At 33.4% G+C, this 52,126-nt stretch overlaps 2 protein-coding genes across 3 annotated transcripts; one reads left to right on the top strand and one right to left on the bottom strand.

Annotated features, from left to right (window-relative positions):
* Nucleotides 1–7,231: 7,231 nt before the first annotated feature.
* Cep97 (centrosomal protein 97kDa) lies at nucleotides 7,232–41,608 on the bottom strand. 2 transcript variants are annotated; one of them, XM_089236251.1, is made up of 15 exons: nucleotides 41,542–41,608; nucleotides 37,860–37,999; nucleotides 35,075–35,177; nucleotides 32,783–32,838; nucleotides 31,961–32,062; nucleotides 30,994–31,107; nucleotides 29,791–29,873; nucleotides 28,742–28,825; nucleotides 27,639–27,750; nucleotides 26,329–26,569; nucleotides 22,606–23,458; nucleotides 20,981–21,056; nucleotides 17,391–17,456; nucleotides 13,596–13,698; nucleotides 7,232–9,200 (listed from the first exon to the last, which is right to left on the bottom strand). In XM_089236251.1, exons 1-15 carry the CDS (start codon nucleotides 41,573–41,575, stop codon nucleotides 8,890–8,892), a joined length of 2,478 nt encoding a protein of 825 aa, XP_089092377.1. In that variant the 5' UTR covers nucleotides 41,576–41,608; the 3' UTR covers nucleotides 7,232–8,889. The 2 variants fall into 2 exon arrangements, with proteins under 2 accessions (XP_089092377.1, XP_089092376.1); XM_089236250.1 differs by having other exon boundaries at nucleotides 8,749–9,200; nucleotides 15,996–17,456.
* A 969-nt stretch (nucleotides 41,609–42,577) lies between these two features.
* RpL24 (ribosomal protein L24) lies at nucleotides 42,578–51,533 on the top strand. The gene is made up of 5 exons (XM_089236249.1): nucleotides 42,578–42,682; nucleotides 42,789–42,864; nucleotides 46,220–46,467; nucleotides 48,852–48,915; nucleotides 51,395–51,533. Exons 1-5 carry the CDS (start codon nucleotides 42,678–42,680, stop codon nucleotides 51,470–51,472), a joined length of 471 nt encoding a protein of 156 aa, XP_089092375.1. The 5' UTR covers nucleotides 42,578–42,677; the 3' UTR covers nucleotides 51,473–51,533.
* The last annotated feature ends 593 nt before the right edge of the window (nucleotides 51,534–52,126 follow it).

Genomic DNA, 52,126 nt, shown 5'->3' with positions numbered 1-52,126 from the left:
TACTTGTAAATTTGAAAAGCGTAATCATGACATAAGACTTGAAAATTGCAAATGCAGTAAGACGAAATAAGAGGTCCGAGAGAATCGTTCATAAAATGAGGAAAAACTGATGTAGCTTTCTGTGGACAAGATTAAGAAAATTTTGAGATTGAAGTTGCAAAGTAAGCCTATTGAATATTTTTTAAAGGCTTTAAATCATTGCAAAAGCATAATTTATTGTGTTTTAGCCAGTAAGATGCCTTACCATCCAAAATCGTATGAAAGACATCAATATACGACTTCACACAATGATAGGTTTATAAAAAGGGTAATGCCTACCCAGGTGTTATGCTTATTTGTGGAATTGCTTAGGCCTCTGGTTTGAATACATATCTAAAACCTATTTTAAAATGAAAAATGTTACTACTGAACTGGCCACTGATGAGTCCCGATCTCAGCAAGAAAGAAAGTGCGTGGAGCATAATGACTCATAAAATCTACTCCAATAGTAATTGGGATAAATTGAAAAGCTATCTATACTTAGATAAGGGAACCATAATCTTTTCTGTGCGAAGGGTATTATATAGAAAATTAATTATTTGTTTTTTTTCTTTCCTTCCTGTTGTATGCTTTTATACTGGGTTGCTGTATTTTGGTTATATTTGATATCCATATTTTTTATGGGCATCTTTTTTTCAGCTACCTTGTTGGGCAATCCTGTTGTGGTCTGTGTTTGTATTTGTATTTTAATTTTAGTATAAAAATGTTTTTTCTTTCATTGCACCTGGTATGTAATACAATATTTTTTACATGTTTGTGGCATTTATTTTCATTCGCCTGAAAAACAACTCTTTTGAGATTCTATAAACTTTAGGGACAGAGCGTACATTCATCATATGAAAAAACTTTTAGGAAAGATGATTGATCTCAGAATATATGCGCTTTAAACTATGTCTCACTGAGAAAATTCGCACCATATTTGAACAAATTGTGCAATTTTAAAATTTTCCCTTTTTTGTAACTTTTTTTAAACAACAGATCAACAAGATTCAACAGAGAAAAACCTTTCTTATTAAAAATGATTTCACATAAGCAAATAGAACATGAAAAACTGTCAGACACTACATATAACATTTTCTACTCGCAACAAAATATCAACATCCACTATCCGAAAATGCTTTTGAACTGGTCAATATAGTGAACAAAGAGAAAGAAAACACAGACAAAACAGTAACATTTCTACTAAATTATGCAAACTAATTAACAGTAGGACTAATGTATTACATCATGCTTTAATTTTTGCTTAATAATTATGTGAAAACAGATTGGCATGCTAATGGTCATTATAAGAGGGGACGACGACTTTCAACAACTTCAGAAATGTTTAATTGCAGTTTTGAATTTGGTAAACATTATTACAAAAACAATATCAACTCTAAATACAGTAGACGCCACTTATTGAAAGCACAGATGTTAGCATTCAGGTATTATCACTTGCTAAGTATGGAACAGACCAATATCATAGCATGGGAAAAAGTTTGTTTATGGTAATCAGGACCTGTTTATGTTATCAATTTTTTTTCATATTTTGAAGCAAAGTTTGAACGAGGCTTATGTTTTCCTCGTAACTTATTGTTATCAATCTGTTAAATGTCAGAAGGCCTCCTTACTGATGAAAATTTCCTTACTCAGTTCACAATGCCCTTCCCGATCAGACCATAACAGCCCCTATGACCATGTACGTGTTGCGGTGCTTTTGCTATGGTTTCCCTGTAGTGAATGCATGTATAAGGTAAAATTTTTTTTTCAATTCGTGGTCAGTTTCTTTTAATTGACCACATTCACTATTCCTCAGCTGGTAGTAATTACTAATTAGTAATTCCTAACACAGATTAGACGGTTCCATTCTAACTCCTCACTATTTGAGTAAAAAAGGGGATTTTAAAAGGGGAAAAAATCCTGTTTTAGAATGAAGAAAAAAAAAATGCACAATTTAGCATTCTGATAACTGTTACGTTGAAGAAAGACCAAGTTGTCCCCTTTCCATACACCGTTCCACAAAGCAAGGCATATGATCATCACACTTATAATCAAGTATTTTTTGGACATAAATGTAATTATCAATTGTTATAGGTTATATTAGGTTATCAATCAAAGATTATTGTTATCAGAAACTCTGAGTCTTAATGTGATCACAGTAAGCGGCGTGCACTGTACAAACATTTATCATGATATCTCACTTACACAATGGTGCAAAAAAAAACAAGAGAAAAAGATTCATAAACTAGTGGCATATATAAGTGAAAAGAAACCTGTAACTTTGACCAGGAATGCAAAAAATCCACTTATAACTGAGAGAAATGATAAGTGCGAGGGTGAAAAAAAAAAAAAAAAAAAAGAAAAAAAAAGAGATCACTGTATTAGTTCTAGTCCAACAGCAAAATTTTAGGATACCCCATTACTTGCAAAAAAAAGTTTCTTTTGTAAAACTTTTTCATGAAAAGACTATAAGACACTATAAAACTGAAATTTTCTACCCTACTTCATGAACATTTTTGATGCCTAAAAGATTGCATGGCACGAACTTGTTGGTGACAAGAAAAAAAAAAATCCTTTGACATGTATTATTTATGACAATCACAAAATCTGAACTGCCAAAGGAAAGAGTTCCCTTCACCAAAAAATGTCAGTATATATATAATTTCATTTTTTAACTAATAATAAACTCTTAAATGCACAAAAATGGATATAGAAGATGATCAATTCTAAGATATTTGAAAAATATATGTCTTATGGAAAGCAATTTCAAATACTTATTATTTTTCTTTTTTCAGCCAAGCCTTTTCTAATTTGCGAACGATATAAAAAATTGGTGATTCGGTGACGAGTAAAAATATTCTGCTTTGATAAAGTGAAACTTTGGTTTACAAGTATAATTCGTTCCTTAAACATGCTCGCAATCTGAATCACTTGTGTATCCAGATGATTGCTTCCACAATTATTCATTCACATGAATGATAAAAACATCAAATTGATAATATAACAAATACAAACATAATACAAATTAACTTGCTCTGAAGAGGACTATTGTTTGTTATGACTTACAGATTTACTCTCATCTGCTTAGCTCGCAGCAATCTTTTTTTTTGTCCGACTTTAACCCTTTAAGCAGCATTGATGAGATTTCTTCCCTCCTGAAAAGCCTCTTACTTCAGCATTAAAAAGCCCATATATCTCTTAAAAGTGATTTCTCAATGGAATACTTTTCCCTATACCCCTCACTTTGAATCTGCTGAAAATCAGAAGCCAACCTAATTAAAAAAAATCTGGATTTTAAATGGGATATTATGATTTCTGCTGTGCCTCTGAAAGGTTTAAAACAGAGGTCTTCAACCTTTCAGACACAGTGGGCCAAATTGAAACTTCCCACAAAGCCTGTGGCCAACTGATTCCTGAGTTAAACAGGGATAAAAATAATAGATTTTTATTTGTTCTCAAATTATTTTTTATTAATTATCAGTTTTGATTTGTTCTAAAATATTTTTTTTAATAATTCCGTGTGAAAATTTGATTAATTACTAAATTAATTCCGAGATTAATTTTAATCTCAAATCACTTTAAATGATTCTATAATTACTTATAAAAAAAAATTTATGAAATTAGTTTCTTTCTCCATATATTTTGAAATAACTTTTTAATAATTATGCAAAAAATTTCAATCACAAATTAAGGAATTATTGCTCTTATTTGTTATTTTTTCACTGATTCTGAAATTGTTTCAAAAATTATTTCATCAATTCTGGAATTATTTCTTTCATTAATTATATATTCCAAAATCATTTTTTTCTTTATTTTTAGAATTAATGATTTCAGTGTTTCAACCATTTTCTGAAAATGATCGGCGGGCCACCACAAAAAGTTCAGAGGGCCAAATGTGGCTTACAGGCTATGCATTGAACACCCCTGGATTAAAAAGGAACCTATTCAATGGCACTTGATTTTGCCGCCTGTTGAGAATTTCATAAGAATGGGAACTTGTATTGTTGTTGGACATATTCAATGCTCACAATGCTACAGCTTTATTTTGGTGTTATGCTCCACAAAAGTTTTCACTTCCCACATTTTATACATACCTATCTCTGATCTCATTTGAGTAAGTTTTTTCCATAAGTTCTTTCTGTAGCATGCAATGGAAATCCATCAGTTTTAACTCCTGGCCCTAATCATAATAATCTATTTCTTGATTGTAGTCCTCCCCAAGGATCTAATGTCTTTGACAAATGATGGCTCCTGTTCATGTGCCAACCCCTCAAAGTTGCATTCAAAAATGAAATCAGCCCAGTTTTCTCCAAGCGGAATAGAGGGTTCTCTTGGTGCTTCTACTCTCCCACATCCCAGGCTTTATCAATCACTTTGAGGCAATGCACAATAGATAAATGGTCTTTCTAAAACTTTCGGAGGGTAAGGTTTGTTGTGTATTGCATGGTCGCTACAGACTGAGTGGGAGAAGATTACTCACAATCACATAGTTCATGTGTGGGCAACACAAATAATCAACAGTTATGATCACATCACTGTGAATAAAGCGTATAATTTTTGCTTATAATACAAATTATTGCATGTTTATTGGATTGAAATTTGTTCAAAGTATTTGCTTGTCTGGCAAAAATCGCATAAACCTAAGTTCCATTGTATTCGCTATGTGGCGGCGCTAATTTAAGTAATTATTGTGGAGTCAGATTAGACCTAACTATGGATAAGTTGCAGGGTTTAAGCTATGGTTGCATTTTTCGCAAAATGTGAAAGAAAATTTTAGAAGGCGAAAGAAGTAGTAGCCACTTTCGCAAAAATGTGTACAGGAGATACGAAACGACTGGACGTCCAACCATCAATCATTAGCATTGTAGTATTTTGCTAAAGCTTTCTCCCCCCGCTTTCGCTTTTTTGTGAAAGGAATTTCTTATCTAACCCTGATAAGTTGCTACTTCAACCAGCACACCACTTTTTACATTAGTGACTTACCATAGCTATATTTTATATGATCTGACAACTTACGATCATAAATAAACAGCAGCATACAAACTTATTATTCATTTATTAAAAAATAAATAAATTATAATTGCAGAAATTTCTGCCTGCATATAATCTGCACCTGCAAATTTCTCCAATTTCAGGAATATTATTCTTTCAATTATCCACAGATGTGTTTAATCTGAAACTGAAATATTACCACGCACACATACCTTTATACTTCAAGAGATTCTGAGAGATAAATACTTAGAATTATCATAGATCTATTAGTGATCTGTATCAACACTAATGAAATCTTAAGGAATGGAAAGGATGGCTGGTCACAATTAAAATTTTTTTTAAATCCCTTTACTTCTTCCGATAAACCCATTATATTGGAGGAGGGAATTGTGGATTATTTTTAAAATAATTTTATTTAAACACCTAAAAAAAGCAGCAGTGGCCTAGAAATTTAAATCTTTTTATTTTTTAAATGTATAATTTGCAGATTAGAGGCAAGACATTATGATAATCAATTTTTTTCATTAGTCTGATGGCATACAATAAACTAGGCACCTCAAGCCTTTGAAACAGCATGAGTCCCATTGGAAATTCCAATGAAGCATGCTGGCCTAAGCTATATGTACCATATAGCTTAGCCCAATAATACTCAAAAATCACCAAAGAAAAAAAGCAAATACACGAAAATTGAAAAAAAAAAGTTTCAGCACATCATGGAGGCCATCTTCAAAGGAAAAATATAACCACTGTCATGTTGATCAGGGATCCCACTTGGGATGGTTACCAAATCTTTATTCCCAGTTGCTCGGTAGAAGAAATGAAAAAATATTTCTGTTCATGTCAAATGTCATGGTCATAATGACGTTGAGAACCGGCATGTAAATCTAATGCAAAATTCTGATTGGTTGTTTGTGAAATGGAGCTATTTGATTGGTCTATTTGAGCCTGCAATGAATCTAAGGCTCATAGGGAATTATATGAAAATTTGAATAGCTCCATTTTGCAAGCAACCAATCAGAAGGTTGTAGTAGAGAGACAGGCTCTCAGCTTCATTATGACCATGACTAGAGCCTGAAAGTTCAGGCAAAATGCCATGAATGCCTTTTTTTACCTATTCTCAAACTTATTTGGTAAAAATACCTTTTTGAAAGTTTCGTGCCATATAAATGATTATCTTAACATAGTTTTAAGTTTATTAGTGAATTTCAGAGGCCATAATCTGTAAAACTTGGATATTTTGGGCATTGAGAACGTCAAAAGAATTGCTCTTTTTAAAATTTTCCATTTGTCTGGGTACTAATTATCATCAGAACCCCTCCAGCCCCATTTAAACGTAAATAAGTGATTCTGAGAGATAGGTGCTGAAATGCATCAACTTTGCTTTGACCGGATGGTGTTAGACATGAATGAATATTTTTCAGATGAACGCAGCCCATGTTAGAAAAGAAGAAGGAAATTAGAAATTTGTTTCCCCATGGGCTTCACATGACTCGCTCAGGCATTTTAGACTGCGTTACATGTGTATAGCAGACCGATGATTGTCCCAAGAGGTCTTGAATTGACTTCATGGCTCACACAAGGCGGGGTGGGAGCAGACAGGACTCTGGGACTCAAGTTGTTTTGATTTTTTCTTGCATCATAAATGCACTGCAAACAACTATGGTTATTTATTAAACATACATATTTAATATTCGATTAAATTGACAAGAACCGCCCTCAGGGGTGTGTGACAGATGTGGCCACCCAAGGCCATGCGCTCATAGGAGTTCTACATGCATGGTAATATGAAAATAATTTTTTCTTTTTACAAAAATATAACAAGATAGCCATGTTTCACCTATAGAAATGGTAATGATTATTTGAAATAATATGACAAATAAACAAGAATCATTCGCAACTCGAGGGAGCCCTTCAGACCATTTTCTCTACCGACTCCGAGTATGGTAATGATGGCCCTGGAATTGGCCTAATCCTGAGATTCTAGTAATATTTTATTTTGGACTTGAAATCAATTTAACTTGGATAATGATGCAGTTATTATAAACTATAACTAAAGCAATAGATGAATTAAGTGCAACCAATTTTTTAGCTAAGAGTTTTTGGACCCTCAATACCTTTGTTTTTAGTTATTTTTTCTTCCTTCCAAAAATTATGCTTTTTTTTAGTGTCTATTTTAGGTATTTTTAGTACCTTTTTGCCTGCCTATTTCGACCATTTATAGTGCCTAAACTTTCGGGCTTTAACCATGACATTTGACATGAACAGACATTGTTTTCCATTAAACAATAGGGAGCTAAAATTTAGTAACCAACAAAATTGGGTATCCCAGATCAGCGTGATAGTGGTTATATTTTTTTACCTGAAGATGGCACCCATAGTGTGCCGAAATGCATTAGGAATTTTTCCCACTTTTTCAAATACTTGCCTTTTTTGTAGGTGCTTTATGAGCACTAAGCTATAAGAAACACATGCTATCAAAGAGCTTGGTGGGCTATTTATTGAAGACCTTTTTTATAAACTAATATCTATGAGATACAAGAAATACAAAAAAGTATATACAAGACTGAATACTTAGTTTTATAAACATTAGAATGCTTTCACTTTTTCAATAAAAATAAATGACTTGGGGATACAATAATTCAATGCACTAGCAAAACATACAATGCTAAAATAGAGTTCTTTAGATGTCACCCTAGTGTTCTACATATAAATCTGACATAATTACTATGAAGTGATTTAGATACTCAAAATGATCATTCTTTTATTGACTGAAATACTTGAAATCATAATTTCATCAAACTATCTACATAATATTCAGTATATTTAGTGAAAAAGAATTTCAAACCAATGCTGCAAAATTTTTTTTTAAAAAGACAGCCAGTAATGGCACCACAGTTGTTCGAAAATACCTTGCCTTTAATTATGTCATGAACAAAGAAAAAATGTTACATGACTACATATGATATTTAATACTATAATATTATATAATCATACAAAAGTTACCATATTATATTCGATAAGCTGCATGATAAGTTTGCATCAATAAATGTGTTTATTGGTGTTCCACAAAATTTTAGTGATAAGCTTATGTGTGCCATGAGTGGAAAGAAAGGTTGAAAATTCACAGTATAATCAAACTATTATTACTGCAATTATTACATGATATGTTCCGAGTGTGTGCTTAGTTAGAACATTTGTTACTTGACTGATATTTATTGTAACAATGTTTATAAAGCAAAAAGGAGTGTGACTGAAGATGCATCTTACACATTCTGGAGTAATGTCCCATGGAAATATGAGAACGCTTGGCTGGTTTTTCAAATAAATCTTTTTTTTATCATACAGTATCGATAGTAAAATAGGAATTTTGAAATTTAACTAAAAATTTCATACTTTAATTACCACAATAAACACATTCAATGTGTTTTTGAATATTGTTAAAATGAATATTTAACACCTAAAAAATGAAACGATGAACATTCATTCTCTAGATCTATCATTAATTTACAATTACACTTGTCATAACTTTGGAGCTAAACAGTGTTACTGCAGATGAAATGAATAAAATATTTGCTTTGACATTTTACTAATACATGACATCTACATGACAAACAATAAACTTTGCTGACTATTCCAACAACATTGCACAATTTTTAATGTTCAGGTTAAATTTATAATCAAAATCGATCGCTCATAAATTAACTGGCATTTCTACTATCACTACGGTATTCACTGGAATGCGCCATCTTGAGCTATTCTACAACATAACTTCACAATATCTAGAATGCCATGCTGAAAAAATACGGAAATCACAAAGATAGATCTCTTAAGACAATCATTCTGCCAGCGAAAAGATTGAGGTGCTTGCACATGTATAATTCATTTATGCTGCAGATCAGAGCTAGCTTTTTCGTGTAATGGGAGTTTTAGGCACTTAGCCCTGCTGACAGCAGTTTGCTGCCCCTGATTTTCTTGTTCGAGTTCTTCAATACTGCAGTTTTCAGTACTTTGAGCAATAGACTGTGACTGAGAAGTAGTAGTGGATGGAAGGAGAGGAATTGCACTCGCACCATGGTGAGATAATTGAGATGGTTGATAGCTAAAGTCACCATTGCTATTGGTATGCTTGAAATTCAATTTTGGCATGTCCAGCGCAAGAGTTGCAGAACCAGGTTCTATACAGGGCATCACTGAAATTGACGACCGATTTAGCAACACACATAATTGAATTATTTTTCTTGAAAACATACAGTAAATGTGTAAAAAAACCATCTTAATTTTTCACAACCTTTCCAGTCTGTGTGCCAGATATATGAGACACCTATTTCTTGCAAGTAGGAACCACTTTGCGGGCCCTACCTGGATCATGGGCTGGAGGTGGTGCACCACTGCTTTAGATCAAGGGTGCACAATCTCCAGCTAGAGCAATTAAAATTGTGAAAGGTGTTCTTTAAAAAAATCCCTCAATCCCTCAACAACACTATCAATAGCAATAACTTAATGAATGTTTTTGGCAATGTTTCGCTATCTTAGAAATTCGTGTTTGAAAACTATCATTGGCATTATGAATATGTGAATAAAATTAGTTAGAAGGAATGAAACAAAGCGTTCCCAATCCCCAAAGCAAAGCTGGCTGAGGCTCATAGGGAAAGTGACATGTGAGGGTTAGCGATCTCACAAATCTGGTTCTCAGACTAGAAAGAGCTATTTAGACATTTTATGCAACATTTTAATTTTTTCTTCAGTTGTTAAAGAACTTTTAGATATGCTTTTGAATATACAGTGGAACTTTCGTTAATGAGCTTAATTCATTCCACTATCACGCTTGTTATCCGAATCAAACTTCCCCATAGGAAATAATGGAAAATCTGATAGTTTGTTCCATACTTATTCATTCATATAAAAAGGATTAACAAAAACAGCATGCAATCAATAATTAAACAATAATAACTCATAATACAATAACCATAATATAAAAATAAACAAATTGCCATAATTAAACATACAATATGATAATGTTTACAAATTAACTTACTCTAAACGGCGAGAGAGAGGATAACTAGCATTTATGACGATTTATGGACTTGCTGTTGTTTGTGAACTTATTCTTTTTGCATGAATTTCAAAAAAGAACTTTATTCAATAATAAGGTTCTTGCTTTTCCTTGCTTGTTTTTTCCTTATTTTTAGGATTTCTGAGAAATAGAAAATTGCAGTGTTCGTTGGACAGATTCATTGCTCACACACTGCTACAGCTTCATTTGGGTGACTCTTTTCTACAGTTTTTTTCATAGATTCCCATGACCTCTCTATACTAGTTTTATTTGAGGGACTTCTCCTTACTTGTCTCTTCCTCAGATGAGAGATACAGTCCATAAACTCTTGCTGGTGCCTACAAAAGAGATTCATAACTTCATCTACTGTCAACTTCTAGAAATTTTTCATCACTAGTTCTTGAATGCCATCCTCATGCAGCTCCAATCCATGGTCATCCTCAAGCACACAATCTCTCTGACAAGTAGTGGCTCCTGTTCATGAACTAGCCTCCTCAAAGTCACATTCAATAATTCAAGCAGCCCAGTTTTCTCCAGAATTTAAAAAAAACTTCAAGCACACATAAGCATGGCTGCAATGCTACATCTAGTTTCGTACCGTAAATATTTACACTCACGTGTGTGTTAATTTTCTGAGTGAGGCATGCTTATCAGAGATAGTGGAGAGTAATACCCACAATTCCATAACATGTACGGATGAAAGCAAAAAACCATCAGCTCGGTTGTGATAACATGGAAAATAAATAAAGTACAAAATTTTTGCTCTTAATACAAATCATCGCTCTTTAACCTACTCAAAATTTGTTCAAAATTATTGCTCGTTAGCTGAAGTTCCACTGTATGTGTGTGAGTAGCTACATTCCATTTATACAAATTTACTATAAAAAAAAAAATAAATAATAATTAGAACCTTTAGGTTTGAAACTCAAGCAGAACAGATAGTCTATGTATATACAGTACACCCTTGATTTAACAAATAAATAGGAAGAGGGCTCTGTTAAATTGTGAATGTTTCTTGAAATACAAAATATTGAAAACATTATTCTGCAATTTTGTTATTATTAATATGAAATAACAAAATACTGTATCTCTCTCCCCCACCAGATTAACCGGCACTCCAGGAGTACCCATATTTTCCTGGCATGCCAGAAATTTGAGTAGTGTATTCAGAAAAATTATTAAATATCTAGACTCAAGAATTGTTAAATTGGCTTATGGCTTATTTGAATCTTGTCTGTCATTCATATTTCAGAATTCTTTGCCTTTAACAAAATACTTTGGAAATGATTCAAATTTTAAGTTTGCTTTTGCTATCATAAATCTTTGTTTATTGCAAATATTGGATATATTGAGCATATTCATTCTCATATAGTAGATGAGTTAAAATGGAAAAAATAGTAAACTTTTTTTTAATTGGACTCAACACAACACATAAAACAATAAAAACTGAGAACAAAAAACAAAAATGACATCATGATCACACAGACACTTTGACCCCCCCCCCAAAGGAACGGAAAGTACTTCCACTGGGCCAACATAAATTAGATTAAAGAGTTAATTGGATTATGCAACTGCAAAGCAATTTCACATTACTTGATCACGTATTCAAGATATGAATAATCAGAGAAAAAAAATTAAATTACACTGCGAAATAAGATATTGTAACATACAAAAGTGACAACATACTTTTTCAGTCATCTCAACATACACTCCTCCCCACCAAAAAAAATGCAAAAGTCTGCATATCTGTATTAGGGTGATGGTAATCATAATAAGTTGAAGTGATAAGTGAATTCATTATTTTCATTATTGTTATCAAATTCCAGAAAAAACATGTTCACCACAGTGAAAACTATTACAGAGACAAACTATATTAGACAGATCACTGCCTTTGTGGTCAAATCGGTACTTCCATCCATTATACAAATACAACGCCACAACAGGCAAATTGCCCAACGAGGTGGCTGACTGAAGAACATCATGGATCCCGAGCCATTTTTTGGAGGCCCTACCTACTACTGCTACACAACACATGCATCCCGCCCACACCCCCCCCCCCGCGGAACCCCCAACGAATCGGTACATGAGGGAATGTGCGTGTACGTGTAGTGAAACCTGATGTGAAGTTTTTGTTTCTCTGTAATGCTTGTCATGTGTAGTGCTGCCATCTGCCACCAGTTTTTCTAACTATGAGTGAAGTGTTATGATTGAATGATTTATCCTTGTAGGACTGTTGCTCTCGGTGGCGAGACTTTTTAACGGGGAGATCGGCTCGCATTTGCGCCTTGAAGTTGGGAACCACAGAAAACCAACTTCAGCCGACCACTTTATTATGTAACATGTAAATTAACCACACTTCTTTAAAGCACATGGCTATGGGCCACCAGACGACCAGATCTCAGCAGCCTACAAGGAGACACATAGAACAACAAGGGAGCAATCACAACACAGTCCCAGAGACCCTAGGGACAAACAGTGACACTGACTTTGAATGATATGTATAAATACTGTTTGTTTACATAGCTGCATCATGCCTTTTTGTATATAATGTATATGTATATATTTTGTTTCGTGTTTTTCTGTAGATATTCTTTATACACAATAAAAAAAACCCTGTTAGCCCCACCGAAAGGAATTCGGCAATAAATTGTCCTTAGACGATTTGCTGGGGCTATCGTAGGCGAATTGAATTGAATTGGCTATGCCAACTGCTACGGGTGCTAAAATCAAGTTTTATTCAAAAAACTTTGATTTGTGAATCAATTCTGGGGCTGCTCTGAAGTGTGATGCTGTCGGGGACATCCACAGCACCCGGCTTTGATGTCACTTGTAGAAAATGTAACAAAGGCGTTTTGAAGGTTATGGTCTTAAGAAAATAAAATAACATTTCTCTTCTTTCTTCCAAGATTTTCTTCAAGCAAAATTGGTCTCAATGAACAGTAAAAAAAAATCATCAAAGAAGATTTTACAATAAATACGACCAATTACAAAAAAATGCACCAATAGAATGTCTTCCAGGTAAAAAAAAAGAGAAACACATTTTCAGCTGTAATTAATCATTGTAGAAAGGTAACTTTTCAGATAACAAGACTTAGATAAGAATACGAAGAAATTAGCGATAGAAAATTCTTGTTTAGAACCGGTTGAAAATTTGTTATAGGCGTACTTTGAAGCTTTGAAGAAATCGATGTTTGTTCCAAGCAATCAAAATAACACATACGTAATATAAAATTCACGGGACATGGAAAAACTTTGTTATGAGTGAAAATTCGTAATGCCCATGTTTGTTACAACTGGTTCCGACTGTATTTTGTAATGCATGGTGTACGTGTGTTTATGAGTAAATAAATTGCCAGAGATACGCAGTCCATGAGGGCAATAAGTCAATATTGCTATATGCAATGTGGCCTCAGTATTTCTTGGTTTGATGGTCTGAAGACAATTACGGGGAAAAAAAATGTAAAACTCAATTTTTAAAGAAAATGCTGAAAGAACTAAAAAGATGCAAGTCGATTTAGCAAAGGATACTTACTCTGTCTGTTGCCATCCCTCATGTCATCAGCAAGAAGACTAGGGTATAAAATCTGACTTAATGGCCCACCAACATAACCAAATACTCCTTCAAGTTCTTTCACCTGGGAAATGAACAAAAAATTAAAAACTCACTGATGATAAAAAAAAAATAATACATTAAAACATTTTTTTCCTCTTCAAGCTACAGTTTTTATTCCCCACTTTTCTTTTATCACAACTGACAAGGTTTACGTAGAATCAATGAAGATTTGAATGCTTTTAATTGATTCATAGTTTTTCCAATAAAAATGATAAAGTCAGTGGGAATAGACTCACAAGGAATAAATTTTATTCCTTACGATCCAACTACTTTTTTAAAGCCTTATGAGATAGATTTGTGAGTTGCAAAAGCTTTAATGTGAATGTGATATTTAAGATTTGGTAGATAAAATCGATAAACAAAGTATTGATAAATACTATTTGTACAAAATTAAAATTCAGAATTGTTATTTTCTGTCCATATTTTTTTCTTAACTTTGCACGAATAGCACTTCATATGAGTCTAATCGTTGCTCTGACATTACAATCGAAATGTTAAACACAGAATAGATATCACTTACAAAAAGCCTCTGAACATTGTCAGTAAATTTCTTAACTCATAAATATTAAAACGAACAGGTTATAAAAATACTCAGCATTTCAAAACATACAATAAAATAAATTTCAAAGACAAAATATTTTTCACAAACAGGTGAATAGACAAAATACATCAAAATAATTTAACCTACAATTGACCAAATAGTATTTTTGTATGCTCCATGTCTATTTAAGCAAGCTACACCCACATATTACAGTTAATCAAGGTTCTACTGTATAATATATTTTAAAATAATGAAGCACTTTTAAACCTGTTTACTTGCAGAATATAATTCTTGAATAGGTGCTGCATTGACAAGAATCTGTAGTTTGTGTACTCATGAGTTATGACAAGTTTTCCCAGAAAAAAAACTATGGTGGACTTCAGTTAGAAACAGTAGAATATGCCAAGAAACAAAACTAGTAAACTTTTTATGTTTAATATATCTACAGTGGATCTTACTCATAACATTAGAAAAAAAAAGCTGTCATAAAAAAATGTTAGTGGGAAAACGCTATAAACATGTGTAATAACACTTGAAATAATATGAAATACCCCTTCCAGGCTTACTTTGATCTGAGTTTGAGGGAGAAAAACATTTTGATGCTTGATACTTTTTTTTATGATTAAATATTTATTAAACATATCAGCAAAATTGACACTCAATTTTTCATACAAGTTATTTGAGAAACAACTAGTTTTTTTTCTTTCTGTTGGTCTGGTTAAAGACAGTGAAATACAGATGCAGATTTTGGGAAAGACAGCTCGAATAGTGTAAAATATGCCTGAGCTAGACTTGCAGATCATACCATACACATGAGATAGACAAATCTGGGAAGAGGTTAACACTTAAAAATATGATTCAAGCAGTTTTTTTTATTATTTTTTATTTTTATGTCATTCTTGAGAGTAGGACAATTTGATGTAAAACTAGAGAAAAACCAAAAAACTAAAAATAAATAAGTAAAGAGTAAGAATCTTAATTAAAAAATAAAATGTAAAAAGTATTCTAATAGACTTTTATTTGTACCATAGAAGTTTTCAAACTTTTGCATATATGGCACACAACAGTCATTTTTGACACACACAAAAATTATTATACTGAGACCTACAGCTCCATGCAGACTCACAGCGATAATTAATATCTGTCTTAGCTAGTTAGAAGAAACAAAGCAAAATCAGCTGCCATTCAGGGAGCGACTTTGAACGCCTCACTCAGTGGTGAAGATGAAGAATTTCACCCATAATAAGTATTTTAAAAAAACCCAATAGCAGAAGGTGTGATATTGAAATTATGATGGGCATGACAAACATTAGTCTTTTGTGAGATTTTTGGTTAAAATGTAAAACATTATCTCATGGTATAGTCAAATGCATAATAGTGAAAATATGAACACCAGCGAGTAAAAAAAGATGGAAAAATGTTTTCCTAGAAACAAGTAAGAACATGTCGTGATAAGAGCTGTGAAAAATTCGTCATCTAGAATCAATAAAGTTCTATGAATTCACACAATTAGTTGTATATATAAATGTATTTCATATATACATGAAGCTCTATCCAATTTCTCATTTGATTGAAATTTTAGAAAAAAAATTTCCTCCTTGAGAACATATATAATTTTTATATGAATACACATCACAAAAACATTCAGAATTTTATGCGCATGCACATAAACTACACTATCACATTACAAATTGAGAAAATAGTCTGTGAACTACTGGTGAGTGTGAAGATGAAAATTTTATAATGAATTGCAGATGTCACTCTGCTGCTATAAGTACCTTTGCCTGCAGTTGTTTGAATGTAGATTCAATATCTTGCACTTTCTGCTCCCACGCACGACACGGCCGTAAAAAAGGTGATGGTGGTACAGCTCCCTGGGCACACGTTTCGCTAATCAAGAGAGGTCGCTGGATATTCGATGTTTGTGGACTCTGAGGGCTATTACCACATGCCATACTCATGGATCTAGCAGAAAAAAGTTTTAGAGTTGTTGTTGCTGAGAGTTCTTCGGCAGTTGTGAAACCGTCAGACTGAAACGAACATGAATGTGAAATTCTTCCACTCATTTCGACTGTACAAGGCGATTGAGGGGACGTTATTTCATCCATTGGAGTAGATAAGTTACTAGCAGTTCCTTGAACTAAACATCTTGAGAAAACAGTTGGACGGGTTTTAGGGATTGCTTTTCCTCTTTCAGATACAGGAACATCAGAAGAAACAGGGCCGTCTTTGGTAGGATAACAAGATTCCATACCTCTGTTTCCACAGTCAAGAATACTTTTTTTCATACATGGATCAATGTATTTGGTTTGGTCACCGAAATGCCCAGGTGAAAATCCATCATCCTTTCTGAAATTCAAAGATGGGCATTGTTTCATAGATACCTCTGCGTGATTGTTCTGACTAGAATCTGTACATGATGGACCCATTTCTTTAGAATTCGTAAGAGTGGAAACTACCATGCCACGTAGAGTATCAAATGGCTGATTTAATGGAGGAGGATATGGAAAAATGGGAGAAAGACTAGCATCTTTTTTTGATGGGATTGTATTGTTGCATGTAGCACCATTTTTCTGAACTGTATCAACACAGTATACATTACTTTGATGTTTGTCTGTCCAATCATCATGTTTTTGAGTATTATTGTCTTTTTTCTTAGAGGAGGTAGAAATATCTTTCTGGAATGGAGCAGGGTTATTAGAAGATGAATGAGAATTCTTACTGATAGCTAAATTTTCGTGTTTCTGTCTCTGCTCAGTAGTCTCAGAGCCATGTCCCTGAGATGAAAAGCAGCCTTCATTACAAGTGCCAGAAGATTGTCCATTGCTGCAATTACTTTTTTCTATTCCCAAAAATACTGAAATATTCGGACTAACCATGCTATGAAGACCTGAATCAACATCTGAGATGTCAGAGTTAGAGGGAAGCCCACAGTTGTGATGCTGACCATAAATTGGGTCAGGTCCAGCAGACATCACGGATGAGGTTTGTGACATGGGCGAGAACAAAGTATCCTGAAATCCTTGAGTCGAATACTGTAATGCTGATGAAGGAGAATCAGGACTAATATCTTGAAAAGCTCTCATTGCTTCGGTATTCAGAAGACATTTACTATCACTTCTTATAAATTTCCTGTTATAATTTGACATTTCATAAGAATCAAGCTCTGATACCTTTTGCAGATCATTTTGTTTGGCTTTCATGAGTATGAGTGATACTTCTTTCTGCAACTCTTTGGCCTGCAAATATGAATCAATTCTTTTACACTTTCAGAAACACATAGATTATTAGAAAAAAATTCATTCATTTCAAAAAGCTCTTATTAAGAAATTTCATCCCCACACATGTCAATGAAACTTAATTTTTATGAAAATGTTTTCCCCTCTCTTCTTATCCGATATCAACACAATTGAAACAACAGTCCAAACTAAAAAATTGACATACAAGTAAGTTTTTGTATCAAAATAGTACAACCTCATGATAGAAAATTGTGATAATTGCCATCTGACAGTTATGTAACACAAACTTTTGGCCATGTAGGTTTGGGTTGGAATCTCAACTGAGGAATTATTGACGTTTTAGTCTTTCTGAAATTATTTCTAATATGTAGATCTCAGTTTATAATTAGCTCATTAGATATTGGAATGAAAAACATAACTGTGGTGTCGCAAAAAAAACTAGTTAAATTCAAGAAGAATATTTGTTTGATATTACAAACATTCTTTTGGCCTAGATATGTGACCACAAAATTAGTACAGTGAAAAATATTTATAAGGTGACTATGAGATAAAAGACTGATCAAGGAAGCAGCATTCCCTCTAAGGTGAGAGCAAGCTGAAAATGCTTCAGTGCAAACAACTATTGCTGCATGTGGTGTACTGACAGCACTATAATTCACAGAAATGAGTAAGAATGTTGCTAAAATTAAGTATTTTGAAGGTTTAACATCTAACCTTAATCAAACTAATCAATGCTCATTATAACGTCCAGTCGCAAACATTTTCCTGTTTTGCCCTTATTTTTCATCCATTATAATGACTGGTAAATATCATCCATTCCATTATAACGACTAAATTCAGCTTGGTCTCCAAACTAAATTTTTTTTTTTTGCAAAGAAATAAAATAAAATCATTGAGCGTGTTTGACCTTTGATGCTTGGGGAAGAAAGGGTATGAAACATAGATAGTTTGAAGCGGTGATTTCCAATGAGGGGCAATTTGAGTTTTCCTATAAAAGCTTGGAACCTTCCAAACTCTTAATTTTTGATATCAGTTCAAATTTTTAATTTTTAAACAATTTCTTGATGACTTCTTTCTTTTAGTTTTCTCTTTCAGTAGGGTGGGGGGGGGGGGGGGTTGACCAAATGTTCTTCATGTTTCGTGTTCCATGGAAAATTTGCCATTCCACAGATCTCCTATATCAATAAAATAAAAAATGAAGGCCACGAACTCCTTTAAACAAATAATATTCTGTGTACAGCAATGTAAACCAATGAGTTAATTGTTTTCTAATCCAAAAGTCACAAATACCCCCCAAACTCTTGCAGAGGACCCCTGATAACGAGAATCCCTGTTTTTGACAAAGTAAAAGTAGACAGAAATGGGGCAAAGACCCATGGTTTTAAAATTCGAGGTTCTTCTATTTGAAAAAAAAAATCAGTTATGAAAATATGCCGTTTCACTGGAGGTGGGGGGGGGGAAGAAGGGGGTGTCATCCTGACAAAAGTACATATGGGACATCAGGATTTCAGAGATGCTTTGGTGGGGTATAGCCTAAAAAAAAGGTTGGGAACCACTGTTTAAAGATAAGGTATTTTTACTTCTGCCAAAAACCTTTTAGTTAACAAGCACTATCATTGGGAAATGGACAAACCATTTGAAGGTGCGCGAGTCAACTGGATAGTGTTGGTGCCCCCCTTCGCTTACCATTCTGTTTTATTTTCTCACATGGTGGCTCACTCCCACATTGTTGATTTTCTTATCTTATTCTAAATTTCATTGCACAAATTCATTATATTTCTAAATGGGTGAATATACAGTGAAACCTCATTACAACGATACTTGATATAATGATATATCCCTCTATAATGATATTTTTCCAAATCTTGTTTGGAAATGCCTATAGTCTTATGTTGAACACCTCTCGATACAACAATATTCTCTACTGTGATAAATCCCTCTATAACTATATTTTGTACAGGATTTTGAAAACGCTATAATATTTTTTTCGCATTTTGCTCAAAATCGTCTTGAATTCAATTTTATCTTCGTCACTTATTTTCATCCTTCCAACGTCTAATAGCATCAATGTTTTGCACTACATGATCACTGAAAATGTTGATACAGGTGTTGGCATTGCCACTTTCTCTGTAATGCAAAAAAAAAAAAAAAAAAGTGCAATACGGTAAACTTCACAGAGGCAATGCATCTGGATGAATTTTATTAATCAACTAATCAATTAAAATTTTTTGAGATGAATAAATGATTTAAAGTGAGTTTTTGGCTAGTACTAATAACATAGATTTAGAAAAGATGCCAACATCATCATAAATTTGGTGGCACGTTATGACAATGTTGCCTCTCGATATAACGATAATCCCCTGACACAATATTTTTTCTTGGCCAGCAGAATATCATTGTACTGAGGATTCACTGTATGTATAAGTTAACTATGTTTTCATGCTGAAAATTATTCATTCGATATGGGCGGTCTTAAATAAACAGAGTGCTATATCTCTAGATATCAAATTGAAAGCCAAAATAGTTGAATCATTGAATATTATAAAGTGTACTTTGTTCCCCATAATTAAAAATAGTGATTTAATTATGAAAGCACAAGAGTTTTGGTTTGCTTACTTTTGCAGGCAATTATGGGAAGGGAAATTCCAACAGTTGCAAAAAGAATGGCTAAAACAAAAATGATCAAAGAATTTATAATCATTAATTGAAATGGAAAATTTTGTTCTTGAGAAAAGCTCAAGTTCCAAGAAACAAATGACAATTTTTTATAATTTTGCTGCACATAGTGAAAATTAAATGTAGGTTTTGGCCAAATACAGTATTTTTGTAAATGCAATCTATATACTGAATTGATCATTGAAGGACCAAACACACCCCACTTCATATCTCAAAAATATATCGAAGCAGTCCTAAAGGATGGAAAGCAATCTCTTATTCGACAATCTATACACTGTATATTATGTTTAAATTGTTTTTTTTTTCAGTCAGATATATTTTTATACCAACAAAATGATAGAATTTAGTTTTACTCCATCAATACAGTATAGAATTTTGTAGAGAAGCATAACTTTATAATTTTTTTAAAACATTTCAATATACCTCTGTTCAACTACCTCCTAACATAACATCTGTTTTCATAGAACGAAGAGGAATGTTATAATGAGAGTAGACTGTATTTGGGACATCTTCAAAAGACCTCACAACACTGATTCTATAATCGTTTTTACAGAATTGTGAACAATGCAATAAAACTTGTCAAAAGATCAGCAGAGCACCTAAGTGGGTCACAAGCTAACAATACTTCACGAAGCTCAAGAAACATTACATTATTTAAATTTTATTGATATCTGACACTACACGGAGAGCAATGGATCTGACAGGTGCATCACACAGTTTTGAAAGATCAAAGTACTTAACTTCATGTTCAATATTGCCAAAAAAAAAAAAAAAAAAATTGCAAAGAGCAATATTGACAGACATTACAAGAAATGTAGATAAAATAATAAAGCTGAGATGTTTAGTACCTTTTCATGTAAATTTCTGATGTCTTCTGCTTGCATTTTTCGCAGTTCTCTTTCGTGCTGAAGATCTTTTTGTTGTCTGAAAAATGAAAGACAAAATATTTTTATATTTTAGAAATTGTAAAGCTATTCTATTGAACTACAAGTTAATAGCAAAGCTAAACTCTAGCTTTTGAGCAAGAATGGAAAACTATGGCGTGTTCTTCCATCATTTGAATTGACATCACTGTTCTAAGAGTTGATGTGGTAAGCAATACTAGCTTCACATGCTAATAGGTAACACCGCTTTGTTTGTGATGAAGTGCAATGTCATGTTATTTCTGAAAATGAATGTGCCAAATTTAACAAATTCTGTACAAATATGTTGAACTAAACACATCTGAAACCAAAAATTTGCTTTTGCAAGAATTCGGTGAGAATGTTCAGGGCAAAACCCAAATTTAAAAATGGTATGGACATTTCAAACCTCTCATTTTTTGCGTGCGCGTCTTACTGAAAATTAACTAGAATTGCCTTTGTCTATTGCCTTTACCGAGGGCTGGACAAATCACAAAAAAATCTAGGCACCAGAACAATTTTTTAGGTGCCAAAAAATGTTTACCTGAAGAAAAAGGTCTAAAATAATGCTTCTTTTGACTTTTTCAAAACATATTGACCCTCTTTCATGTTGGCAGATATGCTGCTACAAACTCCAAATATTTTGGACTGCTCACCAGCCTGCAATTTATTAGTAACACAAAGAAAATTTTAGGTGCCAATACCAATTTTTTAGTCACCATGGCAATCTGACGCCAGAGATTTGTCCACCCCCTGCCTTTATCTATCATTGCCTTTGAGGAATTTTTCACCCCTTTTGAAAAATCTGTAGGGGCCTACAATCCATTTATTTATGTTTTGCCTAGAACATGTTCACCAAATACTAGGTGAAACACATTGTAGATTTTAGATGTGTATTCCTGGTTTTAAACAGTGATATTCAATGGCATTAGTTTATTTTTAGCAGCAACAAATCATAAGCAAAGTAGCATTTGTGTTATGCCCTCATTAAGCCATGCTTCTCTTGTTTATCATGCCAATTCCTAGAACAGTTATACAAATCTACTTACATTAGAATGCTGTGTTCTTACATGTTTCTGAGCAAAAGTATGAGTTCAGGACATTTTGATAGTATAGTTGGATGTACTTAGAATGAGCACAATACACAAGTTATCGTAGAATAAAATTTTTGTGTTGTGCTAAGGTTTTTAAAATCTATTTTAATGGAAGGGATTGTTTCTACAGAGAATATACACATAAGTGTCCCCCTCTAAGAATTTAACCATTTGAAATGCATAATTTAGACTGATACCTCCTCTATGCAATGTAAGTTTTCTAGGAGGTATTGCTTAGAGTGGCATTGGTTGTAGTGCTATTGTTACGCATTAGATAACTGTAGGTAGCTTCAAAAAGCTGGAGATATGTATAAAAATATTTTTAGACTTATGGGCATTATATTTTATAGTGACAAAGAATAATTATATATATAATACAACTTTTAAATATCTTTCCATCACATGTATAAGTACATTGAGAGCTAAGCTTAACGCAGGTTGTATGCGCATTAAATTGAGGAAAATAAAGCATTATACCTAAGTACAAAATCTGTGAGCCGACACATGTGGCCATGTAAGTGCTGAATGTGATCTTCCAGTCTTTTGAACCTTATTTCTTGACGCATCTTAGAAACTCGTCTATTGCAATTCCTTACACGATACCCTCTCCACATGGATTGAACCTTTATAGCAGCTTGATTCAGCTTCTCCAAAGTTTCACCAAATTTTTCTGAAAATGGATCTATAAACTTTTTAGTAGAAAACACATCATCTGTAACATCTGGAGTAGGAAATGAAATGTCAATAGCACTCTTATCCAGATCCAAAACAGTTTTTGTTGAAACATGATCACTGTGTAGCTTTTGATGAAGAACTGGTGTACTGGCTTGAGAATATGACCTGACATTTCTTCTCACATTTGCATGAACACCTCTGATTGGATGACTATGTTCTTCAGATGTGTCACTGCCACTACTGTTTTTGCTTATTGAAAGCTTTGCATTAAGAATACAGCTTCGAGATGGAGATAATTTGCTACGAAATGAACCAGTTAGTTTTGATCTACCAGGAGATGGAGTTGAAACACTTGGAGAAGTTGATCTTTTGCTCACTTTCCTCACAATAGTTCCTTTTGTGTGGGTCACAGGACTTCCCTCCCCAGTAAGTGGTTGCAACCTGCGGTCTTCATAAGATGGGTGAGATGATTTAATGGGTTTAACCTTGTTTACATCATTTTCTGCAGCAACCTGTTCAATGGTTATAGGACTTCTGGCTGAGCTATGCAAGTACTCAGACTTTGATAGTGGTTGAGGAGATGCAACTGGACCAGTGGACGGAATAACAGATTCAATCATTTCATTATTGCTATGATGAAACAAGACCTCTGGAGCTATAAAACAAGACATCACAAAATATTTGAAAATAAATAAATAAATAGGGTGGTGGAAAAAATATAAAAAATTATACAAATGAAAATCCCTAACTAAAAAAGACTGGAAAAGATCAATAAATTGTTTCTTCAAATAGAGAAAATTGCTAAACTGGGATCATGCAGATTAGACCACAAACCGCAGATAAATTTGAAAAAAAAAAAAAAAAAAAAAAAAAAAAAATATATATATATATATATATATATATATATATACACACACACACACACACACACACACACACACACCAGAATGAACATATGAAAGATACATATGAAAGAATGTACTTTCTTTGGGTTACGATTACTGAACTATCTGTTGTAAAATATGTATATGAGTTAATAAAATTTAACTGAATCAAATTTAATCAAGTTTGAATATTTTTTTAATAGCTTCAATTTGAATAATCAATTAAATATGAAAGCAGTATTGGTCACTGAGCCAAAGAACTTCATTTTTTTTCTTTCAATCCTATCAAAGAATTCAAAATAATTTGGGTACGTCTAAGTGATTCACAACTTCCTTAGTTGCTTCAATGTTGGTAGTTCACATTTTTAAATACTGTGTTTTTACAAACGTTTCCAATCCATCCGCATTTACAGCAATCAACACCATGAATCTCATCTAACTTTTCCATTGAAGTGTCTTTACATGGGAAATGAAAAAGTGGTTTCTTTCATTCTGCAATAGGGAAAAACTGCAAAGGATTATGGAAAAGGTGCATGAAACAGCAGCATTCCACTTAAAAAGAGGGTGTAAATCTTTTTCCTTACAAGTGGAAGAAAATTAGTAAAAAGCAGGTTTATACATATTTACCAAACCACTGCCCATCCAAACCCCAATCTTACACATATAAACAGGGCTTGTGATAGCAAACGATTTGATTGGGATGCAAATCATAAAATAATCTAATTTATCTGCACTGAAAAAAATTATTGACGAATACTTTTGATACGCTTTTTCCTGATGTCAGTCAAGTGGAATATTTGATTATCGATTGATGAATAGTTTTGATACGTTTTTTCCTGATGTTAGTCAAGTGGAATATTAGATTATCGATTGATTGTAAATTATTAACTACATGATACATTGAATAGTTGTAAAGGGCACTATGTTCATTTTTCAATATTGGAGTGACGCTATTAGTTTGCAGTACTCTCGTTACACTACGCAAAGGTACAGGCCACCTTTATTGTGAAGGAACATTTACACTGCTTTCATTCAGTTGCCACTTTATCTCTCTCTCAACACAGAAACTTCTTTTCAGACTATTAATTCTGATAATATCATTATATCACCCCCCAATCGGAACATGTTATCGTAAACTTACAAGTATTTCACAATTAGGAATGACTTTATTTTTAATTATTGGTTACTTACTACATAGCTAATAATTTAAAGTAAAGTCATTGAGAATGATAAATCCAAAGTAAAAGAACAAGAGCTCCAAGGCTCCCAAACATATTCTTCAACTCATAATGCATGCAAAGTGAATAGATGAGTGGGTGGGGGGGGGATTGTTTTTCTATACATACATTTCCATCCATTTGCAAAGCTTCTACCCATGCTATCTAGCATAGCCCACACCATTTTTTGAAGTCGAAAAAATTCCACAAGAGAGAGTTTTTTATATCCTTTGTTAAGAGGACAATGACATTTATGGAATATTTTTCCACATGAAGTTTGATCTTACACATTCTTTTTTTTTTTTTTTTTTGCAATGTCAATACAAATAATATACAATGGATCCCGCTTATAATGTTGGCTCTCAAAACGTTTTCCAGATTTTTGTTGTTCTATTTTCCACTAACATTCATTGAGATTCCAAATTTGAAGTATTTTCCAGACTACATTTTTTCATGACAGTTTTTTGAAAAATGTCATAAGCGGGATCTACTGCAATATATAGTAGCAAGTATTAAATCATTCAGTAAAAGTTTTACAAGGAGCTTTGGTTAAAATAAATTTTTTGGCTTACTGCAAATCAAAAGCAAATCAACTTAAAGTTAGACTTTATAATTGATTTTCATTGCCATTCTGTTCCTTATATCAAGCGAAATCTTTGTTTCAGGAAATGCCTTTATTTGAGAGATAGATCTTTTGATCTGTTGTATTGAATAAGAACTAATTTACCTCTGAATAAAGGACATCTATGTAAGGGACAAAAAGTCTGGTCCCATGAGCATCTCTTATTAACCCATTCGCATGATAAGCGCATATACGAACAGAATTTTCCTGGCCATTATCACCAAAGCGCAGATATGCGCTCTAGTTTTTTATGCATTAAGAACAAAACACTAGAGTACTATCATACTGTACTCTATTAAATTTAATTTTTCAAATCATTTTTAATGTATATCTTCATTGAGAACTAAGTAAAATTATAAATTCTTTGTGTACACAATTTTGTTTTTCGCTTTTTTCATTTTGAAATATTTCTAACTTTATACAATAAAAAAATTTTGGTGATATGGGCCAATTTTCCACTTTTTCGAATGGTGCAAATGGGTTAAGAGGTTCCACTATACATTTCTAGGTGTTTTTGTCTATCGGTAGCTTTGCTTCCCTCTTTTGTCAGTCAACAGAAAAAAGGCTGAGGGTTTCAATACCTAGAACATAAATGGTAGGGGTGTGGTTTCAATGATGAGAAATAATAATTAAAGATTGTACTAAAGATAATTTGTGTTTGTCTCTGTCTTTCTTTCTCTCATACAGGGTTACATTATTAATATTTAACTACATGTTTTGTTTTCAGATTGTATTTTTATTATGATTTCAATAAAAGTTCATTAAACTATGCAAATTATAAAATTTTAATACAAAAACATACCTGACTCATACATAACTCTTGAAGGAGCAACTGCAGTATGCTGTATTTCAGATGTATTTGATGAAGCAGTATTTTCATTTGAGTGAAAAGAATGTGACATTTTAGACAAGACTTTTCGCTTCGCATGGTTGAACTGCTCTGTTGGATGAGATGCTTGTGAGATTTCATTGAGAAACTGTTCCTTATGATGTCGTTGCATATGTAAGATACGAGATAGCTTCTCATCTTCTTCCTCTACAAGCTTTGTGAAAAAATATTAATGTAAATGAATAAATTATAAAGGAATGATAAATTTGAACAAAGAAATTCCCACAGTACACGTACCACTAACTTTACACGATTTTGCTACAACACAATTTTTAAAAGCTGGTTTTAGGAATTTCAACCTGCAAAATTTGGCTTGCGGTTCAACTTTAATCCTGGAAATCGGCTTGCAAATTGAAGACATATAACACAGTTAAATATTTTTGGAAGTGAGTTACCAAATGAAACACTCGTGAATAACTTGACCTTATATAGTCAACGATATTTGCTTCAGGTGCAAATACAGATGCTTATTTGATTAAAAAAAAACTAATCACATGTTTCATCTGTTAAGCATTTCTACTTAGTTATTTATTCTGTTGGTACCTATGTCCCTTCCGGATCAAGAAAAACAAATCTGAGAGCCAATCAAACTTTTACGTATACTCAGTTGGCATTGACATAATCGAAAATAGGAACTTATTCTTATTTGACAAAATAATTGTTCAAAGTTATTTTCTCTAGATTTTTGAACATAATCTTGTTAGTTTTGTTTCTAATTCAGACATTCCAAAACTCTTAATGTTTGCAACACCATTGAAGATTTTAAATATTTCATACCACCTATTCCATTTCTAGGCAATTTGGGAGCCACTTTAATTGCCATAACACACTGGTTGGAATTGTATACCTATTACTAGGTTCAAATGTTTTTTTTCTGAAATATCTCATGGTACCGCTGACCAGTTTAATAGTGCAGTAGCACATTGTTTAGGAATAGCCATGCTAATTCATTACAAACAGGGGCAGCCACCAATTTATTTCAAATGCAAATCCCTCACATTTAATGACAAAAAAAGTATCAACTTACATTCTTGAAGAGAAAAATAGACCGCATTGAGATATAAATTTAAAAAATTTTACTGTCACTAATTATCCAGAACCCTAAGCACTTTGAGCCACTGATTTTATCGAGACTATACTAATGAAACCAAATATTTTGTACTGTTCCATGAAAGAATACTTGCATGTGGGAAAAATTATGCATAACAAATAAAGACAATCACCTGGTCAGAGTTTAAAGGGCAAACTTGGGCCAGGTAGTTTACCAGATCTTCATGTTCACCACACTTGAAAGAGCGACCTTTTCCTTGACTGTACAGCCATTCAGCTTTTAAACTATACAGAAATGATATGTAGTGAATTAGTTAGTATGATATGAAATTTTTGATAATAAACAGCCTGATTCCTTACCTTCAATATTCATACCCATAATATTAGATTTTTTTTTGCAATAAATGATAAAATATGATACGACTTTAACAATATTTATATATTATGGAAAAAGCCAGGAAACTGGCAAAACCTAGGTTTTATTAAGGTGAGCTAGTAGAAGCCCGGGAAAAAAAAGTTACCACTTTTGTCTTTTACCAAATCAGAGCCTGTTTTTAATGAATCAACCATCATGGATATATTAGTTCCTGCCACTTGTTCATTAAACAATCACACTTATTAAATAATTTAAATTAATTATTAAATTTTATAATTATCAATTAATAAGCTTCAGGAAATAATAAACTCATGATGGTCACATATTGATGGATTCATTGAAATTGGGCTTTTACTATTCGCAGTAAATTCATTAAAAACCTCCAAACAATTAGAACTTCAAACCAATTAATAAATGACATCAATTGTTTGATTAGTGTCAAGAACTTATTAGTTCATTGTGGCTAATTCATTAGTAAATTATTAATTAATAGTGATCATTAAATAATTTTTTGGTAATTATAATTATTGATTGATGAAAAAAGCAGCAAGAACTAATAACTTCATGATGGTTAACTGATTCATTAAAAACAGGCTTTGACTTAGTAAAAGTCTGAAATGAAAATGGTAACTAGCATATTTTGGGTTTTTACCAACTCGCATTGGTAAAACCTAGGTTTTAGCAGTCTTTGGGCTTTCACATTATCTTATCAGGCGATATCAATCCTTCAGAAATTTACAAAGGAATATTTTATAAAGAAAAGTGTTATAGTCAAATTTTGAAATTCAATCTTTATTTTTAAGACAGAAATGGGGGTTTTTCTCGAGAGAATCATTTAGAACAAGTCAATAAAAATCAGAAAAGTATTTCAAAGAAATAAAAATAAAATCATACACTCACCATTCTTTATGAGTTGCTACATAGCCATCCAGAAGCCTTAGGCCCAGGCACCAGTTGATTACAAATGGGCGATAATCAAAAGCACTTAAAAAAAATGAAGGAGAAATAGCAAAGAAAATGGTGTATTGATCATTAAATGACTTCATATCCTTTTTCTTTCTTTCTCTCTCGCACACGCACAGGAATATTTATATATTATAGTGAAACTCTCATATATTAATGCTCAAGAGATGGAAAACACCCACATTATCATTATAAAGAATTTATTGTTATGGACGCAATATATTGACAATATGGGAAATTTACAGGAGAGTAATATGGTTATATACTGTAGATGGCGGTTATTGTTATACATGTTTTTTTTATATTATCAAATATTTAATGGTGGTGAATAAAACACTCATTTGAATTGGTTTCCCCTTTTGAATTGGTTTGCTTTTCTTTGAAAAGCTGTACAGAAAGGTGTGCAAACAGCAACTCTGATATATAACTAAATATAGCTAATGCATTTCTTGGCGTAAAGTTTGAATTGGCATATGTGCCATACAATGCCAGGATAATATTTGACTTTCAGTTACTGTTTTCTTAAATTCCACAAATATTAAAAAATTCTTGCTAAATGCTCAGGACAAACTCTGAATAGTTTAAATGCAATTAAACTGTTTGATTTCCGAATGTTACCCAATGTTTATAGTCAATATTCCTCAAAATATAGCCACAAGCAGAGATAGACGAAGGTCTATGGGGGGGGGGGGGGCATTGATATCAACACACACACACACACACACACATACATATATATTAGTTCACCTGCAAACATCATTAATGCTGGGTCTGCCATATATCTCTGCTTACATGTATGTAACACTTTTCATTGAAGATTGTATTTTTCTAAAAATACAATGTTTCAATATCATATTGTAGAAAGCTGTTTTAAAAACTTTTTAATAATTGTTGTGGTGGAGAAGCTAAGAAACTATGACATTTTAAAGATAAACGTACACTTACAATAATGAATAAATAAATACTCTGATTTTTAGAAAGGATACGGTGAGGATTCATTGGATAAGACACATGGATTGCCAGATATTGTAAGTTGTTCCAAGCTTTCCAATCCAATCAAATGAGAGACCTAAATGAAGAAAAATCATTAAAACAAATTTCTAGCTAACTATTGTTTTACTCTACTACCCCCCCCCCCCAAAAAAAAAGACCAGAAGAAGTTAAAAAAATGAAAAAATCAACCTTGCATGTTATCCAAATACAGTGAAACCCCTTTTTAATGGTGAACCCGCTTTTATGGCCACATAATAATTTCCCTTCTATAATTAAAATATGCATTTTAAACCCCTGATTAACCATCACTTTAACCATCCCATTTTACAGACAGTTTTTCTTATCCCATCACTGCCTGCAAAAGAGGGATTCTACAATAACATTGCAATTCCTATTTTTAAAGAAATTTCACAACTTTATCTCAATGACCTTTGCTGCAAAGTGTAAATTTCTATCAGGACAAAACCAGCAGCCACAACTCCAAAATAACAACTGTATTTCTAGAAATACACGAGAAAACAAACTGGAATCAATTCGATACAATTCGGCAATATTCTACAGCCTTCAAATACACAATCGATGCTTTGTTGTACATTTGTATGATGACTAACTATCTTGGATGAACTGTGGCAAAATATACACGAGGAATAAGGAAGAAATTAGAAATGTTACCACTCTGTGAAGCGCCTGGCTACTTCATACATTGCTGCAACTTTACACAAGAGTCCATTCCTAAAGTTGCCAGGTACTAGTCAGTCATTTTACAACGTGCCTAGGCTTTGGATAGGCATAACACAATCCAACACTCAAATAAAAGGGAACATATAGAACACATACTTATGAAAAATTCGTTTGTTTTTAGTCTACGTTTAATAATTTAATAATCTCAAATAACATCAGTTTTTTCATTCTTTGTTTCAAAACAAATAAATTAGAATATTATAAATGAGCAAAGCTATCAAAGTGTGCCGTTTTAATTTTCAGCTTGGAATTTCATTTTCCATGATTGGCATACAAGAAAAAATGTAATAAACAAAATACATTAAATCTTTAATATGATAAATTTGATATGACAAAATACTATAATAAATACAGGGCTGTATATAAGTGCATTTATGCAAAATTATAAGCTAATATAAAGATCCTTTTTCAAATGATTTTTAGCTAGAATTTCTATTTTTAAGTTCAGAACTCACTTCATTCAAATCAGTGATACAGTTTTCAGCCAGCAATAACACACACAAGGATGAAGGGAGATATTCTGATGCTCGAGCTAAAGTGGAGATCTTGTTTCCACTAACATCAAGTTTCTAGGAAGAAAAATAACATTAAATAGCTGATTGGATTTGCATCACCATCTTGCAATGAATTTCTCAGGCTATGAGTTTGGGTAAAGGCTCTACATTTCTCTAACACCAGTAATAAAATATCATACTATGTTGATTAAATACTGCATGGAATTTTTGGATTCAATAATTTCCTGAAAAACTTTCATAGTTCAGGTGCATTTGAAACAATATAATCTCGCCATGTGATAATCCTGTGTTTTTAGAATTTTCCTCACACATAGAAGAGGAAAAAATGTCACTGCATGCCACTGTGCAGCTTATATTATTTAAATGGACTTTTCAATTAAATTTTAGTACGGCACACCCTGGTCTGGATATTGCTGGATTAGCAAGAGTCTACTGTAATTATTATTTTTACGTTAAAACACACGGCACGTAACTTCATCAAAATGCATGTTAAATACTTGTGGCCTAAAGAAGTTACAGAAAATGGAATTGTACCCCAAAGCAGAATGTTTTGCATTTCTCTGCAACAGGCCATCAGCTTACTGAAAATGTTTTGTTGTAAAACATCAGATAATAGTGTGGTAATGTGTTTTCTATGCAGAAAGAATCTTTAAAATACTTAGAGATTGTTCTGTAGCAGCACTGATTTCTCTGCAATGTACGTACTAGTTTTTGGTTTATTCTGCTTCGATTTTGGCATGATTTTGAATGTAATCAATGTAAAATATCAAACATAATTAAAAAAATTATTTTTCCACAAATTTTTATCTTTCCCTAAACTCACTCGCAAGAGAATAGACCTAACAAAAAGTGTATGCAGCATCATATTATTTGTCTAATTCACTTGTACAATCTCATTTCTACTCACAGTTAATTTGGAAAGATGAGAGATATTTCCTAATGTGGCTATACTATTTTTTGAAATATCAAGATGGGTAAGATTCTCAGAATACTGAAGATTTTGGATAGTCTATAAAGAAAAAAAAAAAATTAAAACATCAATTCATGACCATATATTAAATTAATGCCAATAATTGAATAAAAACTCTGAATGCTATACATGTTTGCCAATGCATGGATTTCACAACAAATTTTAAACTGTAGTCAGAAAATAATCAGAGTCCAAATTTAATTAATAAAACATATTCGATGAAGGTAGGCATCCTGACAGATGTAAGAAAAGTTTAGAAGAAATTTTTTCTCCTCAACTTCTAGTTTGATCAGCTTTTGTAACACCCTTAATATTTAATCACCCTTGATTCGATGTCAATTCAAGCTAGTTATTAAACATCTACCAACATCCCGCCAAGTTCTTTGATATATAGCTTAGTGGCCTATGCTTCACTGAAATGTTCAATGTGGCCCACATCACACTGAGCCAAAGGATGAAGATGCTTGATTTACACCCTCTGTAAAAAAAAGTTCCCACGTTCAAGTTTTGATGGTCTCGTGTCTACATATTAAACATTCATGGCATTAGATACCATGAAGTGTCATTTCCATCAAGCAAGAGATCTATCTTAGAGAATTTTCCTCCATGATTGAAAAAGTAAAATCATCATCAATGGGACTACAAGGTAATTTCCTAAAAGACAGATTTCTATTTCAGCAGAGGGTCTATCTTGGGCAGGTTTTCCTATACTAAGCAACCACTATATGGAAGTACTTTAATGAAAAAATCTGAACTTACTTTGATGTTATTCACAGACAAGTTAAGAAAACTGAGACTTAACAAATCCTTCAAGCCTAGGGAGAAAGATTTATGACAGGAACATTAAAAACAAGAATAAACAAACAGATAAGCATTGCGATTGTTTAGTTTTTTTAATGAACAAGCTCAATTTGAAATTAACTCTTTGACCATTTATAAATTCCTGAATAAACTAATCAAACAATTATGAAAGTTAAAAAGTTTTGCAACACTTTTATAAGATGCTTTGGTGTGAAGGATGAATTTCAGTCTATATTCAAACTAAGAATGGTTACTGACTTCAAAAAAGTAACTGCAAATTGACAGCACTTTGAATAACTAAAATGAAGACAGTAACATACAATATTCTCAACTTCTTATGTGAAAATCAAGAAAATTATTCAGTATTTTTTATGTGAGAAAACAGTAAGTTGAAAATACCCAAAATTTTTCATGTGAACTCAATACAGCTGGACTCTTTTCGCATTAGCAAGAGTTGAATATAAGCAGGTTCAAAGTTGTCTTTGGTTCACTATTTTAATTGCATAACAAATTTCACACTTTTTATAAGTTTGGTTTATATTAACAAATTCTTATGACTTCCTTTGCACATTTTAACAAAAAACAAAGCAATTCAAAGCCACTGGAATATTTTCAAAAAGTTGAATTTTATTAACAGAATATACCCACTGTTTTTAAAAGTTGATCAATGAAATCTCTGGCAAATGATCCTGAACCTCTATAACAGGGGGGGGGGGGAAGAGATAAACACCATTACCCGCTAAAACAATCATATTCTTTATGGGCATTGTATCATGTGTATATATTGTTTATAATTTTTGTGATTGTGTTTTTAATTGGGTTGCTGTATTTTTGAAATATATGACATCCATATTTGTTATGGGCATCCTTTTCTCAGCCCTCATTGGACGTTTTGCCTGTTGTGGCGTTGTATTTGTGTTATGTAACATGAAAGTTTATTCGGTTTCAAATAATTTTGGAATGCATAAAACCCCACCATATACCAGACGCTTACTAAAAATATGCTACTGAATGTACATCAAGCAATCAGAGTACGACAATTTAAATCGGCTTGATTTAAATCGTAACACAATTCAAATCACTTGATTAAAAAAAAAAATCATGGATTTAAATCACAAAATTTAAATTTAATTTTTTCTTTGCATAATTTCAATGATATTGAGAAGTAAAAGTAACCTAGTATGGTATGCATGTCGCTGAAATGTGTGGTAAAATCATAATTAAAAGAAGTATAGAAGATATTTGGCATAAATACAGACTTGAACTTAATCCCTAGATACAGAAAGAAAGCTGCTCTATTTCTAGGTTTTGCATGTGAAAAAAATTGCAGAAAAAATATAAGGAGTTGAACTTAGCTGAACGGCACCAAGTATTTTCAATGCATTACAATGTGGCACTAATTAAAAAACAGAAGAATAATTTTTTGTATACAGCCTTTAATTCTATGCCCTAATTGCTAGATGTTATACCAACATAAATATCATTGGGCTTTGGACTTTACTTTTCGTATTAAAATTTTGAGTGTGTTATATTTTTTTTAACCAAAACTAATTAAATATAAGAAAGAATAAAAATGTGTAAACTATGAAGCAACATCATGCAAGTCAGAAATGCATCTACAAATTATAGAATTTGTTTTATTTAGTTGATGCTGAATGGCCCCTTGGTTGTGCATGGAGTGAATTGAGATGTCTGCACCATGTGTGATACTGAGTTGTCACCACTCATTAACTTAAATGGTGGGGGGAAGAGCTCATGAATAAAAGCACTTTGCTTTATTAAAAATACAAAATTAATCGCTATGAAGTTAATTTGGGCTCAATGACCTTTCATGTCACATAAACACAAATTTTTGGCATTCATATTTTTTGCTTATAGTTTGTTTGTAGTTTATTGATTAATGCTTAATTAAATTTGAGCAATTAGGAGAAAAAAGCAGCTAGGCGATATGAAAATATGCATTCTTAATGATTAATGCAATGTTTTAATTAATAAGCAGTCAGTTAATTAAAATTAAAAAAATCCAATTTAAATAAAAAATTTCGATTTAAAAAAGATTTATTCATACCCTGCAAGCAACTGAAAACATATAATTTGTTCTGACATGGTAAACACAAAAAAGACAGAAAACAGATGCAAGGAGACTGAAGTCTAACTATTATACGAGTAAAATCAAATTTGATATCAATATAGTACAAAATATAAGTACATTTGTATATCTGGAAGCATTAAGAAAAAATTGATAAATACCTTCGATGCAAATGAGATTATTATTTGAAATACTAATATGAGTCATACGTCGACACTTGCTGACACCATACATTCGAACTATCATATTCCCATTAGCAGACAGCTTTGAAATAAATGAAAATTGAATATCAACATTAATTTTTTTTCTCCAAAATGCACACAAATCACTGAATGCAATAAGAAAAAAACCTATTGAAATGAGAAAAACTAGCTAAAATTATAAATTTTTTATCTACTGAAAAATTCTGATTTCATCAAAAAAAAAAACAAGATTTTCTGCAAGGAAGTGCTTACTTCATTATTTTCTAGAATTTTCTATTTTAAATGTCACAAGCATGGACAGAGATATGGGAAAGGTGTAGTTGACTGATCTAATGCATATACAGTAAAACCCCGGTAAGTCGTCACTTCAAGTTATCGAAAAATTACGATGGACTTGAAAGTGACAACTTAAGCGGAGTTCCGTCAGTTTTAATGTGCAATGTTATGAAAATCGTATAAATTTAAAGTAATATGACATTTATTAAAGTATGAATCAAAATAACAATATTAATAAAATTTATAGATTGCGAAAGAAAAAATAATAGCAATTTTTATCTTTTTTATCGCTTATTACTTAAATTATTGTGGTGAAATGTACTGTACACTTTGATTTATACTAGTAATTTTTAATTTAGACTAACAGAGCAACTGTTTGAATAAGTAACTTTCCTTCATAACAGAACTCTCTGTTGCACATTAATTTTACATATACATCAAATTTAATTTTAGTGTTTGAATTCTTCATCAGTAGTTCATGATGCAACTACAAAGTAATCTCGAACACTTTCGACTTGGTGGGGGGGGGGGCCCTGGGCAGGGAAAAGTAAACAAAAGACCTCAACTTGGGAAAGAATGTCTAATTTTTTTCAACAAAGATATTTTGTTTAAATTTCAAGCCATAAATTAGTAGAGTCCATGCTTTCTATGATTATTTATTATCCATGCCCGTTGCACTTTGACTTTAACTTGATTAATTTGATTCTTCGATTTACACAATTTTTGATTTCATTGCACTATATGTAATCTTTGACATATCAATTAATTTTGGTTTTGCCAGAGATGCCCTGGGGCCCCCAAGGGGGGGGGGGAGTGCTTACGTTGCTTCTTGCGTCAGAGTTTGGGTTTCTCGAAGTTTCTCCAATGGAGCCCAGGCAGAAATGAGATCTAGCTTGAACAGTCCCCAATGTTCCAAAAACCTTAGTCGGCAAAGGAACTTCCCCGGCATAACTTTCGTTACTTAAACTGTTGTGTTTGGGTATATAGGATTTTATGGTGACTTTTAAACACATGGTAATGCTGTTAACAAGCTCTTTTTTTAATGGGAGCCATAAAAATAGTCTGTTTCACTTTCTCAAACTTTTTCATAGTGAAGAGTTAACCAAAATTAGCGACGAGTAAACAAGGGTTTAATAACATTGTGGTCTATGACAGCTGGTAAGATCTGAAGAAAAATGATGACTTATTAGGGTGACGACTTAACGAGGTTTTACTGTACATGTATATGAATTGAAATCATCACCATGCCCCCAGACTTCCAAGTCAATCTCCGCCTACGGTCACAAGCAAAAATACCCTACTATATATGCCAAGGTTGGTAAGTTTTTGTCATAGTGGAAACAACCATGACAGTAAAAACCATGGGGGAAAAACAGCTCTGACGAAAATAGTTTTTGTCATATTTTTGCCAGTAGCAAAATTAAAAGAATTCAAAATTTAATTGTTTACTTTCATGAAGCAAGTTTTGAGAATCTTAATTTACTTCACAAAGGTGAAATATTTAAAACTATTTTTTTTTACTTCTGGAATCAGCTGTTTTCCTTTTAATTAGACAAAAGAGTTGAAGATAAATATGAATAAAAACCATTTTTCCCAAGCAAATAGCTTGAAAAGAAATTCTTAATAAAGCACACACACATCTTTCTTTAATAAAGCTCAACAACATAAATTGATATTAGTTGTATGACAGAGAAATGAGAGAGTAAAAAATTTGCTCTCATTTCATTAGTTTGATAAGGGTCAAAGAAGAATATTAGAAATTATTTAAATATTCCAAAGTAGGTAATATCTAAAAAAATACCATCATTGACTAAGAATACAGTATTTTGATTTCCAGCATTTATGCTGATTTTTGTCAATTTTGGCACCTCTTAAATTAAAAGCAAACATTAGATAGTTGTACAACATAATAGCTTGTTATTTTAACATTGGATGAGATAAGGACTATTTCCAAGAATTATAAAAAGAGATGGGAAAATTGGGAAATTTAGCTATACACAAGGTAAAAATTACAGCCAGGATGAAAGCATGTAAAAAAAGTAGCACAATTTAAAATTTAAATTTGCCACTTCATATAAGAACTGTTTAACAAACTTTGTGAATATGTTTATGCACTAAAAGAACAATTGAGAATGAAAATCAGATGTTTTTTTGGCATCTAGTGTTCTTCCATTATTGTTGTTAAGGGAAATGAACTTGTTAAAAACAATGCTCAAAATACACATCACTTAAATGAAATGTTCTAGAAATTGATATTATTAATATTATTGACTTCAATATTAATAGAAATATAGAAGAAAATAAATAGCAAAAAACTGTATCCACCAAAATTGTAGTTCCAATGATTGTTAATTACACATTCATCATGTAATATTGTTTCCAATTTTTTTTTTTTGATTTTTGCCTAGTTTTCCACTTTTTGTTACTGTCCCGGCAAAAATCTAAGCCTGGTATATGCAATAAATACCTTTTCCAGGTCTGGGAAACACTCCATGTTGTCCAACTTTGTAAGCTCGTTGTTGTCAAGAATGAGATGCTTGATACCAACACCATCTCTTTTATCAAGTTTCTTCAATTTTGCAGCTGACAGATCGAGTATTGTTTTCTCTAAAATAAATATAGTGTGGCTCATTTACTATTGTGGAATAACTTTTGGTAATCAAATCCAAGCATATTTCATAAATATAAATTTTTAATCTACAGCATGAGGGGAAAAAGACAAATTTTATATTAAATAAAATATTTTCATAAAAAAATCATTTTTAAATGAATGTAAAATGTTTTTTAAATATTGACGATTCGACTGTAGATTGTTTTTTTTGAAAACCTTTTGAAATTTCCTTAATCAGAATTTCCAGTTATATCAACTGATTTCGATTTGAAACAATGTATATTTACATGAAATGCAATGCATTTTGTGTGGGAAATTCGACTTTTGCGATTAAGGATAAATATATACTGTAATGATGCAGGGTTTAAGCTAGATAAAAAATTCCTTTTGTAAAAAAACGAAAATGGGGAGAAAAGCTTTAGCAAAATCTATAATGCTAATGTAATGATTGATGGTTGGATGTCTATTTGTTCCATACCTCCTGTACGCATTTTTGTAAAAATGGCTACCACTTCTTTCGCATGCGACCATAGCTTAAACCCTGGAATGATGACAAGAATGTTAAATCTGTGGCATATTTTCTAGCATAGCAGATAGGCTGATATAAATTTTAAACATTTTTTACTGTTCTCTGACTCTAATGCAGTAACTATACAAGGAAAATTTCAGACGCAAATACCTATTTTTTTAGTTGTTGTGGCAACCTGGTTACTGGGATTTGTCAAGTCCAGTTGAATGAGACTGTACAATGGACAGTCAGATCTAGATCATAACCCAGCTAATAGATCATAAAAACTGATATTTGCTAGCAGATGGCAACTGAAATGAAGGTGTCTTTCACTGTTTATACAAAGGTTTGGACAACTGGCTGTTATGAGGATGAATTCAGGAAGAGCTATTGTAAGTAAAAGTAGAGTGACATCATCTTCGAATGTGTAAGTTTTCTACGCATTCAATAGTAAGCACAGCTCTAAAGCATTTATGGAGGCACTAGCATCTTCAAAATGTTTTTACAAGCACCAAGCGCTGTGGTGGTAAGATGCTTGTCTACCACTGTGAAGGTTGATATCAGGTCCCAGGTTTGAACTGGAGGAAGATTATAGATAAGAAATTTTCTCTGACGAGCTTGAGGCAACCACTAATAAATGGCACGTTCATTTTCATCCCAACTCGTTAATGGCAGTAAATTACAGTATAGCAATGTGGCCGAAGTTTGTGTGTGATGAAGTGATATGTTTCTAGAGGGCATGCACGGTTAATGTGAAGTATTGGGTGTTAGTTGGCCATTACATTAACTTTGGCAATTAAATAGCAATAAATAAAAGATAACATGTGACTGAGGTAGAAATATGCCATAATTCTGGTGCTTTTTCCACCCCAGAGCCGTTCAACAAAGAATCTCTTTGAAAAACCTTTGTAAGGGCCACCATTCTGCGGCGCACCTGACAAAGGCAGTTAATTTTCCATAAGTGTGGTCACCGCCAATGTGGCTACTATTTTTTCACACCAATCAATCTGCCGCAAAACCAAAATTTAATTTACTACATGAAATTAATGTAATATGCGATAATGCATGATGATCAATCGGGAAATACCAATAATATGAGGGTAATGCGGTAAAATATGAAAAAAATTATACACAAAAAATTTTGAGTTAGCAAAATATGCAGTTAATTAATGCCATTTGATAATGAGTTGTCAAAACTAGCAAACACTGTATCAGCTATCAAGGTTGGCAATTTTGGCACAAAAAAAAGTTGCCGACCACACTTATGGAAAATTAACCACAAAGGTAGGCAGTGCACTGTTTGAGAACCCCTGCCCTAACCCACCGGGTTACCAAAAAAATATAAAAACCAAATTATTGTCAATTTAAGCGTGCACACATGGATGTGCACGCTTAATATGGATATTTAGGCGGGTATATTCTCTTCCTACACATTTCAAACTTGCGTACAAGAATTTCAAGAGTGTACTGGAAGCATGAAAGGTTACATTTGAAGAAAAAGTAACGTTCTCAAATGATAGAATCTACTATAACTAAGTTTAGTTCTGTAATAACACAACAGTGACACTGAGTTTTACCAGAAGTAATGTACAACCAGAATAATAGAGTGCAACAGAGTAATAGAGAGGAGAAATAGCTTTGGTATAATGGAACAGCTTCAGAACAGACGTGCTAGGAGTAGGGGGAAAACAACAACCAGTGCCACTGGCTGTAGTTTTTGACAGAAAGAACATTCTAGAACGACAACCCAGAAAAACAATGGCAACGTAGAACACAGCATGCCGGCGACTTATCGTTGGAAAAAAGTCACCAGGTTGGCGTGTCTCTTATACTGAAGCTGTTCCAGCATAATTCACCGCTTCACTTAGCAATTTTTTTCCAGCAATAGGCCTAAGTCACCAAGGTAGACATAATGGTGCTGGGTTACAGTATCTCTTGCTTTTTTGTATGCAGGTGGCGCTAGTTCCAAGGGGTTTTTAAACAGGTTCCCCCATTTGTTTGTTTGACATCTTTTAAAATTTGAAAGAGTGGTTCCATTTCATCACTTTTTTTATTTCCTTCTCCCATCTACAAGTCAGGTTAGGTTGTACCCTTTCCCCACTTTCTGTTATCATTTATAGCACATACAGTCGAGCCCAATTTAACAAATATTGTTATAACAAAGAAAATATAATTTTAACGAACACTTTTCTAATCCTCTCGATGTTCACATAGGAATGGTGCGGAATTCTTTCTGTATAAAGGGATCCCATAAAAACCTGGGGTTGCTTTATAAAGAAGTTTCGTTATAATAAAGGATTTCTCCAGTCTCTTGGAGAGAGAGTTCGTTGTAATGGGATTTGACTGTATATGCAACCCATAAAAGTTGCTCTCACTTTTAGCTGGGGAATTATTAAAATCCAGCGCTTATTTGTGTCATATTTCTCATGTTTTGTTTAGAAGGTGATATTTTTTATTATTATGCGTGTTGATTTTCAATGCTGGTGATTTTTTGGCGTCCACAGCGTCAGTAAGGGACTTAGTGACTTTTCATCTAACGTGTTTGGCGGCGAAAAAGAAAGTCGCCAAGTAGAGGTTATGTTAAAGCTGTTCTCGAATTTTATGAGGCATTTTTAAAAAAAAACAGCCCAAAGCTGAAAATTAAAGCTGATTTGACATTCAGTGGCGTCGGAAGTGTTTTCAAACTCGTGGGTGCTAGTCTTGAGCTTTAAGTAGGAAATTTTGATTTGTGAATCAATTGCGAGGGTGCTCGGATCCATGCCACAAATTATCGTGGGCGCTGGAGCACCCATAGTACATCCGTTTCCGTCGCCACTGGATTTGACATTCAGTGGCGTAAGTCACGGAAATTCGTCAAAACAGAACACAACCTCGAGATCTAAACGACTTTAAGAAGCATAATTCCGTGATATTTTGTATAGTTTTACTCGGCAACAAAATTTACACTTTATTTTAATAATTTTTGTGGTTTTTCTCAAAGGAATTAAGCATTTTTGAAAGAAATTAAAAGGAAATAATTTGTATACTAACCACTGGCCGCCATATTTAAACAACCGCCAGCCATCGACTGCACTGATTTACGGTTGACAAATTTTTCTCACGGTTAATGTTATTCTCATTGGATAAAAAAAAAATTTAGGTGAAAGCATTTAAAGATGGCGCAACTAATATAGGAAAAAAAATTTGACACTGATAAACATTTTTTGTCCACATGCTAAATTTTATATACTTAGAACTATTCCAATTATCTTTGGACTCTATTATTATTATTATTAAGTTCAGGGGGGGGGGATTGAAATACTGAGCGACCCTTAAAAAAGGGGGAAAACATATATATATTCATTTCCACGTTTCTTTAAATCTAGATTTGTTTATTTCATGAAGTCGCGCAGGAAGTCGCCATATTGGTTAATTTAGACACGGTTTTCATGTCCCTCAAAGAAAGAGGAAGATATCACGTGATACAAAAAGCCTCATTCAAGAAAACCCGGGCAGCGCCGGGAATTATAGGTAGTTATTAATACGCTTTGATGCCAACGTTTGCTGCTTTTTCATGGATGTAAAGTTCTGATGTGCTGATCATATTTTTTCCAGGAAAAATACAAGATTGTAAATCGCCAAAAAGATGCCAAAAATGAGCAAAGTTGCTAACAATCACTAAAAAATTATTGAAAAATCATCAATGGCTGGAAAGATAGGACTTCTGTAAATTTTAGTGCATAAAAATATGTAAAAAAGCGTAGTTTCACGAGAAAAGGGAAAAAAATTTCATAAAAGAAAGTCGGGATGTCCAAAATTATGCAAAAATACAGAAATGTCCTAGGAAATGCAGGATATATGGTCATATAGATTATAAATCCGATCTTCTAAAACATGATGGTTTCGTTTATTATGTTTAATTTGTGTTATGAATATATACTATATTATACACCTACACATTAAACATTACATTTTACACATGTATTAAAACATTTATTCCATTTTAAAAATTTCCGATACAAATTTTTCGCAGCTCTGAGACTCGATATCATTACCCAGGTCTTTCTGCATCTCCATGGTCATGCCCTGAACGCACACACTTCTGTCAGTTGTCTTTTTTGTTGTTTCCTAAGTGGCAACGAGAGCTACCTGTTTAACTAGGGAAGGAAGCCAAAAAGCAATACAAGATGAAGTAAAACATTTATTAATTTCAATCTTTTTCAATCCATCTCAATTAGAGATTTTGGCGATGAAATTTATAATTTATATGAATTTGAAGTTATTTTCTTGTTTTTCAGGATCGAACTTTGCGCGTTCAGCGGGTACAAAATTTACCCTGGTCATGGGAAACGGATGATCAAAACAGACGGGAAAGTAAGCAATAATTTTCAATTTTTCATTCCTGTTGTTTATTTGATGCGCATAATTTTTGTTCGAGCACTGGAAACAATCTGAAGCAGTGGATCCTTGCGCTCTATATACTAATGATCAATCGCCCTAGGCCGATGAGCTCTACCTCTGTGTGGTTTGTTGTATAGTGAGGGCCATAGAAAACTCGTAAAAATGAGATAGGGTTACGTATTTTTAAAATAAAAGGTAAATTTATGGGCAGGTATTTATAACCAGGTGGGGGAGGCCCTTCAGAAAAAAAATAAGTAAGTAAATGAGCGTATAATGCTCTTATAGGCAAGCTCCCTGTATAAGCCATCTACAGCAAGGAGTTGTCACATTTTAACCCCTGCTAACAAATGGCCATGGACTCGTTTGAAGTTGTATTTTTCCGCGTGCCATGAACTGGGTAGGACCATTTTGCATTATCACGAATGTGTAACTATTATACTGTGGATTTGTGTTGATTCCTAATACATGATATACCATTTTGTGAGTTTTTGATATTGTTGAAACACAGTTGGCACATTAATTCCTCCTCGGTCAATCTAGTATCAAAAGAACTTTGAATCTCATGTATCTACTCCCAAGGTACCTCTTAACTTCCGGAACGAAACAGTTTAAACCGCTTTTCTCTTGCTTAACTCCTTTGCGGCATTTTCTTCCGAAATAGTGTAGTTTCGTCAGCGTTAAACACCTGCTGAGGTGCATAACCCTTCTCTTTAATAATTTTCTACAAAGTCTTTGGAAATTTTCTAGCTGCCTCCTGGTCGGCAGTGGCTTGATCGCCAGTGGTTTTTACATTGCGGAATCCGAATCGTCTCTTATACCTATGAAACAACCTTCACTTGTATAAAATTATGATGAAATAAATAGACGTTTCACCAGCTATTTCCTTTTAGAAGAGTAAAATTTTTCGCCTTTTCTGTTTTAATATTACAATCAATTGGAATACCTTTTTTGTGCCAGTCTTGTATTCACAAAAAACAGCATTTTCGGTACGAGAAACAGATCCGTAGGCGCTGCATGGTTTCGACTGCAGCTACAGATACGGCTTAACAAATTTCAGATTTCTTTTTCCTGATATATCTCCCCGTAGATTTGTTGATTCTGTAATAGTGGACCATAGCAGGTATTGTTTTACTTACACCAAGCATAGTCAATATATTAAATTTTTCTTGTCAAGTTTTCACTTATATTTACCTTTTCAAAGCATTATCAGTGGCACTAGAAGAACGAACTATCCTAAACAAGCACAACTCAAATTTTGTAAACAAAACACGAGAATGACGATTGCTGAGTGCTGTCAAAAAAATTCAATGAAGGAAAGAAAACCGCAAATACGGGGGCCCGACTGTATGTTGCCAATGCCATCTTCCTTTGTGTGGAAACATGTTTTAGATCAAGGGTATGCTTCCGGATCACTCAAGTACAGCTTCAGCTAGAAATTAAATTTTACTTTATTAGTCTGGGGCAGTGGGTGACAAACTCATTAGTCAACACAGCCAAACATCAACAGTACAGCTATTGAAATTTCTTTTGAGAGCCAATTTTTTTAAAACTTAAACTATATAGGTAGGTACATTATTATTAACTTAATTAGGGTACTCCTTAGCTGGCTTTTGCTAAAAACACGTCCTCGATCTGATTGAGGTACGTTCGCTGAGGTCAACCCCCTTTAGACTTTCCCATTCACACTCGTCTTGTATATGACCGATGTTTTATGGGGATGGAGAGAGGTGGGCACAGGAGAGTCATCATGAGAGGTGGTGGCCCAGGAGCGTTGTCTTCTATGATCTGGCCGGGTAGAACTTGACGTTCCTTTTGTATGGAAAACATTGCATGCCTTCCCCCCTTGTTCTGAGAGGAGACTCTTCTTCCCCAAAGCAGAATATGCTGAAGTCTGCGACGTACGTCACAGAACAATCAGTGCTATTGCAGAACAATCGGGAAGAATTTTAAGAAAAATGTGGAAAACACTATTATGGGAACTGCAGAATATTTCCAGTCAGTCGAGGGCTCATTGCAGAACAATGGAAAACATTCTGCTTTATGGCTCATCTTTTGCATCTATCTGTTCTCCAGTACCTTAAGTGCCTTGTTTTCGATAAGTTTTTTCAGAACTTTTTAGTTTCGACTCATCTGATTGGTTGCGGAAGTGTCACATGACAGCAGTGTCAGGCTTTTGGCAAGAGCCTGCGAAAAAGATTACTCATGAGAGAAGGGAAAGGAGCAAGAACAAAATGGCCAAAATGTGTCTCAATCAGTGCCGTCTAAACGCATGGGGCCCACGTGGGCCCCTCAGAGAAATTAGAACTGGTTAACTGGTTTAAGTTTTCAAAATTTTGTCGGTTAGGGCCTCAGAAAAATCACTTGGCCCGGGGCCTCATCATGTTCTTAAGACAGCCCTGGTCTAAACATGATTTTTCAAAAATCAGGAGTTTTCGTGCTCCCGTGGGTGGTATTTTGTGGAAGAGTCACACTCTAGGGGCCAAAGAGCCTCATGTGGTTTGCGAGTCGCAGTTTGCCGACCAGTGGTCTGAGGCATAGGCATATGCAGCATTTTTTTTTTCAAGGGGTTTCAATTTTTTGAAGGGGGTTTTAAAGTTTTTCCTGCAAAATAACACTATAATCTCGGCTTTAGGGGGATTAGAATCCCAAAACCCCCTTTTGTGTACGCCAATGGTCTTAAGCATGTATCATTATGGCATCCTCTCACAATTTTTTTGAATGGGAAAGAGTAAACTCTGTACCCTTCCTGGTCCAGTGCTCGGGACAAGACGCCTCGTGAACTGAATAGGGCCATTTCACATCTACAGAAATTTATTAACTATCGTTTGAGTCAATTCCTAATGCAGTGAAACGTGCGTGTAATGATACTGCGTAACAATATTTTCTTCGGTTCCCGCAGAATTCTTGTTTGAAAGGATATAGCGCAAATGCTTAAACTGTCTACAATGATAACCTATCTATAACCAAAAAATTTTCTATGCCCTTAAAGTATCGGGATAGACAGGTTTTCTTCCTCTGTTCTTTTGGTGCTTTTCTTAAATCAGCTCTGTTAAGCAGAAATTTGGGCTCGTTTCCTAGACCCTTCAGAAAATTTAGAATCCGAAAAATAGTACTTTCACAAAATACAGATTAACGAAACCATTAATTTGAAATTTAATTTTTTTTTGTACAAAGTTAACTAGATTGTTTCGCTTTGCATAAAATTATGAATCGTTTTCACAAAAACAGCCCTGTAAAAAATTCTAGATACACCCCTGTGAATGTAAAATCATCCTGACGTAATGTGATAAAACAAATGCTGATATTTGCTGACCCTTTTTTCTTTCAGGTGTTCCAATTTTTGAATGCAAAATGTGAAGCTTCTCACCTGATGAAGAGGAATCCAAGGAAAATCACCTGGACTGTTCTCTACAGGAGGAAGCATAAGAAGGGTATCGAAGAAGAGACGAGTAAGAAAAGGACCCGTCGTACTGCCAAATTTCAAAGGGCTATCGTAGGTGCCAGCTTGAGTGACATCATGGCCAAACGGAATATGAAGCCTGAGGTCAGAAAAGCCCAGAGAGATCAAGCTGTAAGGTGTGTTAAAAATGTTTTTTAAAGACATGTTTTGCATTTTGATAATGTCTGATATTTTATGTTAATGACCCCAAAGCAGAATACGCCGTAATCTGTGACGTACATTGCAGAGCAATCAATGCTACTGCAGAACAATCTGGAAGAATTTTAAGAACAATGTAGAAAACAGTATTATTGGAACTATCACTGCAGAACAATGCAAAACATTCTGCTTTGGGCCTAATGAATGGCGTGTTCCAAATATCTGATGAGCAGCAAGTTAATAACCCTGGATCTGTGTATTTCATACATTTGTTTTCCAGACCCTTCACGTGATGTAAATTTTTGCCATTGCATCAAATCAGAAAAATTTTTCATTTCTGGGGGGGGGGGGGGTAAAATTCACCAAACAACCAGAATCAATTCAGCAGGGTTAGCACAGTGTTTACTGCTGATTGTTTTTACCAGTAGTGGTTTTTATAGCCATGATAAGAACACGTTTTTTTCACCTTGGGAAAACTCATCTCTCTTCAGAGAAAAAAAACAGTTTCTGCTATTTAAAAAAAATTATCTACTCATTGTTTTTCTGAAGAAAATGCACAATTTGTATGTCTTAATTGTTTTCTGAATTTTTCTCAGGGTTTATCGGCTATAGAGTAACACTTATATATATAATAAACTAATATCTTATTACAGAGTGTGTGTGTTCAAGAAAATTCTCATGCGATGCGTTCATGGAAACTAAAAAATTTATATTGGCACCCCTGAAATTTTCTTTGTGTGATTAATAGCTGGGGCAAATTGAGCTTGACTCTTAAAATATTTGGTTGGTTAGGTTTTATCTTGATTTGTCTAATCGCCCCACCCGCCTTGGACACTTATCTGCTCTGTGCCTGGGTGAAGGCCATCATTCAGTATAAGAATTACGCAATGCTAAGCACTGCCATTCACACATCTCCACTCTGAGCACCATCACCACAATGAATCAATGTATTGTTAAGTGATGGTGCAGTGTTGGAGGAGAAAGAAAGAGCACAAATATGTATGCGTTAAACTTCATTTTTCGCTTAAACTTCAAAACCCACACATTACCATTTTTGAGAATAGATGCAGAGCCGCAACTGGAAGGGTGGAGGGACAGGCAGGTCTAGTGTCCTGGGCTCTGGGCTAGAGGTGGGACGGGGACACCGAATTCGCCCTTTATAACTGCTTCTACATTACATGGGTGTGTCAAAATATGTGCTTGATAGTTAAATGGCGACAGATCAGAGTGGTGGACCATGAGGGAGGGAAAATGAAATAATTTATAATTTTACCAGGAAAACCAAAGTATGCATAGGGAGTCAGAAAAAAAGTGTCTGAGAGAATGTAATTTGCTTTAAATTTTATCAGAAGATATTGAAAGTGCTAAGATTTATTAATGAAATGTGAAATCAATCGGAAGGGAATTTATAGATTGATTTATTAGTAAATATATAAATGTGTGCCTCCAACTGTTAATTAAAGTGGATCCTGCTTACAGCGTTTTTAAAAAAACTATCATGGAAAAACGTTGTAAATAGGAAACACTTTAAACGGGAAATCTTAATGAGAATTACTTATTGTTTGGACCACGAAAATAAATTGTACTAAGTGGAAAAATGTTCTAAATGGGAGAAACGTTATAAGCTGGATCAACAGCAATGACAACAGTTCAGAGCAATGAGAGAGAAAATTCTGATTGAAGGGGCGATGGAACAAAAAATCTGGGAAACTATGATATAAATCGCGATATATGTATCCAATGTTTATTTTAAAAATATCATATTTTCGGTTAAAAATGATTTGATATTTTCATTGGGCAAATGAATTCTTCAATCATAAAATAGTTCATCTGTGAACAAATAAATTAATTCAAAAGTAAAAATATTCAGTTGAGAATGGGCAATATATCATCAATTAGTGAGCTGATATCAGCTGAGAAGGGTGATATTTTCAGTCAAGAATGGGTGATTTCAGCTGAGAAGGGTGATATTTTCAGTCAAGAATGGGTGATTTCAGCTGAGAAGGGTGATTGATATATTTTCTGTCTAGAATGGGCTGATGAAAGTGAAGAATGAAAATATAAAAAAATTTATACTGTGCTATAGTGAAGTAACTATTGTAATTTGACTGGGTCCTAGAGAACTCAATTCATTGGAAAAATCTATTGTATTGCGACACACTATACTGTGTCAAAAACCAGAAATTGCTGGTGAAGGAGGTCCAACAATGCACCTCAACTTGGTAATGACCCAGGTTCTGCAACAATCTGGACTCTATTAACCGGGAGAAGGATGTCAATAATTCATGGTGACTGATTGTGCTTTTATTTTTAAAATAAAGCTTAGATGTATAAGTAACATAAAATTTTTTCTTTTTTTTAGGGCGGCAAAGGAAAAGCAACGAGCTGCCAAGGCACAGAAAAAGGCCACTGCTGCACCTGCCAAGGTAAATTTTTCATTAATACAGCATTTGGATGATTCATATGCTTTTCAATGATCCAGGTGTTTTTTAGAATGCTTCCTTAGCATTTGAAAAATATTGTTTTTATAGAATTTTGTTGTCTTGAAGATTAGGAATATTTATTAAATATATGCATGAGGGTGGTTCGTAAAGTAACAATACATTGAAGCAGGGCTGGCAAACCCGAGGCACCAGGTCGTCTTGGCTACTAAAAAATTAGTATTGGCGCCTAAAATTTTCTAGTAATTAATTTTAATTTTTGTATAGTTACTAAACAGCAGGCTGAGAGCAGCACAAAATGTTTGGTATTTGTAGCAGCATATCTGCCGACATGAAAGTGGGTCACTATGCCCTGAAAATGTCAGAAGCATTAGTTTGGACCTTTTTCTTCGGGAAAAAATTGTTCCAAGCCCTGCATTATAGTTATATATAGCGTTTTGGCAGAAAAGTAGTTTTTAGTGTGTACATTGGCAATGAAGTTGCAGTATGGTGCTGATAGATTTCTATGGCCTTTGTGGGGGCAGAAACTAATACCATAGCTGCCAAGTCTCCCGATTTTTTCGGGAATCTCCCGAATTTTAGCTTCATCGCTCGACATCCCGAAAAGTTCTTAAATCTCCCGAATTTTTACGAAAATCACAAAAATCCCTAGTTGTCCCTTAAAATTCCCTACTTCATTAAAAAAAATCCCCGCTTATGAAAACAATCCCTAAGGAATTTCTTGTGGGGCATCTTTTTTTCCCTTTCGAAATGACGTCACACGTCGTAAATGGGGAAATTCCCTTTTTAAGGAAGTTTTACAAACCCTCTGATGGTAACAAGAAAGTTGTTTGTCTTATCGTGCAGGGAAATGGCTTAGCAGCCAATAGTCCTGGATAATAATTGAAGATTATAGTCACGCGCATGTGGTCAAAATTTCTTTTGTTATAACGTGCCATATAACAAAACACGAATACTGATAAGCAAAAACATATTTAATCAATTTTAAAGATACTTATTCCGATGAATTTCCTTTCATCAAACGTTCCAGAAGAGGGCCGACTTTTCCTTTTTGTACAAGTTGTGTTACGGACATAAACATCGGTCATGGAAAGACTGCCATCATCAGTCGTGAAGTGAAAAAAAAACATCAAGCAAGTGTCACAAAAAGTCAGTGTTCTTCAAAAATTGACGGTGTTTTCCTTCATCTTCCGATGATTTTGGGGTCATTCGCTCAGAATGTTTGTTCACAGCGTTTCTGATTGAACACTATTTATTTTTACATCATTGAAGTTTTGGCCTCCAATTTCACTTGTTTTTTTGCGTAGGAATTTTATTCCCAAGGGTTTAACTTCCATGTGTGTAAAATCCCTATTTTAATTTGACTTCAGTTTTTGAGTAGGTATTTTATTCCCTACGCTCTAACTTTTATATTTGGAAAATCCCTATTTTATTTGGAAAAATCCCTATTATATTTATTAGGGAGTGGTTTTAGCATAAAATACGGGTTTGCGCGAAAATCTCCCGAATTTTCATTTTCAAAAGTTGGCAGCTATGTAATACCCAGACCAAATGAATGTTGGAGCATAATTATTGTCTTGTGCCTTATCAAGCATTTTTCTTCTGTGTATTAGATTGGAAAAGTGTTATCCAAAAATATAATTTTGGAGAGTAATTTCACTCTCAAAAATTTTGAGGGGTGTTTTTGGGAAAAGATGGGAATTATTTTTTATAATTGGGGGGGGGGGAGAAAGGAAATTTTTTTTTTTTGAAAGAATATTTTTTTAGATATTTTCCTTTATTTAAGATTTTTAAACACAGTACAAAACATGTAGGGGCTAAGCAAGCTTGTAAGCCCATAAAACAATATCAGATACATATCTGTCAGCATAAATAATAACGAGAGAAAAAAAAACAATAAAAAAACGTGAAATAAAAGATATAAAACACGCTCAATATAAAGTTCGGGGGGGAGTAAAATTGAATTTTGATGCTTAAATCATGCATCTATATGTGTATTGACGAACACTGGATTGGACTAATAAAATTTAGTTATAACATCTTGGAGGGAGCATAGTATCACTAATATTCCTCCCAAAGAACATGGCTATGTTCATTGGCATACACAGGGAATGGGTATACCCCCCCCCTCCCCCAGCTGAGATTTTGGTGTTGCTTTTATAGTAAAAAAAAACAAAACCAATCCCAATTCCTTTCGGGAAAAAAATTATGAGAAAGTTTTGCCAACTAGCCTATGGCTATGTTGGAAAGTAGAAATACACTTATTCATTTGAACTGAAAATTAATGAGATGCACATGTGCGTAATTATCATCAAATTCACTCCTTATCTATTTGGCTGTTTTCCTTAGATATAAAAAAATTTTGTGATAGACATTTTTTTCTTGTCTATATGAATGTATTTTTTTGTTTTTGTAAAAGTTATAATTGTATCAGAGTACTCAAAGTTGCCATTTGTTGTTATAGGTACAGAAAGTCATGCAAAAGCAGAAAGCGTCAAAACCAGTTCAGGTCAAAGCACCTCGTGTTGGAGGAAAACGATAACTTTTTTTAAAAATTGACCTGTATATTAAAAGTAATTAAATGTATAAATGCGTCCAACTCATTTTTTTATCTTCTGTTTTATTTTGAATTTTGTAATGTGTATTATGCTGGAATAAATTCATATTTCAGCATGTTTTGTTTTAATGTGAACTTCAGTATTGGAAATATGAGGGTGGCTCAAACCCAATACCCAGGGTTGGGTTTGACTGATAAAAACCTGGTAAATACAGTTAGCCTTTATGTGTGTTGATAATATCAGGGCTCCCACTTCCTCTGTTTTTTCCCCCCTCAACAAATGTTAACATTTGTTAAAAATCAAATGATAAAATTTGTGCAATTGATTTTGATTGAGGAGGGAGTTGCAGATATATTGCCAAATAATACAAATGGAGTACATTGAAATTAGTGATTCTGCCAAAGCAGAAATTGTATCATTTTTAAGGTTATTTGGGGGAAGGGGTGTTCTTATATGCTTCAAAGCAGAATGTTTTGCATCGTTCTGCAATGAACCCTCTGCTGACTGGAAATGTTCTACAGAAGAAATTCCCATACAACAATGTTTTCTACATTTTACTTAATTAAAATTCTTCCAGATTGTTCTGCAGATTCATTGTAAGTCATAGTTTTCTGTATATTCTGCTTTGGAGTGTATAT

This window comes from Pholcus phalangioides, unplaced genomic scaffold, assembly GCF_987345545.1.
Source record: "Pholcus phalangioides strain wild (caught in Gottingen) unplaced genomic scaffold, Ppha-v1.0 ptg000009l_1, whole genome shotgun sequence".
Classification (NCBI taxonomy): domain Eukaryota; kingdom Metazoa; phylum Arthropoda; class Arachnida; order Araneae; family Pholcidae; genus Pholcus; species Pholcus phalangioides.
Note: the sequence above shows the minus strand (reverse complement) of the source record. Positions and strands in the feature narration are given on the sequence as shown.

What these genes read in the sequence shown, in the direction of transcription:
- RpL24 (XM_089236249.1), top strand. An exon ending in TGATCAAAACAGACGGGAAA is followed by an intron (nt 42,865 to 46,219) that starts GTAAGCAATAAT and finishes TTTTTCTTTCAG; the next exon opens with GTGTTCCAATTTTTGAATGC. An exon ending in CAGAGAGATCAAGCTGTAAG is followed by an intron (nt 46,468 to 48,851) that starts GTGTGTTAAAAA and finishes TCTTTTTTTTAG; the next exon opens with GGCGGCAAAGGAAAAGCAAC.
- Cep97 (XM_089236250.1), bottom strand. Translation starts at nt 41,575, where the DNA reads ATGGCTGGCGGTTGTTTAAATATGGCGGCCAGTG. An exon ending in TAATCTCATTTGCATCGAAG is followed by an intron (nt 32,839 to 35,074) that starts GTATTTATCAAT and finishes CTTTCTCCCTAG; the next exon opens with GCTTGAAGGATTTGTTAAGT. An exon ending in CTCACAGATTTTGTACTTAG is followed by an intron (nt 21,057 to 22,605) that starts GTATAATGCTTT and finishes TTCATTTTTCAG; the next exon opens with ACAACAAAAAGATCTTCAGC.